The 72,089-nt window shown below is 36.5% G+C and overlaps 3 protein-coding genes across 13 annotated transcripts in view; 2 read left to right on the top strand and 1 right to left on the bottom strand.

Moving 5' to 3' along the window:
• Positions 1-17,713: 17,713 nt before the first annotated feature.
• LOC127149542 (toMV resistance protein Tm-1(GCR237)-like) lies at positions 17,714-20,995 on the top strand. The gene is made up of 7 exons (XM_051085323.1): positions 17,714-17,741; positions 17,843-17,862; positions 18,814-18,906; positions 19,185-19,430; positions 19,521-19,740; positions 19,842-20,089; positions 20,757-20,995. The coding sequence occupies exons 1-7, from the start codon at positions 17,714-17,716 to the stop codon at positions 20,778-20,780; spliced, it is 879 nt and encodes a 292-aa protein (XP_050941280.1). The 3' UTR covers positions 20,781-20,995.
• Positions 20,996-35,733: 14,738 nt separating this feature from the next.
• Positions 35,734-62,864, bottom strand: LOC103485752 (poly(ADP-ribose) glycohydrolase 1-like). 11 transcript variants are annotated; one of them, XM_008443447.3, is made up of 12 exons: positions 62,420-62,862; positions 61,898-62,321; positions 56,767-56,964; positions 48,878-48,981; positions 45,638-45,842; positions 45,425-45,529; positions 44,367-44,485; positions 43,544-43,687; positions 41,522-41,645; positions 41,090-41,260; positions 40,551-40,613; positions 35,734-36,141 (listed from the first exon to the last, which is right to left on the bottom strand). In XM_008443447.3, exons 2-12 carry the CDS (start codon positions 62,156-62,158, stop codon positions 35,983-35,985), a joined length of 1,653 nt encoding a protein of 550 aa, XP_008441669.2. In that variant the 5' UTR covers positions 62,159-62,321; positions 62,420-62,862; the 3' UTR covers positions 35,734-35,982. The 11 variants fall into 11 exon arrangements, with proteins under 11 accessions (XP_008441669.2, XP_008441670.2, XP_008441671.2 ...); XM_008443448.3 differs by having other exon boundaries at positions 62,466-62,862; XM_008443449.3 differs by having other exon boundaries at positions 61,898-62,313; positions 62,466-62,862.
• Positions 62,865-71,369: 8,505 nt separating this feature from the next.
• The window catches only part of LOC103485750 (thioredoxin-like fold domain-containing protein MRL7L, chloroplastic), a 4,303-nt gene continuing 3,583 nt past the window's right edge, over positions 71,370-72,089 (top strand). Inside the window, exons 1-2 of the mRNA XM_008443444.3 lie at positions 71,370-71,535; positions 71,691-71,869. Of these exons, the coding sequence (XP_008441666.1) occupies positions 71,693-71,869 (177 nt within the window). The 5' untranslated portion in view covers positions 71,370-71,535; positions 71,691-71,692. The remainder of the gene's footprint in view (positions 71,536-71,690; positions 71,870-72,089) is intronic.

Here is a 72,089-nt window from a genome sequence, read left to right as displayed (position 1 = left end):
CATTCTGAAATGAGAAGTTTATATAAAAAAATTACATGCAAAATGCATGGAATTTATTTCATATAATCTCAACACCTAATTAATCCATTAACTATTAATGGAATTAGTGGCTTCTAATTCATTATAAGTTGTCACATGTCCCACTAACATTTAGTTAATAAGGAAATTAGTCAAAGGGCAATTTGGTTATTTGACCAATTAAGTTAAAGTCAAACTTTGACTTTTCTTAGTCAAAAGTCAACTTTTAGACTTTTTGCTGTTTTACCCGTCTTGACTAATTCTAACCTTTGAGTATGAATCCGCATTCATTATTCTAAAATTCAAATCATATTTGAATATAAATTCCGGTTAAAATTTTGTTTTTTCAAAGTCAAAAGTCAACATGATGACTTTTACAACTTTGACCGTTTCAAAACTTTCCAAGCTTTAGATTCATATTTATAAGTCATATTTAAACACAAAGCTTAAAGTTTATATATGTCGACTTATATCTTATATATTTGTTGGTTTCTCTCTCTTTTTCTAATTCAAACAATTCGAGTTACTTCAACATATTGTTCTTAGTTGAATCCATATGAGCTAGTAGGGGAACCTAATGGACCTATAGATCATGGGCTTCAATGATTCGAGATTAACTAAAAGTGACTATTTCGGGGTTCCAGTCTTATGCAAACCATTTACATAGCACTCCCCTACTCCAATGTCTCTACACGAACGATTCAGGATTGCATCGTTTGTACTAACTAGGGAGCAGGCCGCATCCATAGTGTTTTTTCAGAATAAGGCACCCAACCTTATTCATATACTATAGACTATTTGGGCTATTAACTCGAACTTAATCCATGTCTATGTCTCTACATAAAGTTCAAATGTATTGACAAACTTAGTAAAATAGCCTCGGGACCTTAATTTATTGGTTCTAAGATTATAGCATTCAATAATAAATTTTATTAAATCAAATAAAAAAGTAGAGTTTTAGAACATAAATTCCAACACGTTGATCAATGGTGAAGACGGTCAATGATCATCAATGTTTAAGACAATTAGTTGGTTGCTGACCATCATGACAATCGATCACAAGGCGGTCATGGCTATTAGTCGTTGACCATCACTACGATTGTTTGTTAATAGATAAGACATCGATAATTAAGGATAACGATTAATCGTCGGCGATCAAGATGTTCACCTAACAACAGTAATGTCCAGAGTTCTAGGTCACCAACAATCAAGATGGTTGGTCACCAATGATTGATTGTAACGACCCAACTTTTCAGTCTAAGCTGAGGTCATTACTTACTGCTAAGACACGACATCTAACATAAAAACTCAATAAAGACTCTGTTCAAAAATGCATTAAAACTTCATGATGCAATAAAATCGTTTTTGGGCCCTAGTTCAAATCTATTTCAAAAGTTTTAAAACATAGTCTATGGAATTTCAGACAAAACAAACAAATAAATGTTCTAATCAAAACTTAAATTAAGATCCTCGAAACGAAAACAACAAAGACATTGAGCAGAAGCATTAAAACTAGACATTCCCATATGGCCTTCAGGCATCCTTCTTGCTCCTCGCCGGTCTACCTCGTGTATTACCTTTACCTCAAAAAGTTAAACATAAAAGGGTGAGTATAAAATATACTCAGTAAGAGACCCACTATTGGTCCCGATAGGGTAATAACAATTAGCTTTCTATTAAGGGATACCCTGCACATAACAGTCTAATGGTCCCGTAGGACGCACACATCAATCAGTCTAGTAATCTAGAAGGATATACATATCATTCTAGTAATCCCGTTAGATACACAAACCAGTCTAGTGATCCCGTCTGATACACATATCAGTCTAGTGATTCTGGAAGATACACAACATGTGGCGATCCCATAGGACACCGTGCCTGTAAGGTACACCACCCCATAAATAATGCTAACTGTTACCCCTCAATTTATCCTAAATAGTCTACAGCCACATCACAATATAGCTCAAACTAATAGTCCGGTCATAATGTCTAAATTCAGTCTATAGCACAGTCCATCAATAAATATACAACCTACACATGACGGTCTCGAATACTTAGTTCATCCACAGCACAACTCAACAATATGCATAGACCCCACAGAACATTCAATAACACTACTCATTAATAGCACTACCCAACAATAATTCTAAGTTACGAATAGCAATCAATTCCTCATCATCTATATTCAATCAACAGCACGACCCATCAATGTATAAAAAGAACTACACTTAGCAGCCATGTCGTCTAAAACCAGTCAAGAGTATATCATTACTACTTTTTATATGAACACATAACCATCAATTTAATGCAACCTCTAAAACATACTTTTGCATCATTTACTACGTTTAAATCTCAAATTTGAGTCCAGTAGTAGGAACCCTTACCTGAGATTTAGCTACGCTCCTTAGCCACACTAAGATCCAACGAACCAACCTAAATATAACATATGGAATTTAAATACTAAACAAGCAAGTTGCCCAAAAATACCCAACTTACAAGATCTAAAACTTACCTAAACAAATGAAGAATCTCACCCGAAACCAAACTTGGCACGAATCCAAGAATTTGACTTTGGTACCTTCGAGAATGCAACAGCAATGAACCCACTCAATCCAACATTCTATTCCAACATTTATGCCTAAATTGGCTATGGAAAATGCAATGAAACTCACCTAAACACCCTTACCAAAACTCACAGCGGCTCAGCTTGGAAAGGAAATGGCTTAAGCTGCTTGGAACTGAAGTTGATGGTTCGGGTTCGGCTCAAGAGGAAAGACAGACGACACATATAGCTTGGGCAACCAAGAAGTCAGCTCGAACGGCACGCACGACCCAGAATGTAACTCAGACGACAAGCACAACTTAGAGCTGGACTGCTCGCAGACAAAGGCAGCGAGCGACAGAGAAGATCGACGGCACGACGTCGACTGTGCTTTGAAGAGAGACGACGAACGCCGGCATATCTGGACGTGCACAAAGGACACACAGCAAGGGGCGGTGGTCGGCCAAAACGAAAAAGAAGAAGGAAGATTGAGGCGGGCGGCGGCGGCGGCTGCTGGTCGGCGAAGGAGAAGAGGAATATTGGAGGCAACGGTGGTGCTGGAACGAAGAAGGAGGAGGAAGATTGAGATATGGCAGTGGCTGCATGCGACTGGAGTGAGGAAGAAGAAGATTTTAAGTTTTCATTTAAATAAAATAAAATAATAATAATAATAATAATAATAATAATAATAATAATATTATATTATATTATATTATATTATATTATTTCATATTATTATTATTTTATACCATTACAATGTAGTTTCCCTTCTTTTTTCTTTTCCTTTTTCTTATCAAACTCACATAATATAACACCCAACAAAAAAATAAAGTTTCCTAATATAAGGTAAATATGTCGAGAACATACCTTCAAATTTTGGGGCGTTACATTGATAATTGACAATGAACACGTTTCAGAGGCGATGATGAAGATGATCCAAAGCCGACATTAAGACGATCGGTCGTCGTGACTTTCGATCGATCCTGATCGGTCATCATGGTTGATCGTGAAGTGTGCTAACATTTGTTGCTAAAGGTTGAAGTCAAAAATTTTCTAAAACATATTTCATTCAATAAAAAAAATAATATTCCAAACCCATGGGTTTGGTTTTCTAATCACAGGAATTTTATTCCCAATGTCCAAACATGGGTTTGGCTTCAATGCCAAACTCCCCTAATTCCAGACTCATGGGCCAAACACCTCTTAACATTTTTGTAAATAAGTTCATCTCCATAATTTTTAGGGCTCCATCGTGATTCACATAAAAAAAGAAGGAAATTTGTATTGTCACAGAAGAAACATGCACAATTAGTGTAACGCCCCCAAAATTAAAATAATTTTAAACTTAATTATCTTAGTTTTGTTTAATTAAATTTAAGTTATTGAGCTTTATTTTTTATTCATTTAATGAGAATTGTTTGATTTTGTGGAAATTAGAATTAATTAAATATTTTTTGGATGAATATTTAATTAATTAGAGGTTTTGGCTTGTGGTGTTTGTTGAGATTTTGATTAAATTGTATGTTATGAGGTTTGAGTAGAGTTAGGAATTTTTGGTATTGTTGAAATTGAATTAAATTAAATAATTATGGATGTTATTTAACTAAATTGTAGAGTAGAAATTTTGTTGGAGAAAAGATATTTATTATGGGAGAAAAAGGAAAATGATTATATTTTGGAAAAATATAATTATTTGTAAAAGGATAATTATTTTGGAAAAAAATAAAGATTAATTATTGTGGAAGATAATTAATTATTTGGAGAAAATAAATATTGACTTTGGAGGGAAGTTGATATGATTGGATAAATAGGGAAAGAGAAAGAATTGAATTTATTTGAAAGGAAAATTGATAATTATATATTGAAATATAATTCTTGGGAAAAGAAATGTAACATCCCAAATCTTTAAGGAGTTTTTATTAATTATGTTAAATTATTAGGTGTTATATTAACGATTTGACTTAAAATTTAATTGTTGGGTTAAGATAATTCATGTTGGAATTTATGATATTTTTAAAATAATTGATTTATTGGAGAAGATTTGGATGATTAAAAGAATTGAGGATTTAAGTTAATTTGAGATATTGAAGAAAAAAATTGGTTTTGGTAGAATTGGATTTAATTGAGTGTGTGTGTGTGTGTGTGTATATATATATATATTTATTTATTTAATAATCTGAATTTTTTGTGGAATATGATATTAATTATTTGGTTTTGTATAAATAATTAATATGAAAAAATAAAGTTAATTATATGACGAAATATCATTAGAATTGTTTGGAAAATAAGATAATGTATGAGGAGAGAGATCGTTGATTTGATTAGACAAGGAAAGATGATACATTTAATTAGAAGAGAGATTGATGGTTTAAATAAATATATTTTTTTATTATAGATTTTGGTGAGAGAATAATAATACTATTACAATATTATTATTAATAGTTATAAATGCCTAAGATTTTGTGTATTTAAGGAATTTATTGAGAAAAGATAATGAGAATAAAATATATGTGTATACTTTTCTATATATATATATATATATATCCTAAAAGGAAAAGGAAATAATAATAATAAATATTATTGTTATTATTTGGGTTTATAAATACCGCCGCTGCCTCATCAGTTTTGGTTATGATTGGTCCCTTGACAAAACTTGAAGATTTAAGTGTTGAATTTTCCCATCAGTTAAGAGAATTTTTCAACCTCCATTTGAGTAGCTTTGGTAAGCTAAGGTAATTAAATTAATAATTTGTAATTTAATTTTGAATCTAATTGAGGTTTCTTTTTAAAAGTTTTAAAAGTTCAATTGGCTAATTTTTTAAGATTTAATCTTGGATTTTTTCCAATCAAGGTTGAATTGGTTATAACCCCATTTTTTTAAGAAGTTAATTAATTTGAGAGAATCTTTGGATGATAGCCAATTGCTAATTTTATTAATTAAGATATTGAAATTTCCTGTTAGATTAGAATCAAATTAATTAGAGAACTTTTACTATCAGTTAGGGAGTATTTTGTTTGGCTAAAATCTTCAAGTAATAGATTCTACTACTAGACCTATGAACTAAATTTAAGAGACCGCATTTATTTATGGTTATGCATTGATGGTAGCTAAAATGCATAACGCAGTGCTATTGATGATAACTGACATTATATTGATGACTAATATTTATGATTGATAGTATGTTGATGACGAGGACTAATTTCTGTCAATGATGATTATGCGTTGATGGTTATGCATTTATGATGTATGAAATATTAATCACATGATTAAGGATGTTAGGATTAATATTCATGCCATATTTATGAAATTATGATGTGCTACATGCTATGGATGGGTGTTCTGTTAACTTTGTCTATTAGGGACGTACCTATATGGGTGTCCCTCAAAATCACCATCTTTTTATGACTATGTGGTTTGACAGGACCACCAGTCTGTCATGATATGTTTATGACCTCGTCTTTACAACCCAATTGTCTTAGTTTTTCCTTCGGGTTCACCGAAGACCAGTTTTGTCCTAGGTTCCTTTAAGTTCACTGAAGACCAGATGTGTTCCTACAAGATCACTAGATTGAGTGTGTTCGGGAACACGACAGTTTAGGATTACTTTCTTACAGAACCCTAGTGAGAAGTTAACAGACACCTAGCGAGACTAGTAGTGGTTCCCTTACTAAATATATATTTATATTCACCATATTATATGTTTAATATTTCAGGCAAAGGTAAAGGTAGAGAAAAGCTGGCGAACGACAAAAAGGGCCCATGACATGCCATATACGGACTCAATTTTGCTTTCGCATCTATGTATCAGTGTTTCAGTACTCCGTTTTTAATGAAAATTTAGTTTTCTTTTTCAAGAAATTGTCTCTTGTTATTGTTTTTTTTCCTATAATGAACTCAACTTAGTACAAAAAGTTGGGTCGTTACAATTAGAAAGAGGAAAGAACTTATAATGGTAACAATGCTTTTCCTCTTCCACCTCCTTCCTCTTCAAGTCTTGAACAAGAGGTCCACCCTCTCATTTCCCCGAGAGGGATTCAGTTTATAAGTTGGACCTAAATCTAATTGTTCAATAGCGGATCAATGGGACTTAAGGAGCAAGATGAAGTCTTAGGGATAAGACGGTACTTTGACCCAACCGAGGATACGAACAACCGGTAAAGGATTAACTTACTGGTCATGGTTATATCATATAGACATAAATAGACACAAATATATCTATAGTGAAGGGAGTGTAACTAGGGAACTTTAGTGGAATGATCCATTAGTTAACGAATGTTGATTAGTTTAGCGAGTTAACGACCCAACTTTCCGAACTAAGCTGAGGTCACTACGTAGTACTATGACTCGACAGTAAAAACACACAAACTCATAAAAGACCGGTTACGATTCATTAAAAACGTTTAAAATATTACAAAAGCAATTTCGGGCCCTATTTTAAATCACGTTCCCAAGAGTTCCAAAATATTCTGCTCAAATCATCGAAACACAAAACCACCAATCAAATGTTCTAACCATGTCTCGATTTGACAATGAAAAAACATAACAAGTAACAAAATACATCAGCGGAAGCATAAAGAAAACCAGACGTGTCCATATGGCCTTCACGCATCCTTCTTGCCCCTCGTCGGTCTGCCCCTCGCCATACCCTTACTTGAAAAGTTAAAGAGAAAAAGGGTGAGTATAAAGTATACCCAAGAAGGGACCCACTACTAGGCCCGTTAGGGTGATAACAGTTAGCTTCCTATTAAGGGGTACCCTACGTAAACAGTCTAGTGGTTCCATAGAACACACACATCAATCAGTCTAGTGATCCCGTCGGATGCACATATCAGTCTAGTGATCCCGAAGGATGCACATATCAATCTCGTGATCCCGAAGGATACACATAGCAGTCTCGTGATCCCAAAGGATACACATATCAGTCTCGTGATTCCGAAGGATGCATATATCAGTCTAGTGATCCCGAAGGATGCATATATCAGTCTCGTGATCCCGAAGGATACCGTGCCTATAAGGTACGCTACACCATAGATAAAGCTAACTGTTACCTCTCAGTCCATACTAAACCGTCTACAACAATCACATCACAATAACATTCAAGTTAGCGTTTCTGTTTATAAGCTTAACCAGTCCGACAGTTTAAGTTTAATCAACAGTCTCCTCGGTCGCTATATGTATGTCTAACCCACACTTCATCGTGACATTCCCTAAATTCAGTCTAATAGTCAAATCACCACTTTGTAAATCCCCCTGAAGGTACTTCGTCTCAAATCAAACCCTAGCTCATCTACAGGTAATCTATTTTATGCATAACGTCCATATTAGGCATAACAGTCGTATTCAGTTTACAGCACCGCTCAACCGCGTATACACAATCTACCCAAGAGATTTCCAAACCCTTGGTACCACCACGACATAATTCATAACCAGTATCTTGATAACAAACTTCAACTTTATATAACATTAAGATTTTCATAATTCATCGGCATTACTATTCCAATTGACAGCACAGCCCATCAACATAACCACAATACACAGAACATCGGGTCATCAGTACCCATCAACAGAACAACTCATTACATATATAATAGTACATAGACTACAACTAACGGTCACGTTACCTTTAATCAGTCAAGAGCATATAAGTGGTATGTACTAGTCAGACATGCGTCAATCAATTCAATACAGTTACTATTGTATAATTCCCATGTGGGTTACTACGTTTCCAGTCTCGGTCCGAGGTCCAGTAGTAAGAAATCCCTTACCTGAGATGTAGCTAAAATCTCGTTCAAGTCCGCGTCCAAACGAATCCACCTAAACACAAACATACGGGTTTAACAATGACATCACAATAATCCACAGTACAAAACGCTCCAAAACAACAACTATCGACTTACCCAAGCAGAGGAGAGTTGGCTTCTACTACGCTTGTCGTAAAATTCCTGAACTCGAGCACCACCTCCCCAACACCTTTAGGGGATCAACGGATAACCCAATCAATTAGTTCAACATTTTACTCCGACATTTAGGCTCTCACTGAATATTGAAAACATTAGAAATTCCTCACATTGTCCTTACCAAGACTCACCGGGACTCCGCATAAATGGACACGACTTAAGTGGCCCAGTGGGTCAAGAGATTGGCTTGGAAAATCGACTTGGCTTGGGAGGCGGCTCGGCTTGGCTCTCGGCTTGCGGCTCGACTCGACTCGGTTCAGTTATCGGCTCGTGGCTCAGCTCGGCTCAGCTCAGTTCTCGACTCGCGACTTGGTTCGGCTAGCTCACGGATTGGTTCGCCTCAGGTACGACTGGCAGCTCGGCTAGCTCGACTCAACTCAACCGACTAGGAGCCGATTTGGTTTCCACACGGCAGCGAGCACATGGCGGCAGCGGCAGAGAAGACTTGCCCGGTTACCTTCGACGATGCAAGATGCACGACGACCGACACTGCACGACCGAGGCAGAGATGACTGATGGTTGGCCGTGCGCGTGGAACCAAGAAGAAGGACGGTCGGAGACGGGCTACCGCTGGATGTCTTCACGTCGGTGATGTGCGGCTGATGGCGTACGAGGCAGAAACGGAGGTTGAATGTGTAGCTGAGGCAGATCCGACGTCGAATGGAGGAGCGGTAAAGAAATTCGGCTGTCGCGAGGGCTCGACGGCAACGGTCAACCGAAGATGCCGACTGCAGGCGAGGTTTCGACGTGAGGCGTGGCTCGACGGAAAAAGAAGACGAGGAGACACAGAAGCGGCTACGCGCTGAACGAAAGAGGAATGGAGCTCGGAGGGGACGGCGACGGCTGCTCGGGAGAAGTAAAAACTAAAGAAGAAGAAGAAGAAGAAGAAGAAGGAGAAGAAGAAACACGGGGGGGGGGGGGGGGGGATTAGGGTTTTGATTTTTTTAAAAAAAATATTATATATATATATAATAATAATAATATAATTAATAATAATAATATACTTTATATTATATTATTATTATATTAATTTATACTGTATTATATTAAAAAAATCATACCCTTAAATTTCTTTTCTTTCCTCTTCTAAACTAACCAAAAATTAACACTGAAAGAATTTTAAATCTCGAAAATTAACATAAAATGTTAAAATTTACCTCGAAATTTGGGGCGTTACAATATGACAAATTGATTCGAATTGTTTGAATTTGGCAAGGAGAGAGAAACCGACAAGTATATGTGATATAGTCGTTGGGTTAGAGATAGAGTTTTATGTTTAAAAATGATTTAAATATAAAAATATGAATACGAATTCATACTTGAAAGGTCGAAAATGATGAAAATTGTCAAAGTTTAAAAAAGTTAAAATGTTGATTTTTATACTTTAAAAAGTCAAACTTTGACTAGGGGATATATTCAAATATAACTTGAATTTCAAGAAAATGAATGTGGATTCATGCGCGAGAGTCGGAATTAGTCAAGAAGGTCAAAATGGTAAAAAGTCAAAATGTTGACTTTTGACTTGAAAAGTTAGAGTTTAATTTGACTAGATGGTCAAATGACCATTTTGCCCCTTGACTAAAGTTAGTGGAAAAATCCAACATTTTGTTGGATAATCCTACTAACTCTTAGTGGGCTAAGTGTTGGCTCATGATGATGACATCAAGCCCATTGAGAGAAAATGCAAAGGCTGACAAGATGAATAGCAAAATAGAAGGTTTACTTTTGATATATGACAAATTTTTATTTAAATTGATAAAATAGAAAAATAAAAAAATATGGATAAAAAAATTGTTGGAACAATGTCTTAAATGCCCTTACTAAGTGAAAAAATCAAACTAATTATTCAAGAAACCACAAATACACTATAATTAAAATCAAACTCCCAACTCACAATTAACACATATCAGCATCAAAGCTCCACATAATTCCAATAGTCATTTCATATCTTCTTGAAATTGTGCACGTTCAAGCATTCGAATGTTCAAGTAGAAACAATTGGAGCTAACTTCCAGCTTCGTCCCTTTCGAACCCTTTAAAATCTTCATACATTTGGTGCAAATCAAGGGATTTTCTTCATGTCGGCTCCTTCGACCGAAGACTCATGTGTCAAACACAACCCACTGCAAACCCCAAGAAAAACCACGACTGAAAAATAAAGCACCCATGGTGAAACTCATCGTGAAACTCGCCGAAAATGTTGCTCGACCCTTTGTCCTCTTACCCACGGCTAAACTCATGAAAGTCGACTAAATCCAACTCCAACAAATGTTGGAATGTTAGAACCCACCACAAACTCATGACCAACATCGAATATCGTCAAACGCTACTCGAAAAAACCCATCGTCGCTTACGTCGAAACTCTAACGTCTTCCTCTCCATCAGCCGCATTTTTCTCCTCTCTTGTTTGCAAGAAAAACTTTTCCTGTCTCATTGTGTTTGTCTCTTGCGTCAGCTGCCCCCTCTCTCAATCTCATTCTTTTTTTTTCTCAAATAAAACCTAAAAGAAGATTATTCAAATAATTGCAAAAATGTCATTGAGGCATAATGACAATTCTAAAATTTAAATTCAAATTGTTATTAAAAATATATATTATGTATTATTTAATAAACTGTTAATAAATTATTTAAAATATAACAAAGCTGAAAAACTTGTATATACATTTGCCATTATTATAGAGGAGGTTGCTACAATATTGTCTAGCAACAAAATAGCTGATTTAGTTAAGATTTACCAAATTTGAATCTTGTTTGCAAAATACACTATCTTCGTGCTATTTCCAATATCCTATCTCATTTTTTTAGCTATTCAAATACATTGTATCTGGAATATATGGATATTCTATACCCATGGGACTCATAACTATGTTTTGATGACTAAATTTTGTTATCTTTTTATGTGTCCCAAATCTGTTGTTTATAATATCATTCATACTCGACATATACTATATTTGTGAAATCTTAATTCTATTTAGTTATTATAACGTTCGATTAGTTAAATAATCGTGATTATGATTCAATGACACTATTTAGGAAATCGTTCTTATTCTTGGTTTTGTAACAAATTCATCTTAATGCTAAGTTTTTTCAATTGGACAATTATATCATTATATGAGCAAATAAATATTAATATTTGAATACGTGATCATGATATAGAACAAAAAGTTTACCACAATATTTAAAAGCATAAATTAAAATGTATTTGTGTCAACAACATATATGCTATACATTATGTCAAATACTGTGGATAATATTGTCATGTAATATGTACAAATACACTGTAGCTCTATAGAAAATCAACGCAATCAAACCTAGCCGATTTAGCTAATAAATCGATTTTGTTAAATTAAGAAAAAAAGAAATAAACAATAAATAAATGGAACAAATTAAATATATTTAAATTTATAGAACAAATTAAATATATTTAAATTTATACTTTTCTTATATTTTCCAAACAAATATTTTTAGGTAGGTTGATGAAATATATTTATTTATTAACCATAAAAATATTTTTAAGGAGCTCAATGAAATATTTTGGATTAAATTGAATTTATTAATTTTTTTAATAAATAAATAAATTTGAAGATTATCAAAAAAAATTAAAACAATAAAATATTTTCCTATATCAAACTAACTGGTTGTTATGAAAAAATACCAAAACTAATAAATTTCAACTTCGCACATTTCTCTCAAGTTTGTTATAAAACAAATTAATTAATAAATTTTAAATTCAAATTATTATTAAACATTTGTATTATGTATTATTTAATATTTTTTTATAAATATTTTGGAATATAAGTTTTAAAATTTTAAATTATAACCATTTGAGTTTTAAATTTTAAATTCAAATTGTTATTAAGAATTTATCTTTGCCATTATTTGAAAGATATTAGGTAAGATTTGAATTCAAGACGATTTTAGGGATGATATAAAATTTAAATTCAAATTGTTTTTAAAAGTATGTATTATGTACTATTTAATAAAGTTTTAAAAAATATTATGAAATATAAAGAACATGAACCTATTAAATTTATATTTTCCATTATTTTAGGGATATTATCTAAAATTTGAATTCAAATTGTTATTAAACAATCTATTATGAATTGTAGAAATAAATTGTTAATTAATTGATTTAAATCATAAGAATCCGAAAATCTGATAGAAATTACAGCCATATTTTTAGGGGATGTTGGTGCAATCTTCACCAACAAGAAAATATCATATTTAGTTAAGATTTACCAAAATTGGATGTTGTTTACAAATACAATGTATTCGTGATCTGTGATATAGATCATTTTCGTATATGTGAGAAATGAATACTATATAAAGAGGCATAATCGGGTACAAAAAAGTCAAAAAAGTCTGCGTAGCCGGCAATTTTGCTATAAATCAAAAGATTTCCGGAATTTGCTATTTTTTAATTTGTTATTTACTATTTATACAGTTATCTCAAAATGCAATGGTGAATAATTTTACTAATGGTTAGTGGATGAGGTGTTTGAGTTTTGGTGATTCAATTCCATGCAAATTTGCATGCAACTTTTTTCATAAAAAGAGATTTTTTTCAAAGATTAAAAATCTTTTGAACATTTTTCTTTTATTTACTTAAAAAACTTTTGGTGATTTTTTTTCCAATCCTACTTCCAATTCCATCGCTCTCTCTCAAACCTCTCTCTTGATTCCTTCATCCATCGGAACCCATCACCGGGTTTCTGAGTCTGAAGGATAGTAGGTGACTACTAGTGGTTGTCTGAGTTCGTGATCAAGGAGTAAAAGATTAATTTGAAAGCTACAAAGGTAATTTTTCATAAAACCCTAGTTTTTGTAGTTTAGGATTGCATGTTAACTAAGAGCAATTAAGGTAAGATTTCGATTCTAATTCTGCTACGCATGTCTAGTGTTCCATCAATATTAGTATTCTATAATAATCAAGTAATCAAACCTAAACAAATATATTTTAAATAATATATATTGTAGTACTCTAACAATTGATAATCAAACAGGAGTTGAGAGGCCATTGGGAGAGGAGGGAATCAAGTTAAATTTAGTCTAACATACACTCTAGTATATTTATGGTTCTGTGTTAGAGGTTTTTTTTTTTTTTTATGGTGTGGTTTCCAAAAGAGAATTTGGAAGGTTTTAATTGAGTGTGAAAAATACATAAATAAAATAAGGAGTGATACGTAAAATTTTGGTATATTTATAAACATTTTTAGCAGTTAATTTGTCATTTAAAATAATTTTTCAATCATTTACCTCACATTAATTATTAAAATAAACCCGGAATGAAAAAAAATATATATACTTGCACTATTACGTATACCTCCGTGTATGAAATAAACCAAGTGTTAAATATATCTCACATTATGAAATATAAACCTAGATTGAAAAAAAGAAACATAAAACGCTAGGTATTGAAGATTCAATCCATCAAAAGCCAAAACTTCTTTCAAAGACATCGGTGAGGATCAGATAGAAAGATATATAGATCACAAATTAATTGTCGAAGTCAATAAATATCGTGATAAGCAAGATTGCCAAGAGCCCAGTACTCGATTTCAGTTGAAGAGAGAGAAACAATAATATGTTTTTAGCATACCAAGAACTAGGAGAGAAACCCAAAAACACAACATAACATGTGGTGGAGCAACAATCAAAAGCATCTCCAAACCAGTCACCATCACAATAAGACTAGAGAGACAATTTACCAAGAATGGACATAGTTTCATGATTGAGCGTGCCACAAAGGTAGCAAAATATGCTCTTGATGATAGACTAATGAACAACAGTAGGCAATACATAAGTTGAGTAACACAAACAACAAATGCAATGTCGAGATAAGTAAAAGTTGGATGTTGTAACAATCTTTTCATGTTCCTGTAGAGTGTTACATCAGAAAATTGCAAAGCAAAGCATGAAGATCAATAGAAGTAGACATGGATGTGAGGCAAGATCTAGTAGTGGACATGCCAAAAGAGTGAAGCACGTCTGCAAGATATTTAACTTGATTAGCAAAGATACTGGTAGAAATTGTATGGACCTTCGAGCCAAGAAAGTAACTGTCGCACCCCCTTTCGGACCATCTACTCTTGACCTGAGAGACAACATGAAGTCAACCGGTACCGTCTTTTGACTCAATGATATCTAATGACCCTTATCCCATATTATTTATAAATAAAGTGCTTACAAAGGTTTGACAAGACCCAGACTTCTAATACATTCCGTTTTCATTACCCAATAGGCTATTCAAGGTGAGTTCGGATGCCAAAGTGACAAAGTGAAGTATAGGCATTTTGGTAGTGCTCTTTGAAGTGGATTCCAAGTGTCTAGGCGTGCAAGAGTTTAAAAAACATCAAACAAGAGGTATCCTAAGGCAAACATGTAAGAGTCAGTATTTAAGGAAACTTTGAAGAGGAAGTTCTCCCATTTTAACGTGCATTTTTGGTGATTCTAATTGAAAAGGCTCTATAAATGATTCTAGTTTAAGTTGTTAGGTAGTCAGACAAAAAGGACGCGAGGAAGACATTCACTCTTTGAAGGAAAGCCTTGAAGGTGTCATTTCTCGAGTAAAGTAGGATAGTGTTGATTCTTCAAAGACTACAGAGCTCATTACTTTAAATTAGGAGCTGACATTTTGAGCTATTTAGAGGATGAGAAACAAGTTTAAATGCAGAAGAAAATTTTTTGTTTTGAGTTCTAGATTTTTAGTTATGAATTTTCTAAGTAAGATCTCGTTTCTAAGGTGAAATCAGAAGCTTCAAGCCATAAGTGTCAAGGTTGGGTGTTGTGGCTAGGCGACAAGGCTAGGCATGTTGGGCTTAAGTTCATACTTCAAAGAGGTTAACTATGTGAAGCTGTGCATTGATGGTGATGGAAAAAACAACAAGAGACATACTGCAGCGGAATAAAAAGGATCATGCTTTACTCTATATGCATCTAAACGATTTAGAAGTTGACATGCATGTGCTATGCGATGGACCTAAACGAAGAGCATAAGAGGTAAAAGATGAACTTACCTTTTATAGTTCTGAACTTCTTCTTCGATCCAAGGCTTCTTCTTTGCCTGAATATCATAAGCAAGGACAACCACTGAGTTGAACTACTAAGCTCAAGACCAAGAACGGAGTTGTGGGACTCGGTTTTTGAAGTAAAATTTTAAGAGAAAGAAGGAGGTAGTGTATCGTTTGGTGGTTTTTCAGAAAAACATCATCCTCTCTCATTCTGTAATGAGAAATGTTTTATATGAAATTTACATGCAAATTGCATCAAATTATTTCATACATTTTCAACACCTAATTAATCCATTGATTCTTAATAGAATGAGTGGCTTCAAATTCACAATAATCTGCTACATTTCCCATTAACGATTAATTAATAAAATAATTAGTCAAATGGGAATTTTGCTCATTTGACCAATTAAGTCAAAGTCAAACTTTGACTTTTCATAGTCAAAAGTAAACTTTTGACTTTTTACTATTTTTTCCGTCTTGACTAATTCTAACCTCCCGAATATGAATTCGAGTTCATTTTCTTAAAACTCAAATCATATTTGAATATAAATCCAGTCAAAGTTTTGTTTCTCAAAGTTAAAAGTCACACTACAACAAATCTGGCCTTTAATGTCGGGTGGAAAAAATGAAAAATGGGCTTTAATGTCGGTTTTCAAAAGGCGGACGTTTAATGTCGGTTTTAAACCGACATTAAAGAAGGAGCTTTAATGTCGGTTTAAAACCGACATTAAACGACCACCTTTTGAAAACCGACATTAAAGCCCCTTTGTAATTTTTTATTTTTTTTTAATTTGGTAAAAAATCAAGTTTCTCTCTCTCTTACTTTACCTTTTTTTTTCCTTAAAAGTTTCTATATAAATTCTCCTCCTCTCTTCTTCCTCCTTTGAAATCTTCTAACCCTAATCAAAATTTCTTGCTTTCATTTCCTATCATCGTAGATTCTTTTTTTCATCAACGATTTGAAGATTTACTATGGCCGGTAAAGGAGAAGGTCCGGCGATCAGAATCGATCTTGGAACCACGTACTTTTGAACCAGCTGTATCACCTTCTTTTACAGTACGTCAAAAAGGACCACTTCTTTTTTTTTTTTCCAATGTCACATACAGAGAATATGGAGCATGAAGCCTAATACTGTAACAATTGTTTCAATTTGTGTTGTGTACCCATTTATGATACTTATATGTGCAGGAAGATGGTGAAGATTCAGGACGAGGTATACGGATGGGAAAGCGGTTGCTTCGCTCTCTTGCATTAGTGTTTGGATGTATTGCTGTCATCTCTTTGGTACTTCATCTTTGCCCTACTCATTTCTGCTCAGTGTCCATGAACTAAAATGATCGCTTCTATGACCCATGCTAAGTTCTAGCTTTGTAGTGATGTGCAATCACTAGTTTTGACGAGCCTAATAGCCCTTGTTCTCTTAAAATACTAGAAACATCTCAACCAGAAAATGAAAGAAAAGGAAAAAAAAATAAGGAAACATCTCAAGTTTTCATTTGTTTTTGCTGGCAAGTTATGCTGGTTATTCTGCTAAGTGCGGAGTGGCTGATTTATTGTAAAGGACCATAATTTTCAGAAAAACAACAGAAAATGCATTATTAAGCTGTAGTAAACCTTCAACTTGGTAAAAATAGAGAGATCAGATTTCTGGCTCTAAAAGGGAATGTGGGAAGTGGGATACTCAAATTTTAATCAAAAGATGATGGAACATTCAAAGTTGCTTGTCAACTTAATGGATGTATTAAGCACAACATTCTTACTTGATTGTGAAAATCAACTCTAGAAAATTCTTGTATTTTCCAACTGCATTTCTAGTGTTTGTGCTTTATATTGAGCTGATTTAATTTTAACAGTCATGTACAGTTTTATTTGGTCGCTGATTTAATTTTAACACCGTTTTTGGTAAGTTTTATTTTTCTTTTATTTATTTTTTTGCGCTTTGAATTCTGGTTCTATGGAGTTTTTTTTGTTGCTTAAGAAGAAGAAGAAGGAGAAGAAGGAGAAGAAGGAGAAGAAGGAGAAGAAGGAGAAGAAGGAGAAGAAGGAGAAGAAGAAGAAGGAGAAGAAGAAGAAGGAGGAGGAGGAGAAGGAGGAGAAGGAGTAATATTTGGCTTAGTGCTTGAAAGTCGCTCTTTTATGCTTTACTTTTGAAAAACTTTTATAAAAAAAAACTTCATGAAAACTATGAGCCCAACATTAGGTAACATTGCAAGTAAATTAGCTATTCCACCCTAAAGGAAATTTGTGTAATTCCTTTAAGTACAAAAAAGGTTGAATGTTGCTACTTCTCATCTGATGGAAAATTACTTGCAGGTGGTGGGAGTGATAAAAAGGTTAAATATATTCTTATTAAGTGGGTTATTTATAAAACATCACCTTTGCATATTCTGATTTCTTCATATTAAACTGCACCTGGTATTATTTATAAAACATCACCTCTGCATCGTAATGTACTAATATGTTCAACAACTAAATTAGGGTGGTGCAACAAAGTCCAAATAATGGAAGAATGCTTGTTACAGCAGCAGAAAAAGTTGTTTCCATAATTGTTATAGAAACCCAAGTTTTGAGACTTAAATTACATGTTTGTTTATGTATAGTTTACTCTTTTGTGGTTTGAGTTCCCTTATAAACTTGGAAAATCAAATTTGAGTTCCCTTATAAACTTGCTTGATATTAGATTTGCTCGTGATGTTGGATCTCAAGATGATGTGTTTTTTAGAGAGGCTGCTTGAGAATTAGGTACTAGTTTAGTTGCTTCTCTTCATTTTTCACCTAAATTCAAATGAAAATCTGTCTTTTTTTTTTTTTAATGTTTTTGCGATTGTAGAACAAAGTGAAAGCAAGAGTATAATAGTTCTAGTAGTGTTGCCAATCATATCAATATTAATCTTCTTGGCTTCGAGCAACTATTTTATCATTAGAAATGTAAGAAGAAGAGTTAAACCTGATTCTTTCTTGTATACAGGTATAACTGGAATACTTTGCAGCAAATTTTGCCACAAAGTGGTGTTGACAGACCATAATGAGGAAGTTCTAAAGGCGAGGTCATTAGACTAATCTTGATAAATTAAAAATATGCATATGAGGGGGCAAAATACTTTGAAAGGCAGGGACTGGTAACTTTCTTTTTCTTGGTCTTTTTCTTCTATATTAATTTTTTTAATCCTTTCACGTAAAGTAGCTTTTCTTTCTCTTGAATCATAAGGTTTTTGTTTTCATTTTTATTCATCTTCAAGTATCAGCAGATAATGAAGTTGCTATAACTGAGCTTTACTTTTCAGCTTATTGTGTTGATGTTGCTTGACGAGCTCCGATTCATTTCCGATTCCGTTCGATGCAACCTCAATTCCTTCTCTACTACTTCTTCTTTCAAGGTTTCACTTCTTCAACTTTTCTTTCCAACCTCTTTCCTCTTCAACTTTATGTAAAAAAATTTCGTATGCATTGTCTTCTTGTTTTCTGTGGATTTTGTTGGAATTGTGGTTTTAACTTTGATTGTTTGAACTATCGGAGCTATAGCTAAACGATGTTAATTCGATCTTCAAATTTGTATCATTCTCACTTTATCTGGCTGTAAACAGGATCTTCGTTGTTGATTAATGATTCTCTTCGTTTTGTTTGTATTCGCTGTGTGTGGTTACGGAAATGACAGGTTGAAGTTACGATTGTTGATGTTTCTACCAGTCATCAGATTGGGATCGACAGTTTGGAGAACAGAAAAATTGCTCATTTTATAGCTGATAAGATCAACAATTCATCAGCGAAGGTTCGTGTTTGCCTGCCACGGAATGGTGTATCTGCTCTGGATGCACCAGCGAAGTCATTTTATGATCCTGAGGCTACTGCTACTCTTATAGAGGAACTACAGAAAGCAATTCAGTTAAATAATGATAGGCAGGTACTCGTAAAGTTATTATTATCGAGTTCTTCTCTTTGTTGACTGATCCCCATCTTTGTGTTGTAAAGCTTAAACCTCTTTATGATGCAGGTGAAGGTATATCCTTATCATATTAATGATCCTGAGTTCGCTGAGGAATTGGTTAACTCATTCTTGGAAATTACTCCAAAAGATACGGACTCATGTGGCCTAAAACTTGTTTTAGCTGAAACTAGTCAAGACCTTCGAAAGGATTTCATTTCCAAGTTCAATTTGTCTGCCAATGGAAACATTACATACAGTCTTAGTGACTTCCCAGAGGCAAGACCAGGTTATTACCAATATCATTTGCTTGACCTTCTAGTGTAAGAAGGCACATAATTTCGGTAATTAGTTTTTCTGGGCTGCTTAATCTGATTATGTAATAAACAGAAACTTTGCAAAGAACACGAACGATATTGGGGAACTTGAAACCTCAAATACATAAAGGAGTTCCCATAATAGGGGCTGGTGCAGGCACTGGGATATCTGCCAAGTTTGAAGAAGATGGTGGTGTTGATCTGATAGTAGTGTACAATTCGGGGCGATTTCGCATGGCTGGAAGGGGTTCTTTAGCAGGTTTGCTGCCTTTTGTCGATGCTAATGCCATAGTGCTTGAAATGGCCAATGAAGTATTGCCTGTAAGTTCTATCTTCTATATACCTGCTGATTCACAAAGTTAATTCTAGGAATTATATCTAAAAATTTTGGATCGAAGCTTTGCAAGCATACAATTTTGAAGAATAAATTGTATAAATATAGTTTTGTATGTATGAACATTGGAAGTAATGTTGTGTTTCCTAGAAGTGAAATCTGTTTATCGATAAAGTAGGAATTTCTTGGACATCGAAAATGACTTAAAATGATTTTTCTAGTCAAGCATTGTGATAGACCCAGTGGAAGTGGAGATCTTGAATGTAGAGAATTAGGTATATCAGTAGATTATTTGGGAAGTCTCCAGCTAACCTGAGTGAGAGATGTTAACCTCTTTGATTTGTCTAGTTTGTACATTTGAAGTGTACTCGTCTTAATTTCCTGAATATTTTAAACTCTTTTGGACCCAAGAACAGAGCGGTATTCTGAATGTTGTCTATATTTTTTTTACATTAGATGTCATATCATATTTTACTGTTTTCTTTGGTTTTGCATTCTTAATCCTGATGAATATAAAACTTGTGTCATATAAATATATATATGGATTGGGGTGTGGATATAAAATCTTAAGAACTTTTCATCCTTCTCTGCAATTTCAATACTTCAAACAGCTTTGTTATTCATATAAATGGTTTATTTGGATATTGTTTGTAGATAATTGAAGTGATATTGGGTTGAAAGCTAAGCGATTGTGTAGAAATGGCCAAGCGACCGTTGAAAATTGAAGACTGAGAAGGCATTTAGGATTTTTAATTATTTAATTCTTGTATTAGAATCTTTTTTCATGTACTATTGTAGAATGTATATATAAACATAATATTAATATTTTATTTTGTGTATTCAAATGTAAAAGACAAATGTTATAGTTTCTAACATAATATGAATTTCATTGATTTGTTGGCGTGTGAAAAACATATTTATCTACATTGACCAAATGTCGGTCTATAGAACAATAATGTAACAATTAAATAAAAATAAATTTGTAAAAATGAATAAAAAACTAGGCTTTAATGTCGGTTGTAAACCGACATATCAGAGTTCAATCGACATTAAAGGGCTTCAATAACACTATCAAAGGTGTCGGTTGAAAACTGACAAACCGACATTAAAGAGGGCTTTAATGTCGTTTTTAAACCGACATTAAAGCCCAACCGACATTAAAGGGCTTCAATAACACCATCAAAGATGTCAGTTGAAAACTGACATTAAAGGCTTTTAATGTCGTTTTTAAACCGACATTAAAGAGGCCTTTAATGTCGTTTTTAAACCGACATTAAAGCCCAACCGACATTAAAGGCCTTTAATAACGCTCACAAAGATGTCGGTTGCCAAGTGACATTAAAGGCCTTTAATGTCGGTTTAAAACCGACATTAAAGGCCAAAATTCTTAGTGTCAACAAGTTGACTTTTACAACTTTTACCGTTTCAAAACTTTCCAAGCTTAAATATGAATCTATATTCATATTTATTTAAATCGTATTTAAACAAAAAGCTTAAAGTTTATATTTACCAACTTATATCATATATATTTTTCAGTTTCTCTCTCTTTTTTTAATTCGAACAATTTGAGTTACTTCAACATATTGTTCTTAGTTGAATCCATATGAGCTAGTAGGGGAACCTAATGGACCTATAGATCATGGGTTCCAACGATTCGAGATTATCTGGCTAAACTCTTTTAGACCAAGCTTAATCAACATTCGTTAACTAAAGAGTCATTCCACTAAAGACTCTTAGTTGCACTCCCCTCACTATAGATATATTTCTGTCCACCTGATATAACCATGATGAGTAAGTTAATCCTTTACAAGTTGTTCGTAATCTTGGCTAGGTCAAAATACCGTTTTATCCCCGAGATTACATCTTGCTCCTTAAGACCACTGATCCACTATTGAACAATTGGTTTAAGGTCCAACCTATAAACCTGAATCCTTCTCGGGTCAATGAGAAGGTGAGGCCCCTTGTTCAAGACTTGGATTCAGTCCTTAAGGGAACAACCTATCTACTATCCCATAAATGGGTAGGATTGAATTCCATCTTGCCCCCAATGTCCCTAGCTATCCACTCGGTCTTATCCCTGAAATGGGAGGCTTATTGGACCAGCGATGATGAGCTGCCCTCACCTATGCAGATCTAAGGATACTACCAAATGAACAAAAGTTCATAGTTAGCTCAGGATTAAGATTAAGTTACCTAAGTCATCATAATTAAAATAGTCAGTTTATAGTTTACAGTGTTATAACAAAAAGTGACTATTTCGTTGTTCCAGTCTTATGCAAACCATTTACATAGGATGCCCCCACTCCTATGTCTCTACATGAACGATTCAGGATTACATCGTTTGTACTAACTAAGGAGCGTGCCGCATCCATAGTGTTTATCTAAAATAAGGCGCTCATCCTTATTCATACACTATAGACTATTTGAGATATTAACTTGAACTTAATCTACGTTTATGTCTCTACATAAAGTTCAAGTGTATTTGACAAACTCAGTAAAATAGCCTCGGGACCTAAATTTATTGGTTTTAAGATTATAGCATTCAATAATAAAATTTATTGAATCAAATAACAAAGTTGAGTTTTAGGACACAATTTCCAACAGATGATACAAAATGAGCGGCAAGGTTGTGTCAAGAGTTGAGGCAGGTGCCTGGGGCACACGGCTGCAAGGTTAGCCAGTGTTGTCTAGGGCCATGTCATGGCCTGACTATGTGCGTGCGCGACATACCTATGATAGTGTCATGGCATGGATAGTGGCCTTAGGTCAAATTTGGACTTTTGTTTTGGAAGTTTTGTGATTTTTGGTTAGTTTCTTGATATTTTATAACTATGGGAAAGTTAATATGGAATATTAATTCTTTTGTTACAGAGCAAGAAGAGGAATGAGATTTCTAAGCTAAGGAGTTGAGCTATAAGTTTGTGAGTGACAAAATGAATTTCAATTTATGAACATGAGTTTAAAGCTAAAAGTTTCCGAACATGCTTTTAGAATTATGAATGATATTTCTTTACTGATTTAGTAATTGATTTGCAAAGCATGAGTTAAAAAGTATCAATTTATAAGCATGATATTTAAAGGCTAAATTCTATTTATTTGAATAAGCATGTTTATGCAAGCTCTAGGGTATTTGATTTGAGTGTGTTTTAGCAAAGTTTTTTTACAAAGTTGTAGAGATTTTCTTGTGTGGAGTTATTCAAACATGTTGAGTTTGAGACTATATTTTTTAAAGCTTATGATTTATTATAACCCTAAAGGGAGGATATTATGCACAGAGGATTGTTCAGACGACGGTCTCAGAGGATGTAGCATTGAGCATGCTCTGCTATTAGAATCGAGGATTAGGTCAATGGTATTGATTTTGCCCTACCATTCCCACGGATTAGGGTTATGGTATTGATTTTGCTCTGCCATTATTGTGGATTTATTCCATGGTATAAAGAGGAAAAGGAAGATTTATGAAACTATTTTAATGCTTTACTAAAGTTTACTAGAATGTAAGCATGTTTCCAAAAGCTGAAAGTTCGAGCATAATTATTTAGAAATTCATGTTTTATAAATTAATCACTCCTAAGTTTTTCAACTCATCCTTTCAAAATGTTTTCTCGCTATTCAAGTAGTAATCATCGAGCCAAGCCATCTATACAACTGTTATTGGTGAACCAAAGGCTATTCTCTTTATAGTTAGCATCTGTATGCATTTAGCATAAGTTAGAAGTCATTGGCCTAGATAGTAAGATTTTTGTTCCGTTGCGTGTTTGTGGTATTTAGTTATAAGTGTTTAAGCATTTAGCTCATGTTGGTTTTAGTTATCATGCATTGTTGGTTCAAAGACTGTTGTGTTAGTTAGTTTAGTTGGGTGGTGAGTGTTGTCAAGATCTGGCAATGCTTGCTAGCCCTCACACTCTCTTTTGGGGCCAAGGTGAGTAAGAGGGCTCTGAGAGGGGGTGTGACAAAGCACCTGTCATGATGACACTAAAACCACATCTTCAAACACCGTCCAAAAATGCTTGCACAACCTCATACCTCTCCTTGTCGAGCTATTCACCTCACCATTCATCCTTAGAAATGACGCTCTAGCAAGTCCATTTATTATTTAATACTCATGTATAATTACTTGATAAGTGAAGAAAAAATAGTAGAAAAATACACACACGACCTCGAACAAAGAGATACAATACAACTCAATTTCAATTAACCAAACACCATGATTAAGTGTATGAACAATACTGTTTATGAACATGGTCTTCAAATAGTAAATTGTTCGTGCAAAAGGAAAAAACAAGTATATAACATCAATCCAACTATGTCCGTAATAAAAAAAAGGATTTTCTAACCATCCTATACACCCCTTCGTTGTGAATTTAAAATGCCAACTACTAGAGACTGCCTCCAATTGTTCCACATGTCTAAAGTTTCATTGGAATCAATGTAGTTATATCATTGTCGTTGTCATCATCATCGACGGTGTTTGGAAGCTCATTTGACATTGTAGAATGTAACAAGCTGAAATAGTCCATAAATAGTCCATTGTGTTATGAAATCGTAAAAAAAGACTGCAACATTGCCTAGCGCATCTTCACAACACAAAAGTACACTCAATTCAATGCCTATTTGATGTATGTCTTACGTTGAAGATGTAACGACCCAACTTTTCCGGACTAAGCTGAGGTCACTACCAAATACCAAAACTCGACCATTCAACATAAAATTTAAAACGGACCAGATACGATTCATTAAAACATTATAAACCTTACAAAAGACAGTTTCGGGCCCTATTTTAAATAATTCAAAAAAAAATCACAAAATAAAATGTCAAGTCACCAGTCCAAAATCACAGTCAAAATATTCTGACAAAATACATAGCGGAAGCGAAAAGAAAACCAGACGCGTCCATATGGCCTTCACGCATCCTTCCTGCCTCTCGTCGGTCTGCCCCTCGCTGTACCCCTACCTGAAAAGTTAAAGAAGGGAAAGGGTGAGTATAAACATACCCAGTAAGGGACCCACTACTGGGCCCGTTAGGGAACAACAGTTAACTTCCTATTCGTGGGTACCCTACATAACAGTCTAGTGGTTCCGTAGAACGCACATATCAGTCTAGTGCTCCCGAAGGATGCACATATCAGTCTAGTGCTCCCGAAGGATGCACATATCAGTCTAGTGCTCCCGAAGGATACACATATCAGTCTAGTGCTCCCGAAGGATGCACATATCAGTCTAGTGCTCCCGAAGGATGCACATATCAGTCTAGTGCTCCCGAAGGACGCACATAACCGTAAGGCACACTACCCCATAGATGAAGCTAACCGTTACCCCTCAGTCCAAACTAAACTGTCTACATCAGCCACATCCCAACGGCATTCATATTACAGTCCCGCCATAGGCTTTGTCAGTCAGATAGTATAGGTTTAAACATCTACACCCTCAGTTGCTATATGCATTACCGATTCGCACACCAATAGGGAAACCCTAGGTCCAATCGACTAACCAACCAAAATCGGACTCACTGTCCTTCCCCGTCCAAATTCCATGAACCACATCCAGACCAGTGTTTTACTACATACTAAACCGTAACTTTAAGGTCCATCAACATATAATTTCAATCCACAAATAGCAGTCACAGTATATTTTTATCAGACAAAATATAATATCAGTACTTAACAGTCAACACGCATGCAGTTATTCAGTACAGTCACTAACGTGCAATCCCCTGTGGATTGCTACGTTCTCAGCCTGGACTCAGGGTCCAGTAGTAGGAAAACCCTTACCTGATACTCGGTTATGCCCCTCGATCGAAATCTACGCTCGACAGATCCACCTAACGAAACACGAAAGTTTTAGTTGATGACCTTAGTAGCAGTTGTTTTAAAAGGTCATCCGTTGACTTACCCAAGGAAAGGAAGCTATCTCCAACCAGGCCTGCCGCGGAACCCGAGAACTTAAGCGTCAACTCTGTACTACCTTCAAGGGAGAAAAGTAGGGCCATATCTTAATCCAACATTCAAACTCGAATCGGACGAGGTAACATTAGGGAATTCATCAAAACAATCCTTACCGAAGACTCACCGTGAACCGAAGTGGAGGAAAGAAGGCTTAGGTGGCTCGGCTCGGCTCGGCTTGGCTTGGTTCTCGGCTCGGCTCGGCTCGGCTCGGCTTGGTTCGGCTCGCGGCTCGGCTCACTCGGCTCGCGGCTCGGCTTGGTTCGGCTCGCAGCTCGGTCACTCGGCTCGCGGCTCGGCTTGGTTCGACTGGCGGCTCGGCTCACTCGGCTGGCGGCTCGGCTTGGTTCGGCTGGCGGCTCGGCTCACTCGGCTCGCGGCTCGGCTTGAAGCGGTTTCGGGTCGGGTCAGCTTGGAACCGGGTCGGGTCTTTGCAGCCCGAAACGGGCAACACGGTTTCGATGGTCCTTTCTTCCGGCGAACGACGGCGTGTCGGCGTCGGAAACACGAGCTGATGGCGGAGATGATGCCGGCGGTGGTAGAACGAAGAGAGAAAGATGGAGAAGTGTCGGCTGTAGATGGACGGCACCCCCTCGGTGTTCTGCCGGCGCCGTAGCACGAGGTGAGGACGGAGAGGATGGGTGATGGCGGCGGAGACGAAGGCGAAAGAGAAAAAACGGAGACGGAGAGGAAGAGAAAAACGGAGACGGAAGAGAAAGGGAAAGACGGAGACGGACGGGAAGATGGTGAGGCGCGGCGTCGGGGAGAGGAAGAAACGGAAGAGAAGAAGAAAAATAGAAATTCGGGGGGGGGGGGGGGGCGGCGCGCGCGGGTTGGCTAGGGTTTCCTTCTTCTTTTTTTTTTTTTTTTTAAATATATATATATATATATATAAATATATTAAGTTTAGAAAATAATAATAATAGTAATAATATATATATATATATTATATAATAATAATTATAACTAATGATTAAATATTAATATTAATTAATTCTATTAATAATCAATAATAATATATATTAATCAGAGTAAATATAATTTATAATAACATATTACTATTAAATAATTATAATAATATTAAATAATAATATTAATATTTATTTTAAATAAATAGTAAAAGGAAAAATATATTAACATTAAAATTGAATGACAATAATACCCAATACTAATAATATAATTAATATTATATTATTAAAATTCACTTAAAATGCGAAAATTTTTACCTCGAGCTTCGGGGCGTTACATTCTTCCCTCCTTAGGGAACTTTCGTCCTCGAAAGTTTTACCTCTCGAACAGTTCGGGATAACGGGACCTCATGTCATCTTCTCGCTCCCACGTAGCCTCTTCTATCCGGTGATTCCGCCATAAGACTTTAACCAGAGGGATTTCCTTATTCCTCAACGTTTTCACTTCTCTAGCCAGTATCTCAACGGGCTGTTCGGTGTAGCTCAAGTTTTCATCAATTTCCAGTGGCTCGTAATCCACTACATGGGATGGATCTGGCACGTACTTCCTCAACATGGAGACATGGAAAACATCATGAACTGTCGAGAGTGATGGTGGCAACGCCAAGCGATAAGCTACAGGGCCAATCCGCTCCAGAATCTCAAACGGCCCAACAAAACGGGGACTCAACTTTCCCCTCCTTTCAAAACGCAAGACACCTTTCATAGGTGCTACCTTTAAGAACACTTTATCCCCTATCTCAAACTCAAGGTCCTTCCGCCTCACATCTGCATAACTCTTCTGTCTACTCTGAGCGGTATGCATGCGTGATCTAATCTTCTGAATTGCTTCGTTAGTAGACTGAACTAACTCAGGACCCATCAATCTCTGCTCACCTACCTCACCCCAGCAAACCGGGGATCTACAACATTTGCCGTACAGGGCCTCAAACGGTGCCATGCCAATAGTAGCCTGATAACTGTTATTATAAGCAAATTCCATCAAATGTAAGTGGGAGTCCCAGCTACCTGGAAATTCCAATGCACACGCCCGCAACATATCCTCTAAAACCTGGTTCAGACGCTCAGTCTGACCGTCAGTCTGTGGATGGAAAGCCGTACTAAAGTCCAACCTCGTGCCCATAGCAGTCTGCAAACCCTTCCAAAATTTGGAAGTGAAACGGGCATCTCTATCAGAAACAATCGACACTGGCACTCCATGTAATCTCACTATCTCAGACATGTACAACTGTGCCCACTTACTAGCAGTATAGGTGGATTTACCCGGAACGAAGTGCGCTGATTTAGTAAGTCTGTCCACCACAACCCAGATCACTGTAAAACCCCTCAGAGTTCTCGGTAGCCCTGTAATGAAATCCATGGACACGTTCTCCCACTTCCATTCCGGTATGCTCAAGAGTTGTAATAAACCCGCTGGTTTCTGCCTTGGTGCTTTAACCTGCTGACACACCAAGCATTTACTAACAAATTCTGCTACTTCTCTCTTCATGTTACGCCACCAATAAACCCGCTTCAGGTCCTGATACATCTTCGTACTACCTGGGTGCATGGAAAATGGGGAACTGTGAGCCTCAGTTAATAATTCTGTCTTAATCGCACTATCTGACGGAACACAGAGGCGTCTCTCAAACAACAGTCCACCATCAGAGGATAACGAGAACTCAGCCGTTTGCCCTGCCTCTGCTAGGCCACGTTTCTCAACCAGATAAGGATCGTTACTCTGAGCATCAATGATCCTCTGCCTCAAAGTCGGCTGTACAGTCAACTGGGCTAACTGCATAGTAACTGCCCCCACTAACACTGCAATCTCAGCCCGCTCGAGATCCCGATGCAATGGGGCCTGCCGGGTAATAAGTGCTGCTGAATGTGACACTTTCCTACTAAGAGCATCGGCTACCACATTTGCCTTGCCTGGATGATACAGTATCTCACAATCGTAATCCTTCACTAACTCAAGCCACCTTCGCTGTCTCATATTCAATTCTTTCTGAGTAAAGAAGTATTTCAAGCTCTTATGATCTGTGAATATCTGTATCTTTTCACCATATAAATAATGCCTCCATATTTTCAAAGCAAAAACCACTGCTGCCAACTCTAGATCATGTGTAGGGTAGTTCTGCTCATGACTCTTCAACTGACGAGACGCATAAGCGACCACCTTACCCTGCTGCATCAAAACACAACCCAGACCCTTCTTGGAAGCATCACTATAAATCACGAAACTGCCAGAACCATCGGGTACAGTAAGAACCGGTGCGGTAACTAGCTTCTGTTTAAGGGTCTGGAAACTGTCCTCACATGCCTTGCTCCAAACAAAAGGAACTCCCTTTCTGGTCAACTGAGTAAGAGGAGTAGCTATACGAGAAAAGTTCTCCACAAACCGTCGATAATAGCCTGCTAAACCCAGAAAGCTACGAACCTCACTGACTGTGGAAGGTCGGGTCCAACCGGTGACTGCCTCTATCTTAGCTGGATCTACAGAGACTCCAGCCTTAGAAACCACGTGGCCCAGAAAGGACACCTGCTTCAGCCAAAACTCGCACTTCGAGAACTTTGCGTATAATTTATTATCCCGAAGTGTTTGCAAAACCATACGTAAATGCTCCTCGTGTTCGGCCTCCGTCTTGGAGTATATCAAGATATCGTCGATAAACACAATCACAAAAGTATCTAGGAACTCCCTAAACACTCTGTTCATCAAGTCCATAAACACTGCCGGAGCATTCGTCAAACCAAAAGACATCACAATAAACTCGTAGTGTCCATATCTGGAACGAAATGCTGTCTTCGGTACATCCTCATCCTTAATTCTCAGCTGATGGTATCCCGACCGAAGATCAATCTTAGAGAACACTGTGGCTCCCAGTAACTGGTCAAATAGATCGTCAATCCTGGGTAAGGGATATCTGTTCTTTACGGTTACTTTGTTCAACTCCCTATAGTCAATGCACAGACGCATCGATCCATCCTTCTTCTTAACGAATAAGACTGGCGCACCCCAAGGTGACACGCTCGGTCGAATGAATCCCTTATCAAGCAATTCCTGTAACTGTACCTTCAGTTCTTTCAGTTCTGCGGGGGCCATCCTGTAAGGGGCCCTGGATATAAGAACCGTGCCCGGCTCCAACTCTATGGCAAACTCAACCTCTCTGTGCGGAGGTAACCCTGGAAGTTCCTCAGGAAAAACGTCCGGATAGTCCCTCACCACTGGTTCTGATGACACGGATACATCCGCCTCTCTAGTATCCACCACACTCGCTAAGATACCCCAAGTACCCTGACTGAGCAGTTTACTGGCCCTGATGGCTGAGATTACCTGAGGCAACGACTTTGACCCTCCTCCCTTAAATTTAAAACTGGCCATCGAGGGAGGGTTAAACGTTACCTCCTTACGTGAACAATCTATGCTGGCGTGGTTAGCGGCCAACCAATCCATACCCAGGATTACATCAAAGTCCAGCATATCCAGGACTAACAGCGTTACCTCAATCACATGGCCTGCTATCTCAATCTGGCAAGCTTTCACCTTTTCCCTCGACAACATACATTCCCCGGAAGGAGTAGATACTGATAGAACATGGTGTAAGGGTTCTACCTCTAAGCGGGCATGCGACACAAATGCGGAAGAGATAAAAGAATGTGACGAACTCGAATCAAACAAAACTAAGGCGTAATGCCCCAACACTGGGAGCGTACCTGTCACTACTGTGCCCGCCTTCTCAGCCTCAGTCCTGTTGGTAGCAAAGACTCTACCCTGATGTGGAGCACCTGCTCCCTGGTTCTGCGCGTTCCCCGTGAGTCTCAACGGGCATCTATCAGCTGTATGACCCTCTTGCCTGCACTTAAAGCAGGTCCTGGTCCCGAATAAGCAACGGCCCAAATGGTGCTTCCCACAAGTGGTACACAACGGCTTTCCTCTGGCAGTCTCCCCTGCCTCAAAAGGTTTCTGCTGGAAGCTGCGAAACTCACCACCTGGTCTGAAATTCCGCTGTGGCACTGGAACAGGCTGCTGCTCAGCCTTCCTCTTCTGTCCCGACGTCGAACCTCTACCAGCGGTCTTAGACAAGTTGGCCCTCTCCTGTAAACTGAGATCCACTGCTAGGCGCAGTGCATCGGCATGAGTAGCGGGTCTGAAAGCTCGGACCAAACCCTGAATGTCCAGTCGGAGGCCTCTAACAAACTTATCAGCTCTGGCCGCCTCGGTCGCTATCATCTCGGGAGCGAAGCGGGATAACATGTCAAACTCCGCATCATACTGCTCCACTGTCATGTCACCCTGCTCTAAGTTCAGAAACTCCTGCCGCTTAGCATCTCTCAAACTGGCAGAGAAGAATTTCGCATAGAAACTCTCCTTGAACTGCTGCCACGTGATCTGACTCACATCACCACCTAACATCCTCTCTGTAGTCTCCCACCATGCAGTACCTCTGTCAGTCAACATAAAAACAGCACACTGAACCTTCTGATCCTCAGGGCATTTCATGTAACGGAATATGGTTTCCAAGGACGATAACCACATCTGCGCCCTGGTGGGGTCCTCCAAAGACCCATCGAACGTCGTGGGATTATACTTCCTGAAATCCCTCAGATGCTTAGCTTCTCCCGACAACTGATCCGGCACAAACTGGGGCGCAACTGGTACTGGAGCCGGAGCTGGAGCAGGAACTGGTGCTGGAGCTGGCGCTGGAGCTGGCGCCGGAGTTGGCGAGGCAGGCTTCTGCTGCTCCCGCATCTGCATAATCATATCTCTAAACCTCTGCTCCATGGCGGCTAGGTCCGCATGAGTAACTGGCGCAGCCGGGTCAGGGGCTTGGGCTACAGGCTGCACCTCAGGCTGAACGCGTCCTGCTCCCCTTCCTCGGCCTCCTCGGCCACCCCTTCGTGCACCTCTCCTTGGTGGCATTTCCCTAACAACCACCAACGATTCCTTTAGTCACAAATGGTAATTGAATTTGCAGTTTAACTTAGGTAAGGTAATGCATGTAGAGTTATACATATACTTTCATGAGAGCGTACCTGACGAGCGGCAAGGATCGTTTCAGCCATAAGGACACAAAACACAGACTCACATTATAAGTCAGTCTACAGAACCTAAAACTTAGGCTCTGATACCAACTGTAACGACCCAACTTTTCCGGACTAAGCTGAGGTCACTACCAAATACCAAAACTCGACCATTCAACATAAAATTTAAAACGGACCAGATACGATTCATTAAAACATTATAAACCTTACAAAAGACAGTTTCGGGCCCTATTTTAAATAATTCAAAAAAAAATCACAAAATAAAATGTCAAGTCACCAGTCCAAAATCACAGTCAAAATATTCTGACAAAATACATAGCGGAAGCGAAAAGAAAACCAGACGCGTCCATATGGCCTTCACGCATCCTTCCTGCCTCTCGTCGGTCTGCCCCTCGCTGTACCCCTACCTGAAAAGTTAAAGAAGGGAAAGGGTGAGTATAAACATACCCAGTAAGGGACCCACTACTGGGCCCGTTAGGGAACAACAGTTAACTTCCTATTCGGGGGTACCCTACATAACAGTCTAGTGGTTCCGTAGAACGCACATATCAGTCTAGTGCTCCCGAAGGATGCACATATCAGTCTAGTGCTCCCGAAGGATGCACATATCAGTCTAGTGCTCCCGAAGGATGCACATATCAGTCTAGTGCTCCCGAAGGATGCACATATCAGTCTAGTGCTCCCGAAGGATGCACATATCAGTCTAGTGCTCCCGAAGGACGCACATAACCGTAAGGCACACTACCCCATAGATGAAGCTAACCGTTACCCCTCAGTCCAAACTAAACTGTCTACATCAGCCACATCCCAACGGCATTCATATTACAGTCCCGCCATAGGCTTTGTCAGTCAGATAGTATAGGTTTAAACATCTACACCCTCAGTTGCTATATGCATTACCGATTCGCACACCAATAGGGAAACCCTAGGTCCAATCGACTAACCAACCAAAACCGGACTCACTGTCCTTCCCCGTCCAAATTCCATGAACCACATCCAGACCAGTGTTTTACTACATACTAAACCGTAACTTTAAGGTCCATCAACATATAATTTCAATCCACAAATAGCAGTCACAGTATATTTTTATCAGACAAAATATAATATCAGTACTTAACAGTCAACACGCATGCAGTTATTCAGTACAGTCACTAACGTGCAATCCCCTGTGGATTGCTACGTTCTCAGCCTGGACTCAGGGTCCAGTAGTAGGAAAATCCTTACCTGATACTCGGTTATGCCCCTCGATCGAAATCTACGCTCGACAGATCCACCTAACGAAACACGAAAGTTTTAGTTGATGACCTTAGTAGCAGTTGTTTTAAAAGGTCATCCGTTGACTTACCCAAGGAAAGGAAGCTATCTCCAACTAGGCCTGCCGCGGAACCCGAGAACTTAAGCGTCAACTCTGTACTACCTTCAAGGGAGAAAAGTAAGGCCATATCTTAATCCAACATTCAAACTCGAATCGGACGAGGTAACATTAGGGAATTCATCAAAACAATCCTTACCGAAGACTCACCGTGAACCGAAGTGGAGGAAAGAAGGCTTAGGTGGCTCGGCTCGGCTCGGCTCAGCTCGGCTCGGCTCGGCTTGGTTCTCGGCTCGGCTCGGCTCGGCTTGGTTCGGCTCGCGGCTCGGCTTGGTTCGGCTCGCGGCTCGGCTCACTCGGCTCGCGGCTCGGCTTGGTTCGGCTGGCGGCTCGGCTCACTCGGCTGGCGGCTCGGCTTGGTTCGGCTGGCGGCTCGGCTCACTCGGCTCGCGGCTCGGCTTGAAGCGGTTTCGGGTCGGGTCAGCTTGGAACCGGGTCGGGTCTTTGCAGCGCGAAACGGGCAACACGGTTTCGATGGTCCTTTCTTCCGGCGAACGACGGCGTGTCGGCGTCGGAAACACGAGCTGATGGCGGAGATGATGCCGGCGGTGGTAGAACGAAGAGAGAAAGATGGAGAAGTGTCGGCTGTAGATGGACGGCACCCCCTCGGTGTTCTGCCGGCGCCGTAGCACGAGGTGAGGACGGAGAGGATGGGTGATGGCGGCGAAGACGAAGGCGGAAGAGAAAAAACGGAGACGGAGAGGAAGAGAAAAACGGAGACGGAAGAGAAAGGGAAAGACGGAGACGGACGGGAAGATGGTGAGGCGCGGCGTCGGGGAGAGGAAGAAACGGAAGAGAAGAAGAAAAAGAGAAATTCGGGGGGGGGGGGGGGGGGCGGCGCGCGCGGGTTGGCTAGGGTTTCCTTCTTCTTTTTTTTTTTTTTTTTTTTAAATATATATATATATATATATATAAATATATTAAGGTTAGAAAATAATAATAATAATAATAATATATATATATTATATAATAATAATTATAACTAATGATTAAATATTAATATTAATTAATTCTATTAATAATCAATAATAATATATATTAATCAGAGTAAATATAATTTATAATAACATATTACTATTAAATAATTATAATAATATTAAATAATAATATTAATATTTATTTTAAATAAATAGTAAAAGGAAAAATATATTAACATTAAAATTGAATGACAATAATACCCAATACTAATAATATAATTAATATTATATTATTAAAATTCACTTAAAATGCGAAAATTTTTACCTCAAGCTTCGGGGCGTTACAGAAGAACTCCATTGTTATTGTCTGATGACGTTGATTCACTTACTTAAATGATATTGTTGTCTTCAGGTGCAAAAACTATTTCATTGTTGGACAATGCTTGTTAGAACTGGCAATGCATGCTAGAATCAATCAATTAATAATTATTTACACATTAATAAACCAAGGGAAAGGTTAGACAATTTCCAAAAAAGAAAAAAAATCACATCTAACGTTGTGAAGGGGCAATTGTACTGTGTGGGACTCTTAAACCATTCCTCTAGCTGATGGCGTCTCTTAACACTCAACCATTGTGAACAAAATCGTCCAATGCAGCTAAATAGAACATATATGATTTGTGTGCAAGGTGAACAAACTTCTAATATATTTCTGCCTATCTCTTTTATTAGTTTTGTACTTTGGTTTTCCACTTTCGAGAATGCAAACCTTCATATGTGTTCTATCGAGAACACCTAAGAACCACCCTCAAATTAAAGAACATGATGACAAATAAGAAATAAACACACTCAACCTTATGAAAAACATTATTGAAGAATGATAATGGTGTGAATGTTAATTGCGATAAACTTCCACCAAAATTGGTTCAACATGTATTGCCACCAAGGCCTTCCAAAGTGTTGGCATTAGATGACGAATATCAACAACCATGAATAACATTTACTAACGGTTCTACTATATCGTTTGAAACCAAAACCAATTACTCTATTTTTCACATGGTGTGCAAGTATACATACAAGAACATTGGCACTATCTTTTCAACATACACATTATTAGTCCCCTTTAACTAGCCTTGTAGTTCATAAAACACTTAGATATTGCATATTGACAAAACTAACATCAATGTCTATAACGATACAGACAACAATGCAGGCTGCAAGTAGTTCTTCAAATATGAATACCAATATGTTCATAATGACAAATACTCCTCTTCCTTGCAATACTAAATCAAGACATCTAATTGAATCCGTAGACAAACGATTAACAAATTTGTGAAGAAATCGACGTGTGTTAACTACCTAATACAACCTCACAAAAATACAAAAACAAGCGAAAAACACAATACGTAAATAGAATCACTTCTGCATATAAACAGATATAGATAATTGATCCACATGGAATAGTAGTCACTCGTCTAGCTCACATTGTTGATAACTTAGCAGTAAATTATTGCCAATCAACCTAATCAATAAATTAGTGGAAGATGTTAGATTATAACTTGTGCAAAACATTAGTAGTTGATTTCATCCAATTCCTTTTATTATATATGTGTAATTTAATCCAAACATTGACGAGAGGATTGAGGATTAGCTAAATCAAGAGAGGCAACATAAGTTAGTTTTGGAGGAGGCTGGGAGGAGCCAATCAAAGAAACCAACATGAGTTTGTCCATTGGATATTTGAGAACAATACTCCACCAACATACTCCATAGATCTCCAACTGTCCATTTGTGTGCCAAAATCCATTCGCTCACCTGTACAAAATATCCAATCCCATAATTATAGTCGGTTACTATTATTTAAGGAACTTCGCATGGCAAAACTACCTTATAGTATTGGAGGTTAGAGTCCCCTTTATAAAGTACAGAAATTTAGATGACAAACTTCTAGATTTGTGTTTACATGTGATTCCTTGAACCCTAAAAAATATCTAATAACATCTTTGAATTCAAAGATTCTTAATGTCTAATAATGTCTTTGGATTCTTGATTCGTCTAATAGATCTCTAAAGTTTTGATTTTGTATATAATATGCTTCTTACATATTCAAAAAGTCTGATTATTAAATGTCATATTAGACATTTTCTAAAATCAATCTATTTAGTAGTTACAAATTAAAAATGAGAACTATTATAAACAAAAATTGAAAACTCACGAAGGTGTTTGTCTTAAAACAATATTATACTATAAAATGAATATTGGTTAACTAAAATCATTTCTATTCTTTTTGCCCTATTATTTTTTGTCATACATATATTTAGGTGAAATAACATTTATAAAATACATAGTTCAAACTATACCTTCAACTAGTTTATTACTACGTAGGATGCACACGTTATAAAAATTGTAAATTTTGTTAATTATGTTTTCATTTAATAAATTTAATATTAGGGATTTTTTTCAAAAATATAACAATCCGACAAAATATTTACACCATATAGAATAATTTAGAAAAAAGAAAAACCTCACAGACCCACACTAGGAAATACAAAAAATACCCCACAACACGCGATTGATCGACTGCACACGCACATATAATTCTTATTCTAAACAATCATGATACATGATCGTGTAGGTAGTATCAACACAATCGTGTACTACTTTTTAACGATAGAAAAAATGCTTGAAATTTAAACGATCGTATTGACTATGGTAAATGATCGTTTAGATCATTTCCACACGATCGTGTAGTTCTTTTAAAACAATGGAAAAAGGACTTCAAGTATAAACGATTATGCTGATCGTACTAAACAATCACATTAACAATGGTAAAAAATCGTTTATATCATGTCAACACACGATTATTTAGATCATTTTACATGATGGAAAAAGAGCTTCAAATTTGAATGATCGTGTTGACTATGCTAAACGATCGCGTTGACAATAGTAAGCAATCATTTAAATCATGTCAAAGTGATATTTAAACGATCTTAGTATTCTTGAACATAAAAAAGATGAAGTAGCTCAAAGAATCTTACCGAAAAATGGTGAAAATGAAATAGAAGATTTAAACAGAAATATAAATCGTTGCAGAAAATCTGGAAGATGAGCTGAAGAAATCTAAAAGAGAAGATGGATAAATCGCAAAGAAGAAAAAGAAAGAAATGACGAAACGCCCACAATATCAAGGGCAAATCTGAATTTTATTAAAATAGTTCACCGGTTTCATAAGCTTTTTGTTTTTATTACACATGCTGTAAATATTTTTGTGTTTTATTACATTTATGTAAATTCTGAAATTTATGACAAAACAATAATAACCATGATCGTTTACGACTCATGTAACAAAAAAATTAAATATAACAAAACACAAAAATATTTAAGCCTCATATAACAAAAAATTAAAGCTTATGAAGGCACCATTGTTTTTTCATAAATTCCAGATTTGCTCTTCGTTGTTTTTTAAACTATTAAATTAAATATAACAAAACGCAAGGGTGTGAAGATTTGAACCCACTACAAGAAATTGAGGTTTTCCCGACCCACAAAACGCGTCAGAAGAAATGACGTTGGGAAATACGTCTTATCCCGACGACACTTTTTGCACGTCAGGTAAAGAAAGTTTTTCCGACATCGTGATAGAGTCGTCGGAAAAGATGACAATATTTCCTACGTCTAGGTGAATAGCGTCGGAAATAATAACTTATCCTGAAACCTTCTGCATGCGTCGGAAAATGTCAGTCGAAAAAGTTTATAATTTTTAAATATATTTTTCCCGACGCCATACATAACGGCGTTGGGAGAAGTTTCTAATTTTTTAAATATATTTAATTTCCCCCGACGCCATACATAACGGTGTCGAGAGAAGTTTATAATTTTTTAAATATATTTATTTTCTACCGATGCCATGCATAGCGGCGTCGGGAGAAGTTTATAACTTTTTTCAATATATTTAACTTCTCCCGACGCCATACATAACGGCATCGGAAAAAGTTTTAAAATTTTTTAAATATATTTAATTTCTCCTGACGCCATGCATAACAGTGTCGGGAGTTCCCCTTTAAAACCCATTTTCTAGATCTGTTTGACAGATCTGAAAGAAAACCGAAAAATGAGAGACAGAGAGATTCAAAAGTTCCAAAAGAGGAAGAAGCGTCATCCACCACCCGATCTTCGCCAACAATGTTCGTCGTCCGATCTTCACATTTGCCCGCCGCCCCTCGCCGTCGGTAAGTCAATCCCTTCCTTTTTTTTTTTCTTTATTTTGGTTTAGGTATTAGAAATATAATTAAACTTGTGATTGTCTTGTGGATTTGCATCAATAATGTTTAACCTAGGTTCATTTTGTTGTGGATTGTGTAAATTTTGTTCTTATTGTGTTGATTTTTTGTTATTGTTCTTTATGTTCTCAATTCTCCCTTTCGGTGTAAATTTTTTGTTGTTTTTGTTGATTTTGTTATTGTTTTTAGTGTTATTGTTTTTATTGTTCTTTATGTTCTTTATTATTCTTTATGTTTAAACCATGTATCAGTAATGTTGATTGCTAAATTTTTCATTCGTTTGTTTAGATCTCATTCTCAGTTGTGCAAAAAAAAAAAAAAACCTTCCATTTAATAATAGAAGGTATTTTAAAAAAAAAATTGTGGATCTCCCGACGCAAAAATATAGCGTCGGGAGATCCCTTAACATCTTCCGACGCTATATTTGTGCGTCGAGAGATGTCAAGGGCTCTCTCGACACTATATTTTGGTGCGTCGAGAGAGCCTCTCCCGACTCATTTCTTCCGACGTCGTTCCCGACGCGGACTAATGCATCAGAAAAGAATTTTCTGACGCTTTTCATATATCACCCTAGGCTTTTGTGCGTTGGGAGACCTCCATTTTCTTGTAGTGACCCAAGACCTTTTGTCCACAAGTACATACGGGAACTAGTTGAGCTAAGCTCATATTGGCATTAATTTCTTCATATTATTACTTATTCTTCTTCATATTTCCACTTCTTGTTTGTGATTTCTTCATTACCTCTTTTGGAATTTCTTCCTTCTTCTTCATCTCTCATCTTCTTTTTTCTTTCTTGGTACAAGATCTAAACGATATTGGTATAGCATCTAAACGATCGTGTACCAAGATATAGATGATCAGTTGTCTATCCCAGATAAACAAAAACAAACCACTATCACTAATAGATCATTTAAATTTAGTACAAAGTCGTTTAGACTAGGTACAAGGTCGTTTAGACAGAGTACAAAATCGTTTAAATAAGTACAAGATCGTTTAGAAAGGTACAATATTGATTAGATAAGTTCAAGTCGTTTAAATTGGCATAAGATCGCTTAGACTGGGTACAAAATCGCTTAAACTGGGTACATGATAGTTTAGACTGGGTACATGATAATTTAGACTGGGTATAAGATCGCTTAGACCATACAAGATCACTTAGACTACGCACAAGATCATTTTTAATCATTTTTTCATGCGTGTATGATCGATGGGTATTTTTGTTATTTCATGTTGTGGGCTTGTGTGTTTGTGGGCTTTTTCCCTTTTTTTTAAATTGTTTTATACGGTGTAAATATTTTTGTGCTTTATTATATTTTTAAAAGAACCTCATGAGAAATTGTATTTTAAAAGGTATTATTATAATTAAACTAAGAGCATATTTGAAATGATTTAGAAAAAAGTTTTTCAAAACTTCATTTTTATTTAAACACTTTTAATAAAAACTTGGTACATTTTTAAATATAGTAAAATAAACTAAAATATTTATAACATATAACACAATTTTAAATTCTATCAAAATTTCTATTACTATCTATCAATGTAACTTATAGAAACATACAAGTGTGTATCAATGTCTATCATCGATAGAATCTGAACTTTTGATATATTTTGTAAGTATTTTGTCAACTTTTCCATTTTTTAGAATTTCCCTACAAACTTCTTAAAATAAAAACATAAATGTATTTTAAAACTTCTTTAAAAAAAATTTTGTATAAACAATATATTTACAAAATATAGTTGTATACTAAAATATTTGAATGGGTAAGCGTATATGAGAATTTTAAAAATCAAAACAGTTGACAATAGTTTGTCAAAGAAAGTAAAATTTTAAAAACCAGAACAAATTTTTGAAGTTAAAAAATAAAAAAAAAATAAAAAAAAATAAAAAAAAAAAAAGAAAAGAACTTTAAATGATGCAGAAAATTCCAAAAGATTGGTACGTACCTTTTCTAGATGATGCAGTGGCCTGGTGCCAATTGTGTAATACATAACGAAAGGTCTTAATGCCTGAAAAACATGTATTCCCTTAAATATCAAGAAAACCTAAAACCGAGAAAGTGGAGAAAGAGTCTTGGAGGATCATACAGCTTTCTACATATTAACACACGAACGATGAAGGAAAAAAACCACAGCTATCCATCAAAAAATTGGAAGAGAAGAACTAAGGATGTGCAGAACATAAGTAGATAAAATAAGGTTGCTTCTGGACACTAGTAGGGAGAATGAATCCTGAGTTTAACGATTGATTCTGAAAAAAAAAATGTTTTCAAGTGAAAACAATTCTATTAAAAGCACACTTCTCCTGGAGGCTGGAAGATATAACATAGGAAATTTTGAAAAGCGTTTTTAACAATTTAAACACACTTCTTGTCCGTCCAAAAATCTCTCTAACTCACCCGTAATATGGTATATCTATATGAATATCCCTTTATAGCCTTATGAAATAGGCTGCATGTTGATTCATACAAACACTTGAAAGGTACCTGAGAAGCAGCAAGCCATTGTATTATGGACTTCACTTGAGGATCTCCTCCAAAAGCACCACAACCCCAATTTCCAGTTGCAATCCCAATATCATCTTTGTGGTCCAAGCATTCTGGAGTGAGAGATCTACCAAAATAATTCTCCCTAGCATCCGAGATAGATTCGTGTACCTAAAATAATAGCACCATAAAGAAACCCAAACAAGCAAAAAATTAGCAACAGGAGAACAAATGATTTATGTGCATTTGATGAGCACAGTACACGTTGTAATAAAAGATCATTTTAATAAGAAAGTTTGAAACTAAAGAATCTAGAACTAAGAATGGGGATCATCTAAGGATGCTAATCATAACCATTATCCTAATTATAAGGTTCTTAACTTATCGTTCATGTATGATGTCAAAAGCAGAGAAAAAAGAAAGAAATTTTACCGGGAGATTGTTTCTTGACGTGTCGGTATGGTCCGTGACATCTTCCCCACTTTCTAAGAATTGACTTTTATAATGATCATATTTTGATTGATCAAAGAAGCCACAGAATGCCTTATTGACTTCCCTGTTGAATTCAGCAAGCAAAGTAAAATATCTACTTATAGAGACCAGAATGAAGAAAATTTCACCGAGAAGACTTCCCAGTTCGCATCAATACTGAACCATAAGCACCTTAGTAACAAAAAAATAGTTTATTCTGAGGCACCACACACACTAGACACTTTTTCTTTAACTCAAACAACAAAATCTGCTTCATCAAATCTATTCAGAAACAAAAGCCACTTCTGTCTAAGAGAACAAAAATTATAGGTAAAAAAACGAAGATAAAAAAAAAAAAAACAAAAACATAGCATAACGTATTTAGAACAAGTCATAATGTATCTCCCTATAATATCCATGAGAGATGATGGCAATCAGTTGATTTCATCTAATCTATTCAAAACCAAAAGCCACATCACCAGATTTGTTTTCCTTCCTATTTCTACACTATGCGCTAGGCACAGGATCGTTTTCCATTTGGTAGATTATCTGGTCTCCTTCAAACTCGGCATTGGAAGGAGGTTCTCATTTTAGTTCTGTAATTGTTCATTGGGATCCAACTTCTCATTCATAGTCATCCACCTTTAAAAGCTTTTTGAAGGAAGTTGAAGGGCTGGATTTTCAAAGGTTATTGGCCTTTTTAGCGGGAGAAAGGGCTGATATAGAAATGATACAAGAAGCTGGATTTGGTTTCCTCAGTTACTCTTCCAAGGAAAATTCTAAGTCATTCACTCTTGGCCACAATTTGTCCTCTTGGTTCAACGGATATTGAAGACTATCCATATATTCTCTTTAAAGTTTGGCTTCCCTTAAAATGTTGGAGGAACTTTTCTAATTCTTTATTAGGCTTTTAGTGTTTTTTAGTCCAATTTTTATCCAGATTTTAGTGGGTTAGTCTTGTATTCCTTGTTTTATATTGGCATGTATGAGGCTCTACGCTTCTTCTTTACTTCAAGTATTAGTCTCATTTCGTCAATTCAATGAAAACTTGTTCCGTTAAAAAATAAAATTAAATAAATAAATATATTATTTGAAGATACAAAACTCAACCTCAATGCACAAAATTAGATTAAAATGAAGGCATGAAAGCATGGGGTTATGGCAAGTTTTACACACGGAAAGTTTAGATGATTGTTGTGATGACAACCTTTTGGCTTTTCTTGAATGGTGTTGTTGCGCCCCAAAGTGATGACCTAACCCCACGAACTCAAAAAAGTTCTAAAACACACAGGATTAAGGTAATTCAGGGTGATCGAAATGTTTTATTTTAATCAATCGAATTCTTTGTTTTGGACCCAGGTTTGGGCTTCTCCAAAGACTGCTTTTTGGTTTTGGTTTGGGTTTCGGTTTAGGTTTCATAAGTATGACAAGTTATGCTTAATTTCTCCACCACTGGCTCCCAAAATTCTGTTGATGTCTACCACAGATAACTTCAGAAATTGAATAGGTCAAATAACGCAACTTTACTTGAACAACGTCCATCCCATAGGTTGGAGTTCTGAAGAGTAGGCGTGTAAATATGCTAGCATTTCCTCAACCCTTCCCAACCATACTTCTGCTAAAGTTGTTTTTAAGGCTAGAAACGAGTTGAAGGGTTCTCAGCCCAGGAAGTATTTTAAATATATCATCTCAAGTGCACAAAAGAGCAAGTTCCATCCGCAGAATAAAAATGGCTGTACAGTTCCTTCCCACCCCCATCCTATAATTTCATGAGCTTCTATTAGCTGTTGATCCAGCAGTGCACTAAGGGGACGTCTGTCACTGCATAACTACGAAGTGCTTTGTGAAGAATAATGTAAGCATTTGAGACATTGTTAACAAACTACAAGATGTAAATATAGGATTCTGAGTTACAAAAAAAAAAGTTCTTTGCAAGTTCCTCTAACAACTGAATGAAATGCCAATCCAGACAAGCTTGCTTACCGAAGAAGGAATTCTAATCTGTATTGTCTCATCCCTGGACTGCACAATGCATCAATAGCTGTGATAAAGGTCTTATGTCTTCCAAGTGAATCTATTTCCCGTTTGTCCTCATGATTTCCAGCAAAGCAAAAGTTGAAAGCATACCTACATCTCTTGTAGACGATTTCAAGATCAGGAATTTGTACACACTGGTTTTTGAATCTTTCTAGCAAATATATATATTTTGGATAAGAGAGAAAGGAAATATTGATTTTAAGCAAGCATATTATGTCCATGATTTAAAAAATAAATATAAAAACAAAAGCACTAGAGTTCGAGTAAATTGCTAACATGACAAAAGAGGCCGCCAAAGCAAATATATATATTAAAAGGCCTAATTTACTGAAACCTAATTACAAAAATTTAATGTTCAAATTGAAACAATTATTTGTTAAGTGTTTTAATGGATACAATTCCCAAAGTTTGGGGGTACAAATTGATATTCTCCCAAAATTATAATTATGAACTTGAACTTTCAAGTTTAATGGTGCACTACCACTGAGAGTTCTGCAAAATAATTGCAACGCAATCTTAAATTGATAGATTTTGCCACTGTGGCCTATTTAATATTTTTAACATAGTCTTGACCACTCCATCAATCATGGACTAAACAATTTAGGAAACCCAATAAGTGAACCATCAATAATAATTGGAGACAAAATGATATTCTAGGGGTTTGACTAAGAACATTCAAATTTGATGGCATGTTAAATCACTACTAATCCCAGAAGATTAAGTTGATGGGATGAATTACAATATTAAAGATGAAATGATTATAACTCACCCGGTATAATTTGAGAACCTCTCTGCCCCAACAATTTCTATTGCCTCATTATCCGCCATGGCTGGCAAGAAAAGCATGCCAGTAATTAATTCAGGGTTGATCATGAAGCGAATCTCTTCCTACAATGAATTGTCAAAATAACATAAATATATTGCAAATCATGTAAGATGTTCAATCTCAAATGTTATAGCATGTATATTAGCTTACGTCATAGTAAATGGCTTAGACATTCAAGTCCATTAAGTATTTTTCTGTATTTTTCTGTATTTTTAAACCTTAAGGTCATTCAAGATTTCTTAGGCTCATGAGTGCATAAGCTGGGATTTTCTTTGTAGTCAATGGCTAGATTGTGATTCCATACAGCTCAAAGAAGCATCAGAGGCCTCAGCGGGGAAGGAGGTATCGACCAACTCTAGGATGCCGTAAATATTCTGATAGACCTCCTATCATATTACAATACACGAGCGAATGATTGATAGGAGGTATTGACCTCCTATCTATAGTAGGAGGAAGAATAAGGGAAATACACGAGCGAATGAGGGAGAGTGCAGTAGGAGAGAGGACCATGTTGGTGGGGTCCACAGTTAGTTACAAGAAAATAGTGGTTAAATGGGAATGATACGGAGAGGGAAGGAGAGTTCAATTTGTGAAGATTCTGCAAGTTTCCTTGAGAGAAAGGAAAGGCAGAGAGGGTGTACTGTTTTCCTTATTGTTCTTATCTTCTGCATTGTTCTTAGTTGATCTGTATTTTCTTTCAAGAGTTGAAATCATCAATTCTATCTTGTATTTCTTGAAGTTTATATCAATATGTACGAGCACGTCTATTGGTATCCTATCATATTCATTTTTCCCCTAGTGTTTCTTGAGTCTACATTTCCTGAAATACTGCATTATCTCTCTGTATCATTCCAATTTGGACTGCCCGCATTACCTACAGACCACTTGGAGATCTTTTGCGTAACCCTTGCAATTAACCCTTCTGTAATTGTTTTCCATTTACCTCAGTGAAATAGTCAATATAAAGCTAAAAAGGTTGGGCATAACTTCATAAGGTAGACCTGTACACAGCCAGAATGAAGAGCACCACCACCAAGATACTCATTAGCAAAATCAACTTCGAGAGCTCCAAACGTTTGATCTTCTATTAGGCCAGAATCTTTAACCTATATGGGAAAAAATGGACCAACTCGATCACCTACCACAGATTAAAGCATTCGAGTATGACACCACACAATAATTAAACTAGAACAAAGATCAAAGATAATTATTACCCTGAATTGACAGAGAGGAATGGTGGAGTTGATCCAAAAATTGGCCTTTGGACAACAAAAATATCCTGCGCAATTGTTCAAAGGAAGTACTTTCCTTTCAAATGAGACAAAGCCAACCGGAATACTGGAACATATCCTTCTGAAATAATGTACAAGACATCGTATCTTATTCTCCTGCATTTTACTACGTCCATCATAGAGAATCCTACAAGTACAAAAACTTCAATAATTCTTTCTCTCAGCCTATTATAACATAAAGAAAAATAGAACAAGAACTTCCATTTCCTTTACATTGTTGCTTTGCACATCTTTACAACGTTCTTCATAGAAATCAAGAACGCATTATAATAATAAAAGTAAAATTAAAAAAAAAATGATATGATTACAGGATAGATGGCAAAAAGTAACTAGGGAGAAAAATATTAAAAAAAAAAAAAAAAACTTCATTAGTTATATGGAAACAAGATAAGCACAAATCGAGTGCTAAGAGTTAAAAGTAGAAATATTATAATCCATTATATAAAATACAAGGACGTGGAGATTTTTAAAGAAGGCCGTGAAGCCAAATAACAGAAATCACCATTGACCCAAGCTGACTGCAACTAACATATAGCAACAATAGTACTCTTAGTTTCCACTCCAAACGTAATCAGATTGATGAGGCTTTAATAGCAGGGTTTCAGCCAAATAAAATAATCAACCATTGGTTGATACTGACGGCAATTTACAAACAGTGGCCGTAGTACTCTTACTCTTAGTTACCACTCAATAGCAATCAACTTATGACCAATAATTTGTTGTAAATTACATCAGTTTGCTCTCCTCTCCAAGAAAACTTGTCCCAAAGATTAGGTAAGTATCAAATAAGTTGATCCGGGCCAAACAGTGATGTTTTCTTTTTATATCCACGAGTGTCTGAATCAACTTACCCACACCTCGACTAATCTCACAGAACCAACCCGTGAGAGATGTTGGAGAAATCAGTGATGTTAAATTCAATGTTGGACCTGTCCATACAAGAAGGTAGATTGATCACACATGTATTAGGGATAATCTTCTCGACAGTCTGACGGGATAATCTTCTTGACGGTCAGACAGGTCAATCTTCTTCTTCAATAGTATATTATATGTGGGAGAAAGGCTTCTCAATGATCTATTCAATAGGATTACGTGAACATTTAGAGTTGCAACCACTAGGCTTTAAAATGGTCAACTGACAAATTATCACTACGCCATTACTGTCAACTTCATACTCGTCGTTGAGATCCATTTACACCTATGATTTTCTTTCCCCAAGAGGGAGTTACGATGTCCGAAAGTTCAACAAAACTAAAATAGAATTCAATACATAAGATTAAGAAAAAAACTACACCCAAGTATTTTCGGTACTTGAAACCATCCCTCTCTTGGGTGAATAAAAAGGATGGATACAGATAGGAGACACAACTGGAAACAATGCAAACATGTTGACTTGTCACTTTTTTAAGAATCTAAGGCATAGATACAACAAGAACATATTTATTAAAAAATATATTATATTAAATTTTTTTATCAATTTTATATAAGAAAATTCAAAGTCATATTAAGCTCATGCATTTACCTGCTCAAAGAAATGGAGTTGATGTATTCCAATCTCAAACTATTTTTATCCAGCATTATGTGTCTGTTTAGTATACTTACAGGTGTCCAACATGTGGCTAAACTTTGAATCTATATTGACTTTAAACAACTAGCATCTAACATATGTCTATTGTGCCAACAAGTGTTCAATACAGGTCCACAAATGTTGAAGTGTCATAATCTCTAACCCATGTCAGATAGATGCACACTCGCCAAATTAAAGTGTTCATGATTCTCAGTTTAATGATCTCAGTCAACCCTAAATCACTAAACAATTGCCTACGCCCATCCTTCACATCCTAAATTCTCTAATGATATTCCTAACATCCCTAATACCGTTTTGATCACATTCTGCTCGAATGCATGAAGCTCATCTATAACAACTTGCAACTATTTGGTTTGAAGAGCCGATCAATCATTATTGAAAATGTTGCTTCAGTAGGAGTGTGATGTGAACGAAAGACGGAGACAACACCTTATCATTGGTATTGGTTAAGATCATTTTGGTTCAACTCATCTAAAGGCCTCCTCATGTTGTTTGCTTTCTGAAGACTTCATGGGATTCTTTATTCAACATATTTGTCTTAATTGGAACGCTTTAATTTTTCCTTATAATACACTTTTGTCTAAATTGTGTTGTTTTGTTTTAATTTTTTTTATACCCGTTATCCGAACTAGTTTATGCGCATCTCGATTAATATCATAGGACAACTCCCGACCCTATAATATTTGGGTGTCAAGGAAGCTCCTAAGAAATTAATTCTTAGGTAGGTGGCTCCCATAGATTGAACTCATGACCTCTTAGCTAATTGTTGAGACTGAGTTGTTCTATTTTAATATTTTAGTATTATTTATTTTTCTAGTTTTTTCATTTTGGATTCTTGTAATTTTAAGCATTAATCCCTTTTCGTTAAAAGTGTTTGTTGTTCCCTTTAAAAAAAAAAGTTTCAGTTAATGTCATGAAAGATAAAAAGAAAATTCTAGACTCCATGAAGGTATAAATGTATAATTTTGAATAGGACGTCTATTCGTCCAGGGCATTAATACACACTTTTCCTAGTGGTAATAGGAAGGTTAGGATCAATGTTATTAATAACAAATTTATTAGAAGGCCGGTCAAGAGTAGAAAAGAGAAGAGATAATGTCCTTCCTTGCTAGTTGCTTCTTGGTTTTCCAAGGCTTGACAAAGGAAGAATTATAGAAGGATCAATGGAAAGGGATACAGTCATAGTCATAGTTTCAAGAATAGAAGAATCTTCAAAAATGGAATCAGAAGTTTGGACCACATTTAGAATAGTATTTGTTCTTGGCGTATTAACCTCAACTCTTTGGTAATTGCTCCTTGACAATTGTAAAGACCCATACTTGTTTAATTTCATACAATCAAATTGTACAACCTTGACAAATTGGTGTATTCAGCTTTTCTCAATGAATCACAATATAAACTCAACCAATGATAGTCAAACAAAAGTTTCTGAAATTTTCTAAAATAAAAAAACAAGAATTTATCGTACAGCAACAGAATATATATGAAAACAACGAATGTGTCGTTCATTATTTTATGGATAACCTTTCGTTCATGATATCAGCAACCGAAATAAAGAACTAAAATTCACATACGCAAATAAATAGTCGAAGTTAATTGTTGGAAGATTTTGGACACGTCTATCGATGACTGGAAACAAACAGAAGAAAGCACAAGCTAGAAGCGCACCAATCAACTCCTGAAAGTCAAAACGGAAACTGATTAACAAAGATTAAGAAAACTGATGCGGAAGAAGATTAGCAAGGAAGCATTTTTCGCCAGTACAAAGAACATGCAAGATATGACATGGAGCAGCTCAAACAAGCCATGCGTACAATTCATCCACTTTTATGCAATAAAGTATCAACCCATATTCTCTATAAAAAAAATGATCGTAGTTTAGAAAAGTTGTTACCTATTTAAAAATAGAAAAAGAAACTGTAGTTTTTTAGAGAGTTTCTCAAACAAATTACAAGGAAAGATTACACATTTTTAAATTCAAAAAGAAAAATGAAAGGCTAAAGTAATAAACTCATCTAATCTATCCCTATTAGAGACAAAAGAATGTAATAGAAAAATATAATTTCGTTTTGATTTTGCCATCTTCAAGGCTTCCTTAAACTGTAGTCACTATTAGTATTCTCCAAAGAAATATTTGGATGAATAGAGATTCATTTATTTTCCTTCACTAGAGATCTGAAATTCATTTATTATTTTTTCTTTGCTCCTAAGAATTTGCCTCCATTGGACATTTTAGTATGTTCATTATATCAATTAGAAGTCCCTACCATTTATTTTAAACAACAGTATTAGAATGGTCTTCCTTCAAGCCAGTTGAACGTGCAGAATGGCAGGGTTTCCAGCCAAGACTATACCATGGGCTCAAAAGAACAACTAACAAGATCCACCTTCCTATTCCATTTATTCTAATATAAACTCAAGCACATTCATCAAAGTCTATCCTAAAAACCTTTCCCTCTGTTCTACATATTTTTTAAGTACAATTACGAAGATAGGTGTTACGCTTCTGTCCAACCTACAAATAACTCAACCAAACAACCCACACAACCACACAAATATTCCAGCAGAACACACAGAAAAATACTAATGGAGAGGCTAACTGTATATATATATATATATTGAATATCAATTCACCAGCCACACAAACAGAGCTTCTAAACAAAAGGGATTCAGCCAAATGAGAGGGCTGCACTCTCCACCATGAACAAGGTTCATACAAAATACATAATGACAAAGATGATCAACCCTAACACAAAATACCCATATATATATTCCTACGTTCCTGCTGCCACGTGTAAAGAGGACCACTGGCCATCCTAACTACCATGCTGTCTAGGTGGAATTCCCCTTTTTACCCCTTCTCTTGTAAACTTGATTGATTGGAGGCCTAGCAATACCCCATGGAGAAGAACCACCTTGTCCTCAAGGTGGAAATTTGGGAATTGATGCCTAAGCACTGCGTAGAACTCCCATGTTGCTTCATGGCTTGGTTGATCCTTCCATTGTACCAAATATTCCCAATCACGTTCAGCTTCGTTCCAACGAAGTTGGGTCACGTTTTCCGGTTCCAACACTAACTCCATTTGATCATTGATCAATGCAATGTCCGCATAGACTTGATGTTTGTCTCCTACTGCTTTCTTAAGTTGTGATACATGGAAAACGGGATGTATTTTGGCAGTTACGGAAGGTCCAGCAGGTAGCGACTTCTCCCACTCTACCCAACACCGTATATGGCCCAAAATACCTTGGCGATAACTTTTCACAACGTTTTTTCGCTACTGACTGCTGTCTATAAGGCGGCAATTTTAAGTATACCCTGTCCCCAATGTCAAACACCATGTCCCGACGATGTACATCGACAAATTTCTTCATTCGCTCTTGGGCATGCTGTAAATGCCTCTTCAAGACTGCTAGCATCTCATCTCGAGATTGCAATTGGTGCTCCACCGAATCATTCAGAGTTGTCCCTATTTGACCATACAAAATGATAGGAGAAGGAGGCTATCCATAAACTACCACATAAGGGGTACTTTTGACCGACGATTGGTAGTTGGTATTGTACAAATACTCAGCCCACGCAACCTTATCGCTCCATGTCTTTTGCTTCTCTTGGCAAAAACATCTTAAATAAAGTTCCAAGCATTTGTTAACAACCTCCGTTTGTCCATCTGTTTGGGATGGTATGCCGTGCTTCGCTTTAGTTGGGTCCCTTGCAATCGGAGTAACTCTTTCCCAAAGTGGCTTAAGACTCGGTCACAGTCGGATACTATCGAGCAGGGATATCCATGGAGGTGCACTACCTCTTTGATGAACACCATAGCGACTATTTTAGCCGAGAACGGATGACTCAAGGTAATAAAATGAGCATACTTGCTTAGGCGATCAACTACCACAAATATTGTGTCAAACCCCTTGGAACGTGGTAGACCCTCTACAAAATCCATGGAAATATCCTCCCAAATACGGTTGGGAATAGGAAGAGGTTGTAACAACCCGACTGGAGATAACGCTTGGACCTTATTCTGTTGGCAAACATGACATTGATCTACATACAACTTGATGTCATTCTTCATCCCTTCCCAAAACAATTCAGCTGCTATCTTTTTGTAGGTGCGTAGCTGTCCCGAATGTCCCCCAATGACCAAGTTATGGAAAGTGTGTAATATAGTAGGAATCAATCTCCCTCGAAAGAACCAATCTGCCCCTATAAAACAGCTTACCTTGGAGAACCGTATAACGGCAGTCCGAGTCCGCCACAATTCTGTCAAATATTACCTTCAATTTCTCGTCCTCTTGCACCTCCCTTTCGATCACTATAATGTCCAGCAAAGAGGGGACAGTAATTACATCTAACTCGGCCTCAATTGGAATGCGAGACAAAGCGTCCACGGCTTTGTTTTCCGGTCCAGCTCAATAGCTTATCTCAAAATCAAATCCTACCAGCTTCATCAACCACTTTTGTACACCGGGTATTATTTCTCTTTGTTCCAGGATATGCCTCAACGCTTTTTGATCAGTATATACCACGAAACGATGACCTAATAGGTAGTGCCGCCATTTTTCCACTGCCAACACTATGGCCATCAGCTCCCTTTCGTAAACAGATTTTTCACGAGCTGTTTTTAAGAGTTTTTGACTGAAATACGATTGGCCTCTTGTTTTGCGATAACACTGCACCCAAACCGAACCCCGACGCATCTGTTTCTACTTCAAAGGGCAGCTGGGAGTTGAGTAATGCTAACACTGGAAGTGTTACATGACTCTCTTAAGTTGTTCAAACGTTTTTGTTGCCTCTTCCGACCAACGGAAATTATTCTTCTTAGTCAGCCTCGTAAGTGGTGTAGCAATGGTGCCATACTTTGCTACAAACCAACGATAATACCCGGTCAGCCCCAAAAAACCCCAAAGCTCCCTTACATTCTTCGGTATTGGCCACTCTAACATGGCCTTAATCTTCTCCTGATCAGCTTCAACTCCCTTGGCCAATACCCAATGGCCTAAGTATTTAATTCGATCCTTCGCAAAATGACATTTTTTTCGATTGGCAAAAAGACAGTGTTGTCTTAACAATTGGAATACCACAGTGAGATGCTCTAGATGAGTTTCCACGTCTTTGTTGTACACAAGAATGTCGTCAAAAAATACCAGAAAGAATTTATGTAAATAAGGTCAAAAAACCTTATTCATAAGGGCTTGGAACGTAGCGGGTGCATTGGTGAGGCCGAAGGGCATGACTAGGAACTCGTAATGGCCCGGATTTAATGGTACCCAGATTTCAAGTTTATTTTAGAGAAAATACTCGCTCCATTTAGCTCATCAATCATGGGGATAGGGAACTTATCCAGTACAGTAGCTCGGTTCAAAGTGCGATGGTCGACGCAAAACCGCCATCCCCCATCCTTCTTTTTTACCAAGATAGCCGGACTGAAAAAGGGGCTGGTGCTAGGTCTTATAATGCCCAAAGCTAGCATGTCATTCACCAATCTTTCAATCTCGTTTTTCTGGACATATGGGTAACAGTATGGCCTAACATTGATGGGATCCATACCTTCTAACAACTGGATCCTATGGTCGATTTGTCGCATCAGGGGCAGTCCGTCGGGCATATCAAATATATCACTGAATTCCTATTGGAGTTGTTCAAACTCTGGTTGGAAATCTTCCACTGAATCTGTCACTACTAATTCCCAGTCAGCCTTCGAAATACCCATGGCTCTAAGATTAACTAAAAATCCTTGATCGTCCGGTTGCCACGTTTTAACTAATACCTTCAAGGATATTTCCATTCTAGTCTGCAAAGGATCCCCTTTTAGGATTACTTTAGTGTCCCCGACAACAAAAAGTCATGGTGAGGGCTTTCCAATCCACTGTCATGGCCCCTTGCTTCTGCAGCCACTGCATCCCAAGCACCATATCCAAGTTACCCAGCTCCAGCAGCAAGAAATCCTCTACTATGGTTAACACTGGCAGACCCACGATGATGCCTTTACACATGCCTCGGCCTTGCACCGCTTTTTCGGACCCCATAATGACCCCATAATTTGTTGTTTCAGCCATGGGTAAATTGAGGCTCTCTACCAGCTTCAGAGAGATAAAATTATGGGTGACTCCACAATCCACCATGATAACTATTTCTCTGTCTTCCACAGTTCCTTTTATCTTGAACGTACCCGGTGCTGTCAAACCCACAACGGAGTTCAGCGATAATTCTACCACCGGACTGACTTCAACCATTTCTTCCTCGTGCGTGCTGTCTTCCATCTCAATATCTTCTAAATCGTCCGCTACCATGCAGAGGCGGAGCTCTTTGTTTTTGCAACAATGACCTTTGCTAAATGGTCTGTCGCATCGATAACACAACTCCTTGTCACGTCGTGCTGGTAGTTCAGAACCCGTCCACCTTCAAAAATTATTTTCTCGCCGGCCACCACTCCCCATCGCAACGTTTTGTGGGTTGCTCGACTTATTTGAACTCATGGGAATCCTCTCAGCCAATGTCACGATTTTAGTCGAAGGAATTTCCAAAATTTTTGGCGCTTGCTTTTGGGCAGGTTTCCCATCCTTAGCATATGGGCCTTGTGAAGCCCTAGCTATATCCAACTTCTCTTCAGCTAATCGGGCCGCGTCCATCATATCCTCTAAGCCCACGACCCGCATTGCAAATACTTCGGTTCTAATAACTGGATCGAACCTGTTCGTGAAGGTCCCTACCAGAATGTCCTCAGCAATTTCCGGTAATGGCGCCGATAACTCTTCAAACCGCTGCAGATGTTCTCCCACCGAACTCTCCTGTTTTATTGCCAAGAATCGTGCGCAACTCGTTCCATGTTCCCTATTACAAAAACGATTGTACATTCTCTCTTTTAATTCCTTCCACAATCGAAAACGCTTCCTATTCTCTGCCCAACAAAACCAACACAGGTCTTTCCCTTCCATACTGACTATTGCAATTTTCAACTTCTCTTGCTCATTCAGAAGGTGCATCTGAAAGTAGTGTTCCGCTCTATAAATCCAACCATCCAAGTCTTCTCCGTTAAAAACCGGCATCTCCAGTTTTTAAAATTTTATACGATCTTGCCCTACCCCTGTTTCTAAACTCAGAGAGGTTTCTCCTTCCTCGTCTCCTTCGACCAAGTCTTCAGTTCAAATTTTCCGTTTTCCAGTACTCATTCCAGTCAGTTCAGATCCTCCCGGCTGCCTCTGGCGATCCTCATACATTTCATGGCGTGCATTCTTTCCATCATCTTCTCCAGAACAGGTATTCGTTGAACCTCTTTTTTTATTGCTTCGATCTCAGCTTCCGAAGCATCCAAGCGTTCTTTGATTAGTTTTTGCGTCATCTTCTTCCACCTCTCCAGGGTGTCGATTGGCTCTGATACCAATGTTACGCTTCTGTTCAACCTACAAATAACTCAACCAAACAACACACAAAACCACACAAATATCTCAGAACACACAGAAAAATACTAATGGAGAGGCTAACTGTATATATATATATATATATATTGAATATCAGTTCACCAGCCACACAAACAGAGCTTCTAAACAAAAGGGATTCAGCCAAATAAGAGGGCTGCACTCTCCACCATGAACAAGGTTCACACAAAATACATAATGACAAATATGATCAACCCTAACACAAAATTCCCATATATATTCCTACGTTCCTGCTGCCACGTGTAATGAGGACCACTGGCCATCCTAACTACCATGCTGTCTAGGTGGAATTCCCCTTTTTACCCCTTCTCTTGTAAACTTGAGTGATTGGAGACCTAGCAGTAGGAGATCAAACCTCCAACTTCTAAGGAAGAAACTCATACCAATTCTCCCTTTTCTACATGTTCTACTACTAGAAGAATAATAGTTTATGTAAGAGCACTAGTGTCTCATATTGCTAGAAGACTTTTCCTTCTTAACATCATTTTTTTCTTTTTGTAATTTCAATTTTTACTCCTAATCGCTACCAAATTACTATTCGAAATATCAATATATTTGCTTTTGGTAATTTCCATTTCCATTTCTAATTTTTACCAAATTAGCATCAGAGCGGACAGCAATTTTGATATTGGAAATGCATGGTGCGAAGCCAATAAAGGAGCAAAGATTTCCAACAACAATCAAGTGAGATGGAAAGATAGAAAGAAGATGCAAAAAAATAAAGCTGATTCGAGGAGAGGATGGAATAATGGGAAAAAGTTGAAGGGTTTTAGTGTGGTTCACAGACAAAAACAAGGAAACATGAAGAAATTTATTTTCGTCCAACTAGTCAAAAGAAACATGCAACATTATTTTCTCTAATAAATGGGAAGTGGGAAATGATCAAAAGTGAGTTGTCGGTTGATTTTGGCCAGCAAGTTCATTGTGGGCCTAGACCATCAGAGAAGAACCTCGATTTTAAACACCTTTGCAAACGACGAGGAGATGGGCCCAATCATGTGCCCTGATGAGAAGAAATATGATTCTGAGAGATTTTGTGTTTGTGGGTTGCTTTATGGACTCAAGCCACGGGATCATTTGGAGCCCCAGTACATTTCCAAGCTAAGGGAAGAAATCATTTTCCAAGATCGAAGAGCAAGCTACTGGGGTTCTATTTCGTTTATTAAAGAAAAGGTCCAATTTTCTGTGATCGTAACTGTAAGCACGCCTTGAGGACAAGGAGTGTTCGAAGGGCAAAGTAATGTAAGATCCCGAGTTATAGAAATAGTAGAATATTACTAGCATATTAGTATAGTTATTAGTTAGGCCATATTAGTTAATAGTTAAGTAAGTTAATTAGGTTATTTTGCCATAAATAGGAGAGGGATTGGGGGAAGGTGTGGAGAATTTTGCGGCAATTTCCTAATGGGTGAATTTGGGAGAAGATTCTCAGACCTCTAGAATGTTGCTGAGGTATATTGCAGTTTCTTCTTGATACTGCAATATAATTCTATCTTATCTTTTAGTGTTCTTCGTTTGTTCTTGTTCTTGAGTGTTCTTGTTAGCTAATAAAATCAAATATAGAAATATAGGAAAATGTATTGAAATATGTTATGATCTCATAAGGAAAGTAACAATGTAACCCCTAACCTTTCGAGAGGGCTACACTCTCCCAAATTTCACGATTATGGAAATCCCAGAAAATACTTCACTCCCTTCCTCCCACCCCACTCCTATTTATAACAAAAACCCTAACCAACTTACTAGCTATTTACTAATTTGCCCCTCCACCTCCAATTCTACTAACAACCTCATATATCTCTAACTAGGTCTCTTACATGACTGTGCTTCTTAGTCAACCTTACGACTAAGGCATGGTAGTTAATAAATTGTTGGATATAGAAATTAATGCTTAGGGGTTCCGAATAATTAATGATAAGGCTCCGCTAACGTTGCCTCGGACCAAATGAATACAACTGATGAAACTAAAGTACTGTGAAGAGTGACCAAAATTTTATATAAAATAAGAAACAAATTGACACACCTGACTAAGATACACAGTGCCTGCAACTTGAGAAGCTAACAAACGAAGACCAGTTTTAGGTTTGCCACTTCCTTTACTAGCAAGCTGGTCAGTATTTCGATAATGAGCTTCCAGCAAAGATGGAAACTGAAGAAGCAGATTTCCCAATGCTGGAATAACCTCACGAAACCACTGCGTAGATTCTGTTTCGGACATAAGCTGTTCACAACAACTTGATTAGTCTCAACATTCATATTACAATGTAATATCTACGTTGGCAGTAACTACTGCACCTCTCATTCTTGATTAAAAAAACATCCACAGTTCCACGGCCACCATTCAACAACCAAAAAACAACTAAAGTACGATACATCCTGGCTACTGTTTTTTCTTTTCACATTTTTTAAAATAGAACCTCTTGACTGGCTGAAACACTAATACATGATAATTCGAAATTGAACTAACAGTAACAGTAATATATACATCTCAAAACTAAGACCATGCCATGAATTTTACAATTATGTTCCATTCTACACCACATCTATTGTAGACAATAGATAATGAAAACATAATCATTCCGAGTTTCAGAAAAAAACAAAATTCAGCAACCAAATCTAGAAAAAATCCTTTTTTCAATTCATTGCTAAGGTATAAAATTTAAAGTAAAAGTTAGGATTGAGCAATAAGGTATGTTGGTATGAGTTTTTTTCTTTTTTGGGATAAGGAACAGAGGAATATATTACTTTTTTTAAAAGGAAACGGATCTCTTTATTAGATAGAGCATAATAAAGAGACAAAGCTCTAAGTACGCAAAGGATGTACAAAGAGCAAAAAGACAAAGGATCAGAAGGTGCACCGAGACATCTCAACTAGATTGACACCTCCAAACACCTCATCATGTCCAAGAAAACTACGACTTACTGAAACAGTTACATTAGAAAACTCAAGCTCATATCAAGCCGAGACAATACAGAAGTACAAAAATCTAGCACTTGACAATTATAATTTGAAAGTAGAAAAACATATTACATAAACAAAAGGCCAACCTAGTGGGGCCAAGGGTTGAGGAACCCCCCATCCACCCACCTACCCACCCAAAACTATACAAGAAGAATTACAAAAGAACTTAGTGTAATTTGTACACCACCAAGAGGATGTATGTTGAACAAGACCCCAAAAGAATCAAAATCAGTAAACTTATCTTCAAATGTCCGATAATTCCTTTCTATCTAAAGATGCGATAATAGCGCTCAGAAAGTACAACTCCAAAGGATTTTTCCTTTTCCATGAAAGCTTCTACCATTTAGACCATCCATGATCCAGTCATCAATCTTCTTAGGGCGGCAGCTATCCAGCCCAAAGGGATTAAGAAGAACAGTCCGCCCTTTAGAAGTGAAATCACAATGTAAGAACAGGTGATCAACGGTTTTCAACTCTCTCAAACAAAGACAATACGTAGCAGGGGAAAGAGAACAGTTAGGGAACTTCCTTTGGAGCTTCTCTTGAATATTCAGACTTCTGTAAGCAAGGAACCATAGGAAGATCTTCACCTGTTTAGAAATGTCGTGGCTTCCAAATAAGGTTGACCGTAGGGAAGCTGTGATCTAAACCAAGCTTGGGATTTGGGGCTGAGGAGAAGGCTTTTTGATAGAGAAATTGGCAGCTATACTATTCTAGCTTAGTTGCTGACTGACTGGGTGGTAAATACATGCTTCAGACAAGTTTTCAACCCATTCCACGTTCCTTAAGCTGACTATGGGGACCTCAAAAAAATACATTGGTATGGTTTATTAGCTAACTATTTACCATGCTCAATACAACTATCACTGGAAAATGTAAATTAAAAAAAGAAAAAAAAACTAAATTATTCTTTGAGTCATCTTGCTTACTTCTTCCTCTTTCTCACACTCTCGTTATCCTTTCTTATCAAGACTTCATAAGAAGTGAGATCCACCATGAAGGGGAATCTATCCCTCCACAAATGAATGTATATTTCAACCTCAAATAGAACACAAAATGATCCTCTCTCTGCACTCATGAAATCAAATAAAAGTATTCATTATCCCATTCACCACATCGAATCTATTGTAAAGTTTGTTGCTACCTCATATCAAGGTCTCCCTCTTGGACATAATCCAGAAAACCGTTCATTCTAGATTCTTATGGTGGAGAAGGCATATAAAAAAGCCTTCCTTCCTGGAGGAAGAAGGAAAAGTTTCTTCTCTAAATGAGAAAATCCAAACCTCATACGTTCAATTTTGAGCAAAATCCCAATATATTTCTTCTCCCTTTTTACAGAACATTGTCATGTTTGCCAGTGGTTGTTCAGGATTTCTCGTAACTCGTTCTCTCATGGATTGTTCAAACCTTCTTCCTCTAACGAACGTTTTCTATTTGGCAAGCGATCCACAAACAAATCAACAAGTAAAATATATTTTGAAGGAAGTTGCTCTCTTTGATTAAACCATTCTGTTGTATTCTTTGTCAAAAGGCAAAGGGAGATTAGATCGTATACTTTGGAATTCTGAGTTCTTGTCGTCAATTTGGAGTTATTTTTATGAGATCTTCCGTTTCCAGGTGGCCTGACAAAGAATACAAGGAGATGATCAAGAGTTCCTCTTCCATCTGCATTTTCTCAAGAAGAAGAAAGGGAGGTTTTTGAGACAAGACGAGAAGAATGTGCTTTATTTGTGGGGATTGTGAGAGTAAAGGAATAAATAGAATCCCTAAGAGGAGTGAAGAGTGACCCTTGTGATGTTTGGTCCGTTGTTAGGTTCCATGTTTCTCTATAGACTCAAAAGTCTTTATTTGTTAGGCATTTGTTAGGATTCTATCCTTAAATAACTCAATAATCCTAACAAAGGCTAAAAACAGAGGCGGTACTATGTATTATTTATATTCCTTAACCAAAATAAGAAGTAACAAGATGATTTCAGCACGAAAATAACCAAACAAAAAGACAAGAACATACCCAACACCTTATAGAGGCTTGGAAACCTCTCCCCTAAGCTTTAACAGCTTTTTACACAAAATAAACCCTCCCTACAGCAATCCCTGTATCATTATATTTATATCTCTCCTCTACCCATGGGCCCCACCTATTAAGATCTTTTCCCCAATCATTTCCCCATCATTTATTTGCTGGTTAATGACCTTTCTGCCCCTCTTGGCGGCCTAACAATACCCCTAGGTTCCAAATTCACCTTGTCCTCAAGGTGAAACGTGGGAAATTGTTGGTTCATCTGGTATACCGACTCCCACGTGGCTTCACTCTCTGGCATGCCCTTTCATTTGACTAGCCATTCATTAGCCCTCAACTCTTTGCTCCAGCGTAATCCCATAACTGTCTCTGGCCAAAGCTATAATTCAAAATCCTCTGTTAGCATTGGTGGCATGTGTTGCACTTGCTGTTGTTTCCCAAGCTTGAGTTTCAATTGAGACACATGGAAAACGTTGTGTATAGCAGCTTCCTTTGGCAATTGTAAATGGTAGGCAACTTCTCCAATCTCATCTGTTATTTTATAGGGTCCGTAAAATTTGGGAGCGAGTTTTTCCTTTTTCTTGCCAATGACCGTTGTCTATAGGGTCTAAGCTTCAAGTAGACTACTTCCCCCACTTCAAAATTTCATTTCTTTTCTTTTCAAATCAGCCATTTTATTCATTCGGTTTTCAGCTACACTTAAATTCTCTTTCAGAGCATTGATTGTCAGCTCTCTTTCTTTAAGCATTTGTTCAACCTCATTGTTGGAGGATTTTCTATCTCTATAAGAAACCAGGGGTGGTGGAGGTCTGCCAAAAACCAATTGGAATGGAGCGGCCTTGGTGGAAGCATGAAACGTGGTATTATACCACAACTCTGCACATGTTATAAACTTGTGCCATCTATTGGGTTGCTCATTGCAAAAATATCTCAAATAAGTCTCCAAACATCTATTGACCCTTTCAGTATGTCCATCCGTTTGGGGATGGAAGGTTGGACTTCTCTTCAGGATAGTGCCCATAGTTGAGAATAGTTCTTTCCAGAAGTTGCTTAAGAACATCTTATCCCCGTCTGTGATGATGGACTTTGGGATGCCATGTTTTCTCACTACTATTAAGAAGATGTAACCACGTGTCGAAACAACAAAGTTGAATAATTCACATTTTCTTTATATATTAACAATATATATAAATATATAGAAGAAAGGAGAGAGAGAGAGAGAGAAAAAGAGAAAGAATTAAGTGTACGCTAAGAATGGTGGCGGTTTTTAGCTTTAAGGGCATGTTGTTTCAACTCAAAGCACATGGCACCCACATGATTCTTCTTCTTTTCTCTCATCTGCATCACCTCTCTATACTCTTTCCCCCATCATCCCCTTCATTCAATCACACTCTGGATTATTCCTAACTTTCCAAGTTCAATGGATATATATATATATATCTATATAACTTTACTACTCATCCAAATTAAACATTATATATATATATATGTAACTGACGACTCTATTGTCCATGAGTTTGTTGGTTTATATTTATGCAATAATATGGTATTAGAGTTAGAGTGCGTTTTTATAAATTCATTGTTAGGTAGGTATGTTTTTCGTCCAATATTGCACAAACAAATAATGTGAATTTGTGAGATATATTATAAAACCTGAAAAAGTATGCTCTCGTCATTTGGTCCATATCTCGTGGCAGAATCATGAACAACACATTCAACATAATTCACAAGAAAAATCCCGAAATCTCATTTTTTTTCCTTACTAGTGTGTGCTGCCCAACAAAAGTGTCGAAGATCAAAACCATATTAAGTTCAAGTGGAAGTAAAATATTGTAGGAAAATTTGAAGGCCCGTTAGCCTGATTTCAAGGGTGCCCTTCAACTATAGTCATTGTCCTAGTGCACGAGAATGATGGGTTGAAGGTACCTTAGAATTTTTCAAGGGAAGTACGGATCGAATTGTTCTCCAACTAGTGTTACAGTCCAAATTAAAACAACAGATACTCGATGCCCTTTTGATATCACTTCATGTCACAAAATGGTTATCAGTATTTGCATGTGAATTCGAATTAAAACAACAGATACTCAATGCCCTTTTGATATCACTTCACTGCACAAATGGTTATCAGTATTTGCATGTGAATTCGAAGAAGAAGCAAGAAAAGCGAAGTACCTTGTCGAAGAAAAGGACGTAGCCATGTTGGGAAGAAGAAGCGAGGCGTTGATTGGGGAGAGAGAGAGAGTTCCTGATGTTAGAGATGGAATGGAAGAGGGCTTCACCAGAATTGACACCGCTGTGATCAGGGCCTGCTGCCATAGACTTGAGAGTTTCCACTACTTGGGAGGGCCAGAATAGAGTGGAGGACCTCAATAGCAGCGGCAGAAAGGGCAATATGGACTTCAAATCTTCCCTGCTCTCGATCTCGATCTCCATATCCCCTCAATTTTGCACCACTGATCAACTTCACCGACTTGTGTCGAACGCCACAAAGACTTCTGACTTCACTTTTTAAGCGTCTAATTGTGCTAACTGTCGCATCCGGTTTCAAATTACCTCTTTTTTATCTCTCAGACACCAACTCGATAAAGCTTAGAATCTAAGTAAGATATACAAACAAAAAAAAAACTTAATTTCGAATTTTTTTAGTTTCGAAGTTTGATCTTCCACTTATATTAAATAAAGAAAGTAATTTACTTGGGATATTCACGACTATCAACTAAGCTTTCACCAAAAAGGATACCTATTAATCACTCCCCTTTCATCTTCATCCCTGATCTCAGAAAATACAAACTCTATCCTGGAAAGCAGAAATACTAGAGGGGTAACCAATTTTGCAGAAATAAAAAGCAAGGTAGAGAATACAACGAAAATTAACAGTGATTCAAAAATGTGTCTGCTTCATTCTCCAAGACTTCTTCCCGAATACTTTATTGAATGTCTTTTTGAGAGTGAGAACAAAAACTACAACAACTTTTTTTCGCTTAGGCTAAAAAGAATCTCATATGAGTGTGTGGAGATCAAATCTTTCTATTTCCTTAGCTTTTTTTATGTTTCCTAGCATTCTAGGTCCTTGGAAACTTTGCCTCCTAAGGAGGGCTCTCAACCCTGGTCTTGGCCCTTCAATTTTTCCTTAATCAAGCTCTAAAGGTCTATCTCATTGTCTCCTAGTATGTTTAGACTCTAGTCAATGTGGTCTCTACCGCTGCTTCTCAACCTCAATCTGAATCAAAGTCATCTTGACCTACCCTTAAACTCCTTAGTACAGTTTCAACCAATGATTTTGATTTTAGTCCTCAATTCATGATATTAAATCTTGCCAAATGTCCTCATCAAGCTTGGAGCATTTTCATACATTTCTTGTTTTGTATTTTATACTCTTAACTGATGTGCAATTCCTTTTCAATTTCCTACATCTGCAATTTTTATTTATTGGTTTTTAATGACTTTAAAGTGCTTGGAAGTCCCTTTGGTCTTTATACTGACGTGTATTGCTTTTGAAAATTCAAATTAATGATATCCAAACCTTATTTATTCCACCTTTTGGTATTGTCTTTTTCAAATTTTGTTTTAGGTTTAATGATAAATTGATTCATTGGATCGATTACCTTTGATGAAGCTAACTCTGGAGTGAATTGTATTAAGATCTAAAATGTAATCATGCATCAAATTTGTAAAGGCTTTTGTTAAAACTGTTTGGTACAAGGTTTCTAAGTTGAACATGAGAATACAGTATTCTCAAGCATCTCATAGATAAATTATATTTTATGCCCTTACAAAAAGGTGGGTGGTCTCTTTTCCCCCTTATTCGTTTACATTTTATTTTGAGTATAACCAACATTTACATAGTGAAATGTGATCTATCAATAGTAATCTAAAAAGGTAGTCCTAATTGATTATGTTGGTTGTTTATCTTATTTTGTAATCATAATAAAATGAGGTTCCCTTCCAAGTCTATAACCAAAAGTCCAATCTGATTGAGAAATGGAGCATGCTCATTTTGATTGTATTTGAGAATTACGTGGGACTCATTATCTTTATCATTGATGTTACAATAAATTATGAATTTATCACAATTTACTATTACCGTTACCATTATCATTAAGGCCAAATGGTAAAAGTGAAGGTACAAGTACATATAACATATCGGTAATTTTTAGTAAACCCAATAATAATCAATCCAATTATATTTACGATTTAAGCCCACTATGATTGATCGATCAATAGAATCCTATTATGACTACACAAAATTTCACAGATAATTAATTAATGTAACTTTTTTAAATACAGTAAAACTAACCAAAATATTTATCAAATATAGTGAAATTTCATATTTTACTTTAGTATCTATAATTGATATTGATAGACATGGAAGTCTATTAATATTTATCACTAATAGAATTTGAAATTTTGCTATATTCTATAAGTATTTTCAATTATAAAACATATTTATAGTGTATAATAATTCTCCTAAATTAAAATTAATTGATATTAATTTAACATAATTAAATCTATTAAATATTTAACTAAGATATTTAACTATAATAAATATATATATATATATATATATATAATTCAATTTTACAAATCAATGAACTCATGTAATGAATTCCATTAATTAATATGGAATATTTTAATATATTTTACTAATTAATTAAATTAGTAGTGGGTTTGAAATAGAGTTTAATTTAAAAATATGTCAATATTAAAAGAGGAATAAAGCAGATAACAGAAACAATGGCATCTAGCATCAACCTAATTACACCAATTTGAAGGATTAAATACGTTTTATCAAAACTCCAAAAATAGAATTTAATGTACTTAACCTTTAGATGCTCAAATTAACCACAAATTTATTGTTAAAATCGATCACTAACAAGCTGGGTAAACAACTACAAAAAAAGTTCTACTATCCTCAAAGCTTAAAACATGGTTGTGAGACTAAAACTCAGTGAGTTTTTGCGTAGAGTGTCAAGAACGCAAAGCAATTTTAATGTTCATCCATCTTTAATCACAAAAAAACTCTCTGCATAAATAATCGTCATTTTAATCTTGTCTTTGTTTATGGGATTGGTAGAATTATGTGACCTTAGCAACACACACAGTCAAATACCTTAGTCACTAATCCAACTAAGTTTGGAGAAATCCACTTTACTAAAGTCAACACTTTGACTTTTGTTATTTGATTTTCCTATTTTCCTATTTAATTAAAAAGATTTTCCAATTTTAATTATATAAATAAATAATTGAAGTCTTTTAAAAAAATATAACAAAGCGGCAAAATATTTACACTATATACAACAATTCCGCAAACGGAAAAAGTCTACAGGTCCACAATGAAAAATACAAAAAAATGTCCCATCAATCACGCCGTCAACAACGTGTGTAATATATTTGGTACACGATCGTTTAGATTTGACTATTGTTTGCTTTAGATTTTGCTATTGCTTGGTACACGGTCGTTTAGATTTGGTCGATAGCCAAATCAGCCAAATCTAAACGATTTATTTTTTTAATTCTATCATTTAATTTGATTACACGATCATTTAATTTGGTTACAGGATCGTTTAGATTTGGCTAAACGAAAATTTTCAAGATTCTTTTGGTACACATTCGTTTATTTTTTTCAAGTTTTTTTTGGTACACAATTGTTTAGATTTGGCTAAACGACTTTTTTAAATTCTTTTCGTACACGATCGTTTATTTTTTTTACACGATCGTTTAGATTTGGCTACTTTATCTAAACAATTTTTTTTCAATATTCTTTATACACAATTTTTAACCAAATCTAAACGACGTAAAAAAAGATGAGGAAAACAAGAAAGACGATAGAAAAAAAATCACAATGAAGGGGAGAAGAAAGACGGAATAGAATATTTAAAATTGCTAATTTTATAGGATTTGTGACACGAAACGTAAATATTTTAGTAGTTTGTTATATTTATGAAAATTTACCTAAATAATTAACTAATTAATATTTTAATTATAAATCTCGATTAATCTAATTGGCCTAGTTCGAATCCTTATTTGAATTTTAGATATTTAAATTTTTTTTATAAATCATTTTGATAACTTGTAATAATGAAGCATGATTTCGATATAAATAGGAATAACACGTAGCATTTAGCAATATAAATTGAATTTTTTCTAAATTTTTCTAAATTTGTTTTATCATTCACTTTTCAGCAATTGGGGGTGTGCGAGGTTCAAGTTAAAACGTTTGAAAAATAAAAAAAAAAAAAAAAAACCTCTTTTGACATTTCTTTTTAAAGCTTATTCTTTCATTAAAGTTCAATTGAAATAAGGATAATTTACATAAATATAACAAACAATTCGTCACTTGAAACTAGTAAAATATTTTCATAATTTTCAAATTTTCCCTTGAATATTGCAAACAATTCGTCATTTCTCTTTCTTTTTCCCCTCTTTTAGAAAGATCTACATGATCGTGTTGATATGATCTAAATGATCGTTTACCATAGTCAACATAATCGTTTAGCATTGTTAACACAATCGTTAGATTTGAAGTTTTTAAGAATCATTTACATTGGACTACACGATCGTTTTTCATGATCAACACGATTGTTTAGCATGGTTAATGTTAAATTTGAAGCCTTTTTCTCATCATTAAAAAAAAACTACATGATCACATATTATGACTATACACGATCGTTCAAGAGCCACGCACGTGTGTGGACGATTAATTACGTGTTGACTGGGACATTTTGTATCTACCATCGTGGGTTTTTTCATTTTCAGAATCGTTCTATACGACGTAAATATTTTATTGATTTGTTATATTTTTTTAGAAAACCCCTTGAAATAACAACTCCAATGTTATCGCCTCTCAACAAAAAATAAAAAATAAAATAAGGAGCAAAGCTTTAAAATTTTCAAAGTAAAGTAAGTAGGCGACTGTAAGAGTTATAGTTAATAAGAGGAAATGATTCATAGAATACCAATGATTTTTCGCTCAACACGAAATGTAACTGAATAATAAATTTTATCGCCTAAAGGAACCAAGAATTTTCAGAACAAAATTCATTTCTAAAATTTGAAAATAATATTTTATGAAAATGAACGAGAGTGTTTTGCGACTTAAGATTGCCGTGTTCAGGAACTAAATATTTTTATGATGGAAGTATGCAAGAAAAGAATGACTTGTTTAGAATGCAGATGATTTTGAACCACATTATGAGAAGTTTGGCGTAATTTGTGGAAGGAATGTAATTTTAGGATTATGGAGCGATGCTAGGGAACAAGCATTATTCTAAATTTGGGAGTCTGATAACTTGTAGAAATACACGTTATTATAGCATTTTAGGTAGAATGATGAAGTCTCAATACATGAAAACAGAAGAAAGCGCGTAGTTAAATAAATAAAATAACCCAGTTACAAGCTATAAGTTACAAAAAAGCTTTATGCTTGTCTATCGAGTTTTTCATGTCCAAATGTAGAATTCTAGGCGAAAAAGAGAGGAGTAGCCGACAAACGTACAACAGGACGAGGAGGCATACGACCAAAAAGGCGATCAGAAGAATAAAGTTAGACATTCTACATCGCTAGTGGACAAAATAGTTGTCAAGAATGTCAGAAAAGAACGAATGTGATGTCTACGACGTGAAGTAGCCTTTACATAGAATTAATAAAACTCATACTTGTGACACATCATGTAACGACCCAACTCCGTATACTAAGTCGAAACCATTACTAATTTGAAAGATAAATAAATTTGTAAAGTTTGGAAAAAAAAATAAAATAAAACAAAAACCTCAAATTTTCATCTAAAAGCATGGACAAATGTGATTAGAGACAAACATAAAAATAAAATCCTAACTTGGGTCCTATCTAAATTTTAAAGAGATAAAATGATAAATAAAGAATGAACTAAAATGCAAACATTAAGGTCTGAACTATCTCGTGAAGCGGAAGCATAAGATCCTTATGGCTCGCCACGTCACTTCTGGTCGCTCGCCAGCTTGCCCTTGCCCTTACCTCTACCTCTGCCTGAAAAATGGAAATGGAAAGAGTGAGTATAAAATACTCAGTAAGGGACTCACTACTAGTCCCACTAGATGCCTGTTAACTTCCTATTAGAGTCCTGAAGAGTAGTACCCCTGAACTGGCACGTCCCCGAATTCGTGCAATCTGTGATCCCATAGGAATAAGCTAGTCTTTGGTGAACCTAAGGGGACACCTAAGACAATCGGGCGGTGAGTGGTCCCGTCGGATCACTCACATCATGTCTATGTCAATGTCAATGTCAGACTGGTAATCCCGTCGGAATACGCAGTCATAAGCGTGAGCGACCCCGTCGGATCTCTTCATCATGTCTGTGTCATAATAGTGGTGATCCCGAAGGACACCCATGTGGGTACGACTCTAATAAGAAGCTAACATACACCCTACCCATAGCATGTACACAACATCTCATCAATCACATCATAACCTATCATAACATGTCATAATTACGTCAAATCATGCCATAACATATCAAACCATAACATATCATATCGCGTCCTTCTCAACCACAAAAACTATGTCATTAGGGCGAAGGCGATATCGTCGACGTACTAATCACGCTAACCATAAAGTCAACCGGTAAGCACAATTTCAATATCAGTCTCTCTCTTAATAACCTCGAGTTATATACTTAGCTATCAATCGTACGTAACCATATATTCATACATGCGGTCTCTGTAACGTAATTCGGAGGTCTAGTAGGAGAATCTCTTACCTGGAGGTTGCTCAATGGGTCCTAGCAGTAAAATCACGCTCCCCAAGCAGCGAAAGCCCTAAATGGTTAGAAAACCACAATTTAATAATTTAACCCTCAAAGAATTTAGGTCCAAAATTCATTTGAAGTGACTTACCCAAGATCAAGGTCGAACTCGGTTTGGACTTAATTGGACAATTTCCCAGCTCGCCTTTCAATTAACTATAGTCAATTTAATCCAACAATTAACTTAGTTAGGGTCAAAATAAACCTTAGCTGGATAGACTAGAACCAAATCAAACCTACCGAGGCTTACCAAAAAATATGGGTCAAAATAGGGTTAAAATGAGCTTGGCGCCTCAACTGGCTCGGCTGGAGAGGGGAAAACCGACGGCGGCTCGGCTGGAGGTGAAGCGGCTCGACTAAGACGCAGGCGCGGATTGCGACAGACGGCGGGCTCAACAGGGGAGCGCGCGGCTCACGCGGGCGTGCGGCTCGGCTACGGCGCAGGCGCAACGTGCATGCGGCTCGACGTGGATGGGTGCGGGCACAGCTCGAGTCGCGAAGAAGGGACGCGGGTCGGGTCGACTTCACGCGGTATTGGAGTCGCAGACACGCGGGTCGAGTTTTCGAGTTTGGGCGACGGTGGAGACGAAACACGATCGCTCGGCGATGGCTTTCAGGCGGAGGAGACGCGAGTCGGGTTTCGATTTGCGGAGGATGGGCGACTGGAAGCGCGGGTCGACGGGCGTTTCGCTCGGCTGCGCGATTGGCTGGGTAGGCGCGGGTGGCAGTGACTAGGGCTGTGTGATCGGCTGACGGCGGCGGCGATGCGGAGGCTAGGGTTTTTTTTTCTTTCCTTTCTCAACGAAGGGGATGGTGGTTTGCACGGGTCCCAATGGTCCTTTTAAAGAGAAATTAATCTCTTTCTTATTTAAACCCAACAATCTCCATTATAAAAATCAAAATCAACCAATCACCTCAATCTTTTTTCCAAATAAATATCACCATTAGATATTTTCTTGATGTCTAATAAAATCAAATGTTCATAAATCACTTAATTCAAAACATCCAAAATTTCAATAACTACACTTAAGATAATAAATTAAAATCCAAATTTTGGGGCGTCACACATCATGTCAATCCTCTCCTTATAAATAGAAGGATACATCTCCAATAACAGTGTGTGAATTCTACCGAAAAGTAAGCTCACTTCCAACTTCCATTTCTCTTTCTTTGTTTTAGGTGAAAGCTTAGAATAGAGATGAGAGATCCCCCCCTCCGCTTTCCCTCAGTGTATAAGCAAAAAGCAGAGCCAATGAGTATGCGGCGGCTCGACACACATTTTTATACTTTCATTCGTAATTTTTGTAAATTTGTAATTTGAACTCCATGGCCGAAAGGCCTAAAACATTAAGTTTGAATGTAATTTATTATTTCAACTTCCATTCTCCCATCTATTTATCTTTCATAACTATTAACGTCTAAGTAAGATAGGGTAAAAATGTAAGAGATAGTTAATGCCAGAGAATCTGTATGTCTTTGTTGTTTATCTTATTAAGTTAAATGCAACCATAAATGCCTCATTCTATTTGAGAAGAATAAAGTATTAACTGTTGTCACTTGATGTGTATGACCTAGATTTAGCCGGGAGGAATGTAGCAATACATTCTTGTTGTCGAACTTATCGTTAGCATACACATAAGAAATGTGAGTGTGTGTGGTGAAGGCACCGAGAGGTTGCTCATCTTAATGTAGGATAGGTTGCGTTTAATTAATTCAGAAGAATTATATATAAATCATCTTTTAATTTCAAGTGTTTGGATCCCGAAAAGCGAAAGTGTGACAACAACACCGAGAGGTTGCTCGCCTTATATTTGAAGTTAACAAATGCTTTGTATCCCTCGACACATTGGTTGCCTTACTTTACACTTAATTATTTAGATATTCCTACATACCATTGCCAATGTACACGAGTTCACATTCCATAACATCCTGATGCCATGCTCGTCTTGTTACTCCATCGCACATAATGCATGATTAGTTCCCCAAAATCAATAATTTTGAGTTTGACTCTGATTTACCTAGGAAACCTCTCTCTTCGCTTACACCTGGGCAAGAGAGAGGAAAAATTGTACTCAAAACGTTGATTTTTTGTAGTTAGCAATGCTTAAATAGGATTATGCACCTTTTATTGTATGAACCTAGCCTAGTCGCCAATTCTAGCAAACACAAATCGACAAATCCTCATGATGAAATGTTTTTTGATTTTGACCATTGGATTAAATAAAATTAAGGGATAGTTGCAAATGTAACAATTATATTCAAAATAATTAAGTATATAACAATATTTTAAAAAAATTGCAAATATAACAAAATCTGTCAAAATCTATCATTGATAGGAGTCTATCACTGATAGACCATATAGCAAATGTTGGTCTATCACTGATAAACCATAAGAGTCTATCAACGATAGAACTTTATCACTGATAGACTTTGCTATATTTGCAATTTTTTTAAAATATTACTACATACTTAATAATTATTCTAAAAATTGCTACCTATTATAATTAGCCTTAGTCCAATTTGATATTATTGTGTGAGTTAAAGACTAATTGAACCAAAACAAGCTTAATTTAGTCCAAATCTAATTAGTTATGTCAAGAGTTAGGTCTATAGATTAATCCAAGTCTAACTTCACAAAGTCCAGCAAGAACTTTTAGATGAGTTTTTGGTTCATAAAATTTAGCAAACATGCCCCATTCTCTCATAGAGAGAGGAACAAATATCCAATCAACGCAAGTTCAAAATAATAAACAACCAATACGATCAAATAAACAACCGATATAATCAAATGTACTTAGATTATCGTTGATTTATTACGGTGGGTAAGTAAAGTCTAACTTTCTCAATATCACTAACTAAATAATAAAAAATGAAAAAGAAAAAAAAAATCGGCAATTTGATAACTCGATATGAGAAGAAGATGGGACGGGACGGGAGAGAGAAGGGAAATATTTTGGAGATTTCTGGGGCTTTAGTTTCTGGGTGTGGAGGGGTTTCAAATGACTATTTGAGCTTGGTATTCAATTCATGGTTAGTTTCTCTTATTTTTCTCTCCTCTGAATCAATAAACGCTTTTCGCTTCTCCTTTCTTCTCTATACTTATTAGTTCTATCTCTCTGTATTTTGTTATATTATATTTTTATTCTGAAGCAATAGTTGAAGTCCTAATTTGTGCATTCTTGTAGAAATGGCGCTGCAACATACACTGGGTTTACTGTCTCTGGCTTTGCCTTCCTCAAATTGCAAATTTGAAGGGGGCGCTTTATTTGTGTCAACCAGTTCCCATACCACCAATCTTCTCTCTTCTTGGACCTTGGAGTCTTCCTATCCTTCATCCATCTCTTTCATGAAGTTTCCTTTCCGGGTAATGTCATTCTCTAATCCATATACTTTTATAACTGGGAATCATTCCGAATTCGCTCCATGGTAATTTGACATTTGTAGAGTTGTTTTTAGAAATGGTGCAACAACGTACTTGTAATTAAATCACTTTGAAAGAATGTAAATAAACAATATTTTTAGGAAGAAATGGGTTTTAACTAAAATGTATGCCCAAGTCACCCTCAGTGCTTCTTTCTTGTTAC

Source organism: Cucumis melo, chromosome 5 (genome assembly GCF_025177605.1).
Source record: "Cucumis melo cultivar AY chromosome 5, USDA_Cmelo_AY_1.0, whole genome shotgun sequence".
Lineage (NCBI taxonomy): Eukaryota > Viridiplantae > Streptophyta > Magnoliopsida > Cucurbitales > Cucurbitaceae > Cucumis > Cucumis melo.
The sequence above is the reverse complement of the archived record's forward strand: the minus strand, read 5'-3'. Positions and strand labels throughout refer to the sequence as shown.

Excerpts from the sequence above, each read along its gene's own strand:
- LOC103485752 (XM_008443447.3), bottom strand. The coding sequence starts at position 62,158 with ATGGAGATCGAGATCGAGAGCAGGGAAGATTTGAAGTCCATATTGCCC. Across the intron at positions 56,965-61,897 it reads ACGTCCTTTTCTTCGACAAG|CTTATGTCCGAAACAGAATC; the intron begins GTACTTCGCTTT and ends TGTTGTGAACAG. Across the intron at positions 36,142-40,550 it reads CACTGCATCATCTAGAAAAG|GTGAGCGAATGGATTTTGGC; the intron begins GTACGTACCAAT and ends TATTTTGTACAG.
- LOC127149542 (XM_051085323.1), top strand. The coding sequence starts at position 17,714 with ATGAGCCCAACATTAGGTAACATTGCAA. Across the intron at positions 17,863-18,813 it reads GTGGTGGGAGTGATAAAAAG|CTTATTGTGTTGATGTTGCT; the intron begins GTTAAATATATT and ends TTTACTTTTCAG. Across the intron at positions 19,741-19,841 it reads CTTCCCAGAGGCAAGACCAG|AAACTTTGCAAAGAACACGA; the intron begins GTTATTACCAAT and ends TGTAATAAACAG.